Source organism: Podarcis filfolensis (genome assembly GCF_964270895.1).
Source record: "Podarcis filfolensis genome assembly, chromosome: 5".
NCBI classification, from domain to species: domain Eukaryota; kingdom Metazoa; phylum Chordata; class Lepidosauria; order Squamata; family Lacertidae; genus Podarcis; species Podarcis filfolensis.
The window spans coordinates 31312725-31384813 of NC_139608.1; the positions used below are offsets into that span (position 1 = coordinate 31312725).

At 42.4% G+C, this 72089-nt stretch overlaps 2 long non-coding RNA genes across 5 annotated transcripts; one reads left to right on the forward strand and one right to left on the reverse strand.

The window, feature by feature from the left end:
• Nucleotides 1-20614: 20614 nt before the first annotated feature.
• LOC310762645 lies at nucleotides 20615-30175 on the reverse strand. 4 transcript variants are annotated; one of them, XR_014548096.1, is made up of 6 exons: nucleotides 28826-30175; nucleotides 28593-28741; nucleotides 28297-28387; nucleotides 27896-27981; nucleotides 21653-21821; nucleotides 20623-21020 (listed from the first exon to the last, which is right to left on the reverse strand). It is a non-coding gene; the product is annotated as an uncharacterized lncRNA (long non-coding RNA). The 4 variants fall into 4 exon arrangements; XR_014548097.1 differs by having other exon boundaries at nucleotides 20625-20920; nucleotides 28826-30173; XR_014548095.1 differs by having other exon boundaries at nucleotides 20617-21821; nucleotides 28826-30173.
• A 6-nt stretch (nucleotides 30176-30181) lies between these two features.
• LOC310762644 lies at nucleotides 30182-47842 on the forward strand. Its single transcript, XR_014548093.1, has 3 exons — nucleotides 30182-30321; nucleotides 31150-31191; nucleotides 47634-47842. It is a non-coding gene; the product is annotated as an uncharacterized lncRNA (long non-coding RNA).
• The last annotated feature ends 24247 nt before the right edge of the window (nucleotides 47843-72089 follow it).

Below are 72089 nucleotides of genomic sequence, written 5' to 3' on the forward strand. Positions count from 1 at the left end.
AGGGGCAAGTTTTGTGCTATAGTGATCAGATGGTCCATGTGTGATGGGTTTCAGTATCATCATCATCAACAACATCATCATCACCATTCAGCCCTCTCTGATATTTTGACTGAGGGAAACCAGTTGTGTATTTCCTCCAATATACCCTATCCACTTATTGTAGGGTCAGCAGCACAAGGCTGAAGGTGCTGTTACAAGCATGATGATCTTGATGACTGCTACCATTTTCCCCATGGCTTTCCAATCACCTTGCCTCATACAGAATTGTATATTGGAATGCTGAGTGCATTCAGGACTCATTCACATAGAGCCTTAGCAGCCCATTGATGGCAAATTCATGGTCTTAACATTTTAACAGGTTCAGCTAAAACCTGCTGTATTATTTAAGAATGGACTTAGTGTACTAGTGTCCTGTTCCGAAAAGTTATTGGGTACAGTGTGAACACAAAATTGCATGCAATATTCATAAACCGGTGACAAAGTCCATGAAAATTCTGCATATCTTATGAAGTGTTGGAAAACTAAGCAGAAGTTTGCACAGAAGCTAACAAAGGAAACTGGAACTATGATTTTAACCTTTTATGTGAAGCTTTAATGGTAAATACAGAGAAACACTAGTGGCCCCACCATATTTTCAAAAGCTATCTCGAAGTGCATATTCAAGAGAAACAGAGAGCCAGCGCTTTGGCTTCAATGAAGACCAAAGGTTAGGCACTGGGAATTATAGGGAAGTCTACACATTTTGTAAATATAATGTGGAAGACACTGGAAATACCATCCATGTGAAATCTGTTACATATGATAGCCAAAGCATGTTTACCACCTCATCGCATGATCTGCTGCTTTCACATTATCTGGTGTTTAGGGGCACGGTTGCATGTGACTATATCTGATATACTAACTTTTTGACAACACATTGGAAAAGACTTGCACATGCTGGAGGGGTTATTTCGAGATCATGACTCATTTTGTCATTTCCATTTTCAAAGATATTCCCAACCCAATATATGAGTCACTAATAGGATACATAGCAATACTTTTCAGAGAACATAGGAAAAGCCCTGCTGGATCAGACCAAAGGCCTATCTAGTCCAGCATCCTATCTTCACAGTGGCCAGCCAGATGCATATGCTGATCCCACCCTTGAGTGGGGGGGGGGATAGTTTGCTCACCCCACCTCCCCTAGAAAGAAGACTCAAAATGGTTTTGCCCTGGGGGGGAGATGGGGAGTGGAGTGGTTGGGTGAACAATCTGGCCAATCAGTATGGAGGGAAAGCCAAGCTTTATAAGCTGGCTCATCCTTAAAGCACTGCACTCCTTTCTTTGCAGCAACCTCCTCCTTTCCCAAGCAGTATGGACTTTGCTAGTTGCCTGTTTGGGGGGCTGAGTGAGAATTTTAAGGTGGAGCCCCCAAATTAGCCTTGGGATTCCTCTGTTTTTGTCTGCTCCACACTGTTGGGAGGCCTGTTTTGTATTGCTGTTATTGGCTTTCAGTCCAGACAGGAAAGAAGAATTACGATCTGAGGGGGGTGTGAAATACCTGAGGTATTAAGAGCACTCTCCATCACCCTATGGTGTCTTGGCATTGGGCCCTTTGTGATGCCCTTTCGACAAGTGGACCAGGGTGAACACCAATGCAGCAGTGCCATAGTGCACTTATCGGGTTCACATACCCAAGTTTTTTGTAGCAGGGAGAAATAATTTGTTCCATTCCTTTGATGCAGGGCCACAGGTGTAACTATGGTGTAAATATGTACAGGAGCCGGGAAGGACCCGATCCTTCCCACCTTACAGAATCCCCTTGTCTGGACTATGTTTTGATTTGGCTAATTGTGTTTATTTGGTTGTTTGCAGATGCTCTGCGTTGTTTATTTTATTTGCCACAGTTGTGGTTTCTTGAGTCTTTGAGAATGTGCTGGCAAAACCTGCGTTTGTCTCCATATTCCAAGAAAACATCCACGGTTTCCTTCATGCACAAGATGTTAGTCATCATGATGCAAAGGGTGAGATTAGAGCTTTTATGCAAAACACACATGAGTTTCCTTCAAACTAAGGACAGATTTCTGTACCAGCAATAGTGCTGCATCATGGCTGCTCTCGGTGTGAACCAGTAACATTTTCAGGAAGCATCTAATGTGCAGGAGCACTGCTTTGTGGTTACTTCGCATGAGACCACCATCTTGCCAAAGGGCTGGCAAAGAAGCAACCTTTTCATTTCTGCTGACATGACTGATCTGCTTTTGTCAAATGTTGCTGAAGCAGCACGGGAACATTCACTCTTTGGGATCTCCCACACTACTGCTAATAATGAATATTCCTAAACTGGGCTGTCGAGTACCAATTATGCTGTTTGGAGGTAAGCACATAAAGATGAAGGAAACTTCAATAATATCCTGTATCTGGCTTATTTCAACCCCATGATGAGTTTCAAGATTATGTAAACACTTTCCATAGTCTTGAAAATCTTTTATCAGGCAGTGAGATGTGTTTTTTCTGGTCACAAGGTCCGCCCAGCCAATTTTAATTCAAACAGGAGCCATAGATTGTTAAAAGCCATTAGTGTCTCTCTGATTTGTAACACCTTGTTCCTTCCCTGCATCCTGGTTTCTTTAAAGCATCTCTGTATTCTTTCTAAGCATCTCTGCATGCCATCAAATGTACTCCTGGTTCTACCTCCAAGCTGCAGATTTTGAAGATTTTAACCTTAGTGCAGGGGTAACCAACCCTCCAGATGTAGCGAGACCACAACTCCCATCAGTCCCAGTTAACATGGCCAAATAGCAGGGCTGATGGGAACTGGAGTACAGTGATCATTGAAGGAAGGGTGGTATAGAAATTTAATAAGTAAATAAAAATAAATAAATAGAGTTATTTAGCCCGTTCCACAATTCTTTGCAGTCTGAGAGTTCTGATACTCATGATGAGTTCCTTGCTTACAAAAGCTTTTGTATTTGCTTCAGAAAGGATGCAATTCATAGAAGGGCCCTTGGCCTATCTGACTGTTTAAGGACTACCATGGACTGAATATGGCGCAGTGTGTCAACAGCTAGGTATTCAGCCTTATCCAAATGCAAGTGTAGCTATTTAGCCTTCAGTAATAACTCTTTCACATTATGTTATTTACCTGCTATACGTAATATATATATCTTCCTACAATTGTTGGGTTTTGTTTTGTTTTTTTATAAAAAAAATGGCAACAGTTATCAAGCTTGGGATAATATCAGTGTCATCAATTGTATCTTGCTTGTTTAAATTGTCATAAACTAATGGGGCAATTTCCCCTTATGGGATTCTGCTATACACAGGCTGAATCAAATAATTCACAAGAAATGATGATCAGACCTATAACAGCCCTTAAGAGCTAGATATTTCCCTGTCTGATGATGTGCTATTTTCCTCAGCTGCACTTTGTAAGGTGACATTGATACTGGCAGAAATGAAGTTTCCTGTAATAAACTAGCACAATACTTGCCGCTTCCTGTGGAATTAGACATTCTGCTTAGGGGTTGTGATCCTTAGGAGTCATTTATGATAGACAAAAAATGAATCTGTATCAGTAGAAATGCCTTGCAGAATTAATGCATTTTTAAACAAAGCAGATCCAGGAGGGATTAGATTCCTAATTATAGAACAAATAATGAAGGTGTTATGGGCACATGGTAGATTGCAGACTGCAAAGGGATGCCCCATTCAATTAATATGCCTGCTGTGCTCGTTCTCAGGAGTGAAGAGGTACCTAACCAGTAAAAATTGCTCATCTTCCCCATCCTGAAACAGGATCGAAATATCTCCCTTTTATTAAATATATAGATCGAAGGGGCATATAAACCATACATTTAAAGCACACAAATTCCCTTAGAGAATCTTGGGAACTGTAGTTTATTAAGGTAGCTGGGAATTGTAGTTCTGTTGGTGGCAAACTACAGTTCCCATGATTCTTGGGGGAAGCCATGTGCTTTAAAAGTGCTCCTGTGTGCGGGATACAAGTATTCAGCATTAAGCCTCAGGCTCTTATTTCTTTTAAACTATGGGGTGATACTTAATTAATAGAAATGGTAAAAAGCTTAGCTGGGTAGCATTCTTTCCTGAAAAGAAAAAGGGATGCAGGAGGTCAGCTTCACAGCCTGATGGATTACGCAGTTCTCTTGTGGGAGAAGCTCTGTGTATGTAAAGAGGTCCATGTGAAACACTGCTGCGGCATTTCTGAAATGAGCAAACACTGAAGAACCAAAAGGCTTTGTTTTAGTTCTCTCTCACTTCTGTGCAAGTGAAGTAGCATTTTAGTCCTTTTTCTGAAGCATTGTAGTGTTATTTAATGATGTTCTCTAGCTTCTATAAAAGTTATTGCTGAGGAATGAAACAACTTGGAATTACATGTATCACATAGGCTCTAGTGAACTCATTTTTCAAAGTATGGATCCTTATGTAGCCTTATTGGTAGACTTCAGGGAGTTGTGTTTTGGAGGAACGAGCCATAAACAGCTCAATGAACATGTTGTTTGGTGGGGAAGTGGAAGGAAAACTGGAAAGTGGGGTAGAGAGGAAATGGAATGGAAAGGAAAATAGCATGGGAGGAGGGATAGAATCCTGACTAGGACCATGCTACACTACAACATTTTGTTGCAGGCCCAACATGTTAGAAATACAGTGGTACCTCAGGTTACAGATGCTTCAGGTTACAGACGCTTCAGGTTACAGACGCTGCTAACCCAGAAATAGTACCTTGGGTTTAGAACTTTGCTTCAGGATGAGAACAGAAATCATGCTGTGGCGGCGCGGCAGCAGGGGGAGGCCCCATTAGCTAAAGTGGTACCTCAGGTTAAGAACAGTTTCAGGTTAAGAACAGACCTCCATAATGAATTAAGTTCTGAACCTGAGGTACCACTATAACAGACAACCCAGGGCATTGGTACAAATAGCAGCTTTCTTCCAACCAGCAGCTTCAGCAGAGGCAACTTTCACCAGGACTGAAGAAGACAGAGAAAGTGCTAACCTTTCACCTCCTTCAATAGCTACATCATTTTTATATAGACTAAACAGCAACAGAGTTTTAGCAAGATTTATTGTCTTATGGACTTATGCTGTATATGTGTGTTGTTGTTGTTGTCATCCCCCCCCCCAGGTCAATATTCAATTGGGACAGTCCACTAATACAACAACTATTTTGCTAGCAGGAGCCCTGTCTTTCTGTAGTGCAACACTCAACTCCAATGGATGTCTTGCACTTGCAAAATATGTTGTGCGACACTTAGCACGAACACTATAATTATTATACTCAATTATAGTGGTTCCCTTTGATTGTGTTTCCTATTATACTCAGTGATGCTGCTTCCTGTGTGACTTGTTGCACTACTGCTAGTGCTAGTGCTTTCATAACGATATCAACATTTAAACTGCTTGCACTAGTAAGCATGTTACCTTTGGATTGGGCAAGTGGGATACATAGGGGGTGATAGATATTTGTATAAGAAGATGCATTATAAACTGGGAGCTAAATGGGAAGCTTCTTGAAGTCAGATGGAAGGAACCTTCAGAGTCCTCATATAGAATGTATTCCCTTTGTCTTGGGGAATATTAATGTGTTATATTTTTTCCCTACATGGGAAAGGAGTATATTCATACATGTTGTTTTTCTTGCAAAATAAGCACACAAGAAGTATGTGAACCATCTTGATTAATGATTACATACTTAAGTATTTCAGTTCACACATGTGTGTGGTTGCCACACAGATATAATTCCTGTGTAGGAAAAACACAATTTAAGAAGTATCCCTGATTTCATGCAGTTTGAGTCCCGTTTTCAGAATAAAGCTTATGATCCCGGTCCATCTACCTCAGCCGTTCACTGCTCTCACCCGTAGAGCTCGTGAGTATTTGTATAAATCAGACCTTCCAGGGAGGAAAGGAATTATAATTTGGAAGATAATCTCTTCTCCTCTAGCATCTTTACCGATTGACAAAGCCCGGGTGGAATAAAAAAAGAAAGAAAGCTGTGCAGCTATAAAACTGACATTATTTTTATGGCAGCCTTTCTGTGGAAAACTGTGCCTCATATATGGTGTTAACATAGTTCAGTTTCAAAGAGCACTTGGGCTGCACCCTTATTTGTTCCGCAGTCTCTTCGCAACAGCAACACATAACCCGTGGCCTCGAGGCAGTGGTATGGTAATTGTGTTAGGAACAAAATGAAACTGCAGTAGTGCAGCTGTGATCCTGTCAATGTAGCTGCCCTATATACATTTTACATTGCTTGGCTATAAAATACCAGACTGATTCCAAAGCTGGCTGTGTGGGTTTTTATAATGCACACATGGTGAAGGCAACAGATCTGGCCATATATGTGATGTCACCTGTAAATCTCATCTGGGACAGACACCCAGCCCTAGCTATCTTCCAATAGTTCCTTTGGCCATCGTATTAGAGGCTAGCAAGGATGCATCCAGGGTGAAATTCTCTCCTGATTTGCCACTGGTGTTAACACTGGAGGGAATGCAGTTTGCTCTGCACACCACAATTTGTTCATTCCTTCCTTCATTATATCCACACAAACCTTTTCATAAAAATTCATTTTGCTTTTGTGAAAGTGTTCTAGAAAGATTGTGAAGGAATCAGGCTTTATTGTCCTGAACCGCCTGTTCATGATATGGGAATGCATTCTTTGGTTTGTGTATATGCTTTGTGTATACTATGGGAATGTATGTCTCACTTATATGTCTTGTTGCAACCTGCATGGGAAGTGTGGGGATAACTTGGAGTCCTAGTGAGTGCCCCAAGGCTCTAAACATCAACACAAGGCATCCACAATTGCTGATGTACAGAACTGTACATCCCTCATCTGAAGGCGTGAGATTTTAAAACACCTGAATTCCTCAACACTGAAACCCAATGGAGGTGTCTGTGGTTGACAGCAGCCATCTATATCAGCAGTTTCTGATGTAAATTATTTGGCTCAAGGAGATCTCAGTGTGATAAAGAAAAGAACTGAGAGATCCCCCTCGGATGTATGGAAGATTGTGGAATGACCTGTTAAGACAAAAGAAGACGTGAAGACATGAAGACATGTATTCACACACGTGATAACTGAGGAAGTATTAGGAGTAGGGAGGGTAATTGCTATAGTTGTTATGCCATGTGTGTCAGGTATGCTGGTCTGAAATTGCTTGAAAATAGCTGTTTTGCAATATTTTAAAACCCTACCACCACCTTTGTACTTTGAGAAGTATTTGCGTAAGAATCACAGCAAGTCAAACTATAGCAGCACAGTACAGTCATACCTTGGGTTAAATACGCTTCAGGTTGAGCGTTTTCAGGTTGCGTTCTGCGGTGACCCGGAAGTAACGGAACAGGTTACTTCCGGGTTTCGCTGCTCACGCATGCGCAGACGCTCAAAATGATGTCGTGCACATGCACAGAAGCGGCGAATCGCAACCAACGCACAGCACAGACACGCAGACGTGGGTTGCATTCTGCTCAGGATGCAAATGGGGCTCCAGAACGGATCCCGTTCACATCCAGAGGTACCACTGTAACTCTCCATATCAAGGAGCTCTTTTTCCTCTCCTCCTGCCACCCTTATCTATCAATTGTGGAAGGATGCTATTGGTGCTGAAAAGTCATTTAGGAAAGTATTCTGACTGGTCAAAATGCATTCGTGTCATGTTTCTAGTAATTACAGTGTTACTTTGAGTGACTGTTTTATGATTTGCCTTGACCTCTAAAAAAGGTTTCCGTGAAATTTATTTTGGATTTCTACCCTGAAATAAAAAGTCTGCTTCTTAATTTTAAGAATCATCTCGGAAGTATATCTTCAGTGCTGTTTCAGGAGTTGTATAGAGTTGTGTCTCTTGCAATGATGTGGCCTCGAATCAGTGGAATGGGGAGGGAGGCTATTTTTTGTCAATCTGTGCACCGCCCCTGCATTTCATGTCACATGCTATTCCAAAGGGTTCCACAGACATCAGGATCAGGCTTCGAGGGCACATTGGAGGAGGCCATAGAGGGGGAGGCAATTGTCAAACTCACTTCATTCTAGAGAAGAAAGGCTGCACTGGATTAAAGAGCCTTCCATTATGATGGACACCACCCTTGGTCTGTAGACAACACCCATTAAAAGTTTACAATCAAGCCCTATTAAAACCTCCTGTATCTCAATAACATAATAAGGCACCCCAAGGTTATTTCACTAGACCTTCAGGGTTGCAGAGGAGGAGATAGTCCCAGCTGCTTCACACTGATTTACACATTTGTTACAAACTTCCAACCTATGTTTAGTGACCATGGGTGCTAGAAAAATTAGCAATGCCCTGCTATCTAAAGGAGCTACATGGCAATTGTTGTTTTAAAAAGAAAGATTTCTCTTCCTGAGGCACTTGCAATAACGATGTTCCTAGAGTACAAATTACTGTTGTTTATTTGAAAGTCATTTAACTTTACTTTGGTTCCTAGATACACTGTTTATTTGATCAAATACGAGCAGCCCTTTTGGCAAAAGCTCTTTCCGATTCTTTTAAGAGCTTCTGTTTGTCGGCATCACTCATGTTTAGCATTGTATTCCTGGGGCCTTCCATTTGAACACAACACTTGAAGAAAACACACAAAATGTTTGCCTGGCTCTCTTTGACTTGGAATCAGAATGCACCTTTGCTCCCTTTGTTTATTTCGGACTAGATTTTTGTGTGTATAAGAAGGATAATTACAAATCTCTCTGGCAGGAAGGAAAAGAGTGGATAAAATTATTAATCACTGTGCATCGAATTAAAAATCTGTTTTGAGTTCAGTACCTCTGAATAAACTGAGAACAACCAACCTTCCTTCAATGGGGACTCGGATGACTCCAAAGAACGAAAAAGACAATAGAGCCTCTCTGGTCCTTCCATCACAGTTTTATCAAGTCATGGAAGGCAACTATTAGAAGAGGAGAGTCTTCTGCATCTATGGAGGTTTCCCACATATTTTTAACCCCTGATTTTCAGGTTTAAATAATGCAGGAAGCCTAAGCATATAGAACAGACTCTCTAGTTCAGACTTCCCCCCTCTAAAATGTGAAGAGTGGTGGAGCCAAATGTTGAGGACATGATGGAGGAGTGGGTTCAACAGGCATGTTCTCATTCTCTCCTTCATATGACTCCAATTGCACGGAGCTACAGACAACTGAGTTTGGACCATGTTAGCTAACAGCATGCTGGGATGCTGAGTGTTACTTCTTCAGAATCTATTGTAGATACAGTGCCTGTTGGCTCTCTGTTGGACTGCTTAAGCTGTGCCTCCATTTGTGTCCAACCTCTATATTTATGAATAAACATGAATATTGCCACATTTATGTTTTTTACTTCTTTTTACAATCAAGAGGTATATTAATTGTAAACAATAATAAATAATTACATGGCACCATTCTGCTTTAATTGGCTTCTAAAGGCAACCAAGCCTGGGTAAATAATTTACCTCTTTGGATTGGTATAGCAATATGTTATAATTCTAAAATACTATAGTATTTTAAAGTAGCAATTAAAAGCAGTTCAAAAAGTGAACAACCTAAAAAAGGAAGTTTCTGATCATCCTAGAGAAAAACTCCTTTGAGAAAAAGTTCCAGAGCTTGGGTTCAGCCACTGAATCTCCCCTCTCCCTGATCTCACTTAGGCATATTTCTGGAGATATTTGGTAGAGATGAATGAATCTGTCAGTTTTGGTTTCTCTCCGTTTCTCATTCCCTCTTCTTCAATTTTAAATTCAGATCTGCACATGGCTGCAGCACTTTGAATAATTTTGGGGGTGTGAGGGCATTGTCATGAGAACGAGTAAGCATTTTAAGTGAAAATTTGACTTTTTGTGAGTATTTTTTCCTAAGATAATGCATTTTTGTATATTGCATATTATTTTTGTATATTACTTTCATCGGCATATGCATTGTGCACACTTTCAATCAACATACACGTTGATTGGTTGGTTGCACAGCAACATTCCAAAAAGTGCAAATTTCAAAATACAGTTTCTGTTAACTTACCGTTTGGAGAAGTATGAAATAAGTGGGTGAATCAAAGAAAATGTCTTCCCCATCCCCAATGTTGGAACACATTTATCCCCTGCACCCACCCCCCGGTGGTTGATACTGCAAAATGACCACAGGAATAGATCTGAAAATATACAATTAACAAAGCTCAGCCTGAAGAAAGGAGACTTTAAAAGCTTTCCCAGCCTCGTTATGTGTTTCTTTTCTCAGAGGAGCAAAATAATGGAGACAAGTTTAGAAGTCATTTTGCTTGCCAAATATCTGGATATAGTTTTGGATTCCGGTATGTGTTGTAGTCACTGGGTACCTATTTTATTTGATGCCTTCTCTGTCCTCAAAACTTAGCAATGAGAGCTGTCATTTGGGGATGAATAGCATTAACGCTCTTCAGTTTCTCTCTGCTTTCATGTATAAACGGCTGCTGGGCATAATGTAAGAATTGTTATGGATGTGGCTCATTACATTTTCCTTTCAATGCATCTTGTTTTCTTTCTAACAGGTTTTTATGTCTCTTTTACACCAGAATGTGTGTGTGTGTTCTATTAATGCATTAAAGCAATGTGCTAATATTTCCCACATGGAGCTTAGTCTTTTTCATAACCTTTACAAAAGGGAAAAATATCAGTTGGCATTGTAACTTTTCAAAACCTTTCAAGAAAGGAATTCCTTTTCAGCAAGGAATTTCCATCAGGTCAGATTGACTGAGAACCCTTGAAATACAGTGGTACCTCGCAAGACGAAATTAATTCGTTCTGCGAGTTTTTTCGTCTTGTGAATTTTTCGTCTTGCGAAGCATGGATTCCCTGGGTATTAACGGTTTTAAGAAAAAGGAAACAAACTCGCAAGACGTTTTCGTCTTGTGAAGCAAGCCCATAGGGAAATTCGTCTTGCGAAGCAACTCAAAAAATGAAAAACTCTTTCGTCTTGCGAGTTTTTCATCTTGCGAAGCATTCGTCTTGCGAGGTACCACTGTATGCTGGTGTGGTGACTGCCTCTTCTGGAAGCATGTGGTTTTCCTTGCTTATGTGTGAGGACCCCATCACACACCATAGCTTTTTTTTCATGGAAATACCCATTTTTGGCTCAGCCTCAAGTTTTAAAATCATTGCAATATAAAATTGACTAAATGTGTTATTTTAATTGGGAGCTTTACTTTGATAATGGTTCTTTAGTTGACAGCCAATTTTTTATTGCATTTCTTTGCATGCTTGTTGATTAGTTGGGTCCTCCATCATGGAGGGCACGTGTTGTGGTGAGATCACCAGAAACTGCCTCCCTGTTGTGGGGCACAGCTGTTTGGATGGCCACAACACCCCATTGGTTGCCCCTCTGTTGCTGGGGCAGAAATTTGGTCAGTTGGGTAGTCTATTGGCTGCTGAGGGGCTACTTAAGCTGCTGCATGTCGCTGGAGAGTTTCACTTTCTTGCGATGTTCAGCGGATCACCCATCCTCCTCTCCCTATATTTAGGGTTGTTCTTATGGCCTTGCTATGCTGGTCTAGGGTCGTCTGTTTTGGAGCAGGGGCCCAGGAAGAATTTTGCCATTTGTCTGATTGGCTGGTGCCACTTGGTTTTTGCCTACCGTGTAGGAAATCGTCACAGCTTTGTAAGGTTGATGGTTAGGCATTTGGTTCAGTGTTTTGGGGAGAGGACATGGTTGGCTGTGCCTGCCCCTCCATTGCTGCCGCTAGGGAATTCCGTTAAAGGAATCCAGGGGCTCACCTTGCTTTTGTCCGAACCCTGTCAAGGGGCTAGGGCCACGCCACAGCCCCTGGGAGCATCTGGGGTGAGCTGTGAGATCGAAGGAGTTCTCGCTCCCCCGGGATGCTTTCCCTTACTGAAATATGGTGGTGCCCAGTGTCAGTTCTGTTCCTGCCACCGTGCAGGTTCAGGTAGTCTGGAACCAATGCCTATGCAACCACTCACATGCTGTAATCAATAAAGTTGTGGCCAAAATTTAATGCCAAAAACCTTAAACTAAAATCTGTGTCTATTGTGTCTTCATTTGGGGGTGGTTTTGGGGGTCTTCACATGCAACTCCCTTTAAGACTGAGCACTGAAAAGTCTCTAATGTAAACCTGCAATGTAAATTGTTATGCAATCCTAAATGCTCCCTTCTCTCTCCCCCTCCCTCTTTTCTTTCTCCTTCCATAATTCCATCTCCTTCTACATAATTCCATCTGGCGCTCCCAAGACAACAGAGCTGAAATTAAGTCTCCATTCATTACAAAAATTGCCCACAAGTAATTCAGAGCTATGGACCGTCTGCTATTTGTCAGTGGTACTGAATGATTTCTATCTACTGTAACAAATCACTCAACAGTAAAATAAAAAAATGGAAGTTGATCACATGCCAACCATGTGTTTAACAATGCCCTATTGTATTGCATGCTGCGGATGTGTACGAGGTCTTGAAGAAGAAAAGGGGGATACCCACACACTTGATGCACTCTTTTGGTTTCAAATAATAAAATATGGATACAGTGGCCTAGGGACACAACAAGCCTACAAGGAAGATTGGTTTTAACAGAGTCTTAGAAAACTTTGGGATGCCTGGGAAAAAGGATCTCATTCATTTCAAGGCATTTTAATTAAGTGTACTAGTGGTACCACAAGCATCCGTAGAGTGGTTTCTCTCCCTCCCCCCCATCAGTTAACGAAACCTAGAAGCATCTTATAGATCTGCAGGAAAGAAAGGAATAGTAAGATACTTCCTAATGAGCACTCAGAGGCAAGGAGGAGCAATCACAGCTCTAAAGCTATAATCATTCCTTCTGGGCAGTCTTTTTTCACAGGCTGATTGGCAAGACCAGACAATGCTTGATGTTTTTCATTTACTGCAAGCTCTCTCTCATTGATGGAAGATCCCTCTTCTTGCTCACTCTCCCCCCCCCCACTTTGCTTTCCTGTTGTTTTCTGCTCTGTATATCAGCCTCATTTTGCCCTAACTACACCTTAATGCAAACATTTGCCTTTCTTACGTCTTCTCCCTGGTAATCCCTCACTGAGCCTGACTTCATTTATTTTTTCATTGTTAAAAATGCCAGTTGGTAATAATTCCAGTGTCCCAACTGGTTTCAGTCACCACTGGCATGCAATACCCATACTTTCTCCATTAACATTTCAGCAGCTGGCTTTGTTGAAGGAAAAACAAAGTCTTCGAAACCCAATCTGAGTGTAATTTTGATGCCCACTCCAGAATCCCTGAATTAAAGGAGTGGAAAAAAGTGAATTATTTTTACTCCTTTCCATCTAGAGACTTGTTCCAAAACCTGTCCTCCAGAAGCCTGAAATTATGTTCACAAAACAACAGAAGCAAAATCCTATTTCTGTACATAAACACTAAATCTCCTTAGGGGCTTTCTGTTCAAGTTTCTTTGAGCAAACAGGCAAACAGTAGGCATTTTAGGTTTTATAACTCCTTCTGGATCTATGAAGTTCAAGGTGCGGGTGGTATCTATGCATCAGTATGAGTGGCTAATGGAGCAAACAGAAATCAGTCTGCTAAACAGCCGATTCTAATGCAAAGATGTGGACAATTATATTTCCCCTGCTGGTAGTGGGGAACTATTATTATGCTGACATAAGTAAAATAAAGATGACGGGGGCAAGACAAATAAGGGGAAGTGAAAATTCAGCATTTTGAAATCATATACTCTTATCACTGATCTTAAGCATTTGTTTTGTTTGAATTTGTTTTCTCCCTGTCCATACTATTTGTAGATTTCTAATGGGGCCATGTGAATTCCAGATGTCCTATTTTAGAACTCATTGTGCAAGAAGGTGATGAGTGGGGGATTTATTTATTTTGAAGCAGAACCAGTCACGCCCTATTGCTATCATCATTTGTCTCTTATCACCATTTATCTCTTGTTGACTGATTTTACATCTCAAGGAGATCTGGATTTGGTTCATTTTACTGATTTTAATATTGATTGCCTTATTTACTTTCTTTTTCTTTACTCATCCTGAGACCTACTATGGACAAAGGTTGGAATATAAATTATATTAATATATACCTTACTATGCATAAAACTCGACCCTCATTTGTTCCGACCTCTTTCCTGAAGTATTTTCCCCCACACCTGTGTGCACCTTCTCATTTCCCTCAAAGATGCTGCAACGCACCAATGTTTTGATATCAGTGTCAGTCTTCCACAGATGTATACATACTCCATATGGCTCTGTATTCACATGAGTCCCACAGCTGAAAAAAGTCTGAGCATGTGCAAACTTATGCTTAATTGTAATCTTATTGTACTGTGCTTTGAAATGTTGGGGCTAAACAGTATATAAATTGATGAAACAAATAAGCAAACTGCTTCTCATGAAAGGCTATAACCATGGCAGCACCTACTTACCGTATTTTTCGCTCTGTAAGATGCACCAGACCACAAGACGCACCTAGTTTTTGGAGGAGGAAAACAAGAAAAAAAATATTCTGACTCTCAGAAGCCAGAACAGCAAGAGGGATCGCTGCACAGTGAAAGCAGCAATCCCTCTTGCTGTTCTGGCTTCTGGGATAGGTGCACAACCTGCATTCGCTCCATAAGACGCACACACATTTCCCCTTACCTTTTAGGAGGGAAAAAGTAAGTCTTATAGAGCAAAAAATACGGTATTTCCTTATTTCCTCTGCTTAACTCTGGCTTCTCTGCATGAAGCAAAGTGAGATGTCCACTTTAGGTGTAAGATCTACCATATCAGAATGATTCCACCAATGTTGCACTCAGAAATACCCAATGATACCGTGTGTGTGTGTGTGTGTGTGTGTGTATACAATTTTTAAAATGTTCATAAATGGAGTAGTGGTTTATTATTTCCATATGTAGAACAGGATCATGTTACTGCTGCTGCCAATGACATCATCACACCCCAGTGGCTTTATCTCCAGACCTGAGTGTGTGGAGAGCTGTAGGTCTGGAAAAGGGTAACTATCAACATACAACCAATTAGATGTCTCTAAGTACATCAAATATTTGCAGAGTTCTGAGAGTGAGGCCAGTGGGACGTCAGTAGTGGCAGTACTGGTGTGATCCCACCGCTACCTCCATGTGCATGGAGGGATTTAGTTAAGGTCTCTCTATCTCCAAACATGTCCCAATAGTTCCCAACAACTTTACTTGGTATTAAAGCAAATAATTTTATGTGGAGGTGAAGGTTTGAAAAACTCAGTATGTTTAAGATTTATAAATTTGCTTCTTTGTGCCCAAGACACTTGCTCAATAAAAGACAATAGACTTTAAGTGACTTTTAGCTACTCTAATATGCAGGATGTTTAGCTGCACTACAAATGTATTTGAAAATATTTTGAAAGAAGAAATACTAATAGTTAAACCTGTATACTGGGAACCACAAGCTGCTGTCATGGCCACTTTCCATGCCATCATTGGCCCTCGCTGGGGTTGGCATGGGAAACAAGGTGTCAGGAACTGGACTGAAGGGGAAGAGATGGAGAAGGAATGGAGCCCCCCTTTCTCCTGATGCTTCCAGAGGAGAAGAAAACAGTATTGATTTACAGCAGGGGTTTAAGGGAGGTCACAGCACAAAGACAGGCAAGCAGAAGAGTTGGGAGGTGTTGGGAGATGAGAAGGGGGAGACAGAGACAGAGCAGCCAGCTGACACATTATCACTGCAGAGCATTTCTGACCTCCCTTCTCCCAGAACTCTGTGTTCACTAAGAGTGCAAGAGCAAAGGACCCAAAGCCAGTTGGCTATGGGCGGACACTCTAAAGAGAAATGCTGTTGCTAGGGAGGGAGGGAGGAGGAGCTCAGTTGGAACAATGCCATTATCGGTAGGAAGACTGCATTCTTTTGTCTCTCGCTATTATGAATGAATAAACTCATTAGAAAAGACTCACACAATTTCCTATAGATAGATCTTACTGGAAATGGAGCCACAGGGTGGTGCAACTATTCCACTATGGCAAAGTCTAGGATCTTGGAGAAAACAGTATAGCCTGCCATACTATAAACTGCAATGAGTTGCATTGGCTCCATCCCCTTACCAGGATTTGAGTTATTCCTACTACTCTCACAATCCTTCTTGACATGAATCATGTATTTGTCGACAAGTGTAATTAGAATAGAAATAACAGAACAACTCATGTATTCTTTGACTGTATATCAGTAGCCTCTGTTTTCATAACCTGGCAGCTCCTGCAAGTTTCTATGAAAATTTAGTGTGCTGCGGAAGGTAGGCCCAGTGTTTTGCAGATGAGCGATGCATTCACAAAGAAATGCTTAAGTTTATAAACTTCAGGCTGGAGAATCAATTTAGCTGCATGGAGAATACTTAATTACACTAACATTCGTGCCAAGGAAATGACATTCTGAGAACCCCATGAAAAACTGACACTGACATCCTGCTGCTAGGGCTTTCTTCTTTCCATAAATAGACTGTGGGGTGAGTTATTTAGTGCCTGTGATACTATGAAGAAGGGAGTGGAACTCTCTGGATATGCTGTAGTCTGCATTCACTGTGAAGGTAGAGAATGTATGAACAGCACTTTCAAGATTGCAAAAAATCAGCAAGTAGGCTTTGGAGAATTACAAGCATAAATATTCTTCTACAGGAATTTGCCCATCAGCTGGCAGAAAGATGAAAGGGAGGAATGAAGAAAAGATGAAATGTGGCTCTGAAAGGCACAATATATTCTCAACCACCCTTCCTCTCAGTAGCAAGAATATTTGCTTCTTCTTTTCTTATTTTTACAAGGAGGAAGTGTATAATACCATTCAGTAATTGCAGCAGAAGGCTGAGATTTTTCCTTTTTTTCTGAAATGAGGAAACATTACTATGGAGGGGCAGGAGGCATATAAAATATAGCCTAAAGGTATGATGTGGTTGCTAAATAAATCAGTGAGGTTTTCAAAGTTTGCTAATAATAATAAAAACAACAACAAAGCCTATGCTCTAGCTAATGCTAAAAGATGGTGAGGCTGCAGTCCTATTCACACTTACTTGGTAGTAAGGCCTTTCAAACCAAATGGAGCTTACTTTCAAGTACACATGCACACGATTGCAGCATAAGCTCCTCATATTTCTTTCTTAGCATATTCTTGGCTGTGTTCTATTTAACTTAGTGTATCTTTGAAATGGGTAGCTTTGATTTGGCATTTATGGTCAGCTTTTTTTTATAACAGTTTGAAGCCAAAGCTCTAAGGCAGGCCAGTGTTCATATTGCAGACAGAGGCTGAGTGTCACACACTAAATTGATCTCAGCTGAAATCTAAGGCAAGAACTTCTTGAATCACAGTGCCAGCCAGCACACCAGTTTGTCTGAACTCTTTGCAATGGCAGGAGCATTGTAGGAATGAGTGAGATTCTGAAAATATAGGCATGACTAGAAGCTGCTGAGGGTCATCCAGCATTTTTCTCCTGACTTCTGAATCTTTAGAATTGTTGCCTTGGATTCTTTGCACACCTTAGCTAACAATTTGTCCGGTGACAAATGTTGGGAGTCCTCATCTCCCTTCATCTGTTGGAATCCCCTTACCATAAATGTTGTTTAATTCACATCCTTCAAATCAAACATTGGGCTTCCCTGCTGTTAATGTAAATGACAGGGAGGGACAGGGCTGGCCCAAACCTGAGGCAAGGTGAGGCAACCACCTCAGGCGGCAGGATCCACAGGGGCAGCACATCCCACTGTATATCTTTCTTCCCCTCTTGTTCCTGATACAGATCTTCACTCACCCCTTCTTCTCTGGCAACAAAAAGGGTGTCATTTTTGGTTTGCCTCAGGTGCCAAAATGTCTTGGGATGGCCCCTGGGAGGGGAGATTCTTCCCATTGTCTCACAGGAGCAGCAATAGGCATATTTCATGGCAGTGTAGCTGTAATGTCTCTGGCCAATAGTAGAGGGGTGTGTGTGAATTTATCCTGCTCATGATTACCCTAATCATATTATGTCAAACATCAGACCCATACAGCTTCAGCATATGTTGAGAGCTTATTATAAACAGCAACAGCAGATCACTTCAAATCAAAATAAAAAGCTGAAGAACTGGTACAAGGTTTTTAATTCCCTCCTTTCACCTGTTTTATTTATTCATTTGTGTTTATCCCCATCTCTAATAAGGGCTCAGGGCAAGAATGACCTTTTCCAAACTATGATATTGCAGTCACGGTCTGATTTGCACATCACATATAAAATGAATATCAAAGATGTAAGAAGCTTTCCTCGGTGCCTATGAAGCCAAAGATCATTCTTTCAGATTCAAAGATTGTAGATAGCCTCCTTATTATAAGGGTTTAATGTTTAAGTCCTGCCAGTTTTAGTGCAACTAAGGCAACTGACTACACACCCATAAAGAAGACTCAAGAGGCAAAAAGCTTGTAGAAATGGTCATATAACATATAGAAAAACTGTAACCTAATTAGACAAATTCAGAAAATACAGGGGGGTGGGAATGTTGTGGCTAAATCTAGTAGGAACACATCCCTCCAATTTTCTGGACATGTTTACAGCTTCAGTCTGTGATTTCCCAGTCAAGTTACAGATAGGTAGCCGTGTTGGTCTGCCATAGTCAAAACAAAAAAATTCTTCAGATATCTGAAGAAGTGTGCATGCACACGAAAGCTCATACCAAGAACTAACTTAGTTGGTCTTTAAGGTGCTACTGGAAGGAAAAAAAATTTTCCCAGTCAAGGTTTGGGAGCAAATCACTCCATTTTTGCTAAGTGAGCCTTGAGTATGTGAACCTAACACGTGTACCCTGATCATGTCCACTGTTCATCAAAATGTGCTCTTCAGGCCTAAAGTGCACCAAACAAGCCAAAGGCAAAAGAAAGAAACTAAGTCAAGTCCTTAGCCCAATGACCATTCATCATGTTTATAGAATTTCTCCTCTTACCCACACTGAATGCCAAATATGTAACCAAATTAGTGAAGCACCACTCCCAATTATAACCCCCAGAAGTATGAAACAGGCAAGATGAAGAGTCTTAAGGGCCTACTGAAGATTCCCTCCAAAAATTCCTACTCAGTCCCTTAAAAAGGTGATGAGCACAGTCCACACTGTTTTAAGGGAGGAGGGCATGGCAAGAGTGAAGTCCAAGATGGGAGCAGAGTTGTCTTAAAATAGCTAGCTTCCAGTCCTCCTCCCAGCCATCCATGTAATTCCTCCACTCCATGCCTCCATTTGGGGAATCAGATTCCCAAGTCATCTTTACAGAAAAAGTGGGTGGAGGCAAACATGTCCTCACCTAAATTGGAAATTGCTTTGTAATTGTAACAACTATGAGTTACTTCTGTCTCCCCCAGCCAAACAACAATTCTATCCCATATGCCATTAAACTTACCTGTTTTCGCTTAAAGGAAAATGTGTTTCCAGCATCAGTCGACTGTTGATACAAATATCACATATCTTACTAGCAATGATATTGTCAGCCTCAAGATGACAAAGATCTTATCATTAATTTACAGGAACTAACCTGATTCTCATCTGAAGACGGTTCAGCTTCTGACTGATAAAATGCTAATAATACTGTTGCAAGGCTGAACAGGAAGCATAAAGGACCGTAAAGTCTGGAAACTATTCAAGATACTATTCTTTGAGGTCAAGCAAAGTCTCTATTAAACATTTCTTTCATTAGAATATGTTAAGTTTTCAACCCTCCCCCATCCAAAAATAAATTTCATTGTTGTTGTTGTTGTTTCTATATCTCCCTTCAGCTGAAGTTCACATATTAGGCTACAGCCTATAGCACTTACATGGGACTATGCCGAATTGAAGCATATATCCATGTAAAATCCGCATGAAGCATTTCTGAATTTGCAGGGATCTGTCAGTCAAACTCAGGGCACTGGAAATATGGACACTATAAGTCTAATCCTATATACATCACAAATAAGAAAAATAAAATGGCACTCATTCTGATCTCTCCTCCACACAGCACACACACAAAATTTTGTTTTACCCCCTCCCTCAAATTACAGATAAAACTGCCCATTTCAAGGTAGGCAAAACAGTTGCAAAATTTATTTGTTTTTCTTTCTAAAATGACCCCAAAGCAAATGATTTTGTTGAACTTAACAATTTTAATGAAAAGCTCTTTCCAAAATTGCTTTTTGCCCTTGTTCGAAATAGATACACACAAAAATGTTTATTTTACTTGGAGGGGGAAAGAAAGGAAGAGGATGGTGAGGCTCGTTGTTGAGAGATGTTCAGCAAACCAACTCAAAATGGGGTGTCAGGTTGGTGAGGTTTGTTGCTGCTTGCACTGCTTTTAAACAATATATTATTTCTAGCTGGATACAAATCAAAACCCATTCCCTGTGCACTTTACAGAACAGCAGGCTCTCGTGGCTTCTCTGTATTTGGACATCTTGATTCAGAGACATATTTCTGTATTCAATTTTTAATGAGTTCAAAATCAACTATATATGAGGGCAGCAAACTTCTCCTTGGTGCATTTATCAGTGGTCATTCTGAAGTTAAGGCAAAAACTGGGGTGAGAGGCTATTTTGTCTAACAGTCAAAACATCATCACCATCACCATCACCATTTTTTATTTGTATGCCGGCTTTCCATAGTTAAAACAAGGCTCAAGGCGGCTTACAGCGTGACAAGATTTACATAATTACCAACATAACAAAAGTCATAAACAATAAATAAATAAAGCACATCAAAAGGTACACAACCAAATGGAAAACAATTTCCACATAAATCATAAAATCTAAAACTAAAAAACACAACATTAATATCAATAACAATTTAAAATGATATAGATAAAAAATAAAAATATTTGAAAGCATCCATCTCTGTTGAGCAGCAGCAGCAGCAGCAGCAGTCCTTTATGGAGCCCTCCAGCCCCCGCCCCAAGCCAGGTGGAGAGAGGCAGGGCAGGGCCCTTCAGGCTCCCAGCAGGTCAGTCCTGGGCAGCAGCAGCAGTCCTTTATGGGGAAGAGCTATAGTGCAGTGGTAGAAAAGGTTCCAGGTTTAATCTCTGGCATCTCCAAGCAGGGCTGAGAAAGTCTCTTCTCCAAAACTCTGGAGAAGAATTGTCATCTAGTATAGAGTGGACAACACTCAGATAGATAGACTAATGGTTCAACTCGGTGCAAGGCCGCTTTCAATAAAATTGAGAATGTACGGCACTACATTTTGTTTTTACACTGTTTTTATATTTACTTAGAAACCTACCCCACCCTAACCTTCCACGGAATCACACTCCAAGTATGAGCTATAGCAGGAGGGTATGTGGGAAGCCTGGCATAGCTGGGACTATGTCTGCTCCATCAACCAATGGGATGTGAATGTGGTAGAAGCTGGGTGTGGCAGCAATTGGCCATCTGAATTTTCCCCAGCCTCTCTATGATCATATAAGAACGTAGGCAGACAAAGAGGGAGCAAGGATGCAGGAATGCTGCAAGAGAACACTGGCAGTCTAGATGCTACATGGAGCCAGAACAGGAAGCACCCTTTCCTGCGGCCGAAACTAGCAAAACTGGAGGCAATTCTGGGCAAATGTCACCTGGTAGTATTCCAGGAACTGAGAGGAGACAGGAGATTTGCTGTGGGATAGAAGAAATATCAGCAGGAGTCCTTTAAGAACCAAGTTGCACTACTTAAAGCCAGCTAAAACTGTTAGGTAATGAAAAGATGGGGTAGATGCAGGGGTTTTTTCAGCCAGAACTCACCAGAACTCAGTTCCGGCACCTCTCAGGTGGGCGCCATTGCCATTATAAGAGGACAAGAGTGAATTCCCGCACCTCTTTTTCTAGAAAAATAGCACTGGGTAGATGTCTGTGATGGGCTGGGCTTCCTGAGTCTGCACAAATATCAGGAAGAAGTCATGTCTTCTGTTCCCTGAAAGATATTGAAAGATATTGATAAAATAAGATATTGAAAGATAGTGAGGGAGAGACACAAATGTTCAAAAAGAATTTGAGTGGAGTATGTTTTAAGGTTCAGAACAGATTAGTCCCTAATGGGCATTCGCTAAAATTCTCAGTGCCTCACAGCAGCAACAAACAACAACCCACAACTTACATGATCCTATCCCCGATGAAAATGTTTTGATGGTGCCAGCTTTCACGTGGCTGCATACAGCATATTTGCTAATGTCTGTCACACACGTAGGTGACAGGAGGGAAGGTTTTATAATGAGAATCTTCACAATGACCAAGCACAATGGGTTACATCATTTACATACACGATCAATGACTGCATGACTGCTGGCTTTCTGTGTGAATTCCTATTGTTAGCAGTACTTAACTGAAATTAAGCTGTCATGCTCTTTAACATAAAATGTCATCCAGAATGAAAAGAAATGTAGCGACTCCCTCATACTATTGGGCTGTGCAGATAGAAACATAGGCCTGGACATACTGTACAGCATCTTCCTGATCACCTCACCTCCAGTTGTTTTGTTCAGAAAGCATGTATGTTGGAAGCAACAATTTCCCCAATGTATGCATGAATCTTCATTAGTACATTGCAGACGTAATAATGAACGCATTGGTGTCAAGGGGACGTAACTGATATAATGTTCTTTGTGGCATATTCCTTGCCATTACAGAACAAGGGAAACTCCTGCTTTCATGGAGCCCCTTGGTGCAACAATGTCAAGACTGCATCAGAAATTGAACTGTTGACTTGAGTGGACCACTCTATCCAAGGTATCCACATCAGCCACTAACCCAGAAAAGGTCAGGTGACAGCTCCTGATCCTTGTACACCAGAAGCAGGTGGTGTGGTGGGACAGAGGCTCTTACCTGATCTCCTATCATGTGAGTTGCTGCTGCATATCCAAAGGGAAGGGGGAGATAGACAGTGGTACAATCAGTATGGTGCAAACACACTGGCTGAGTCAATCCAGCACTCCTGCTGGTATATTTGCACTGCACCAACTTCCCACTGTCTTGCAGCAGTGACTCCACTGCTGGGAGGTCAGGTAAGTACTTCTGCCCAACAACAACAACCATGTCTGTTGTGCATGTTTCCATATCATGCTTGGTTCCTTGGCTATAAAACTAGGAGGGAGCAATTCTTGAAGGCAGACCACTTTCATGTTGCCCTGATCTGCCATCAAGTGCATATAGAAGTGAAGTGTGTCAGATTGACATTCAAAGGCCCTAGCTATGATTCACAGCAGTTCCTGATGGGATGGCATACAAAAGGAAACTGTAAGTTCAGCTCCTGTGGGGGAAGTGTTTTTAAGTAGCAGCAGTGTGATAAACTTGACTTTAAGCTTTGGTGGAAAACTTATCATACTGCTATGTATTTTATTTTCTATGCAGACTTAACTTCCTGATTCTATTTATTGTTTCTCTCCCAACTGTTTCTTTCAAGTCTATTTCTTTTAGGCATATTTCTTTGTTGTGCTTGTGCCTTTTGTTCTCCATACTGTTCTTTTATTCTGTGATCTGCCAAGCTCTGCACAATTAGAACAGCTAAGTCAACATTGCCAGCCTACTTGAATTCACTTGGCACTGTAACTAGCATTTAAGATTTGCATGGCCTATACACTCTTCATCTCTTTTATTGGAGAAGGTCATTGTAAAGTCATTTATGTATTCCTGAATAGTTTATTGATCTCCTAATTATTCTGTGTTTGTGGTTCCCTCTGATGTGTCTCTCTCTCTGTTATTTTGTTATATTATTCTAAACATTCAATAAACAAATTTCGATTTATAAAAGGCAGCTTAGACAAGAGGGTAGAAATTCCCTGAAAGTTCAAAGGAGGAACCGAATGTTTAACTTCTACTGAACTTAGAGGGTGGGAATGAAAACACAAGGCAAAGGGGAAGCTAAAGCATATCATGCCTATCCCAAAGAAATAAATAGTGATATTATGGCCTTTTCCTCCAGCATTGTGGTCACGTTAGCCTTGGTTATTTCATAGCAGTTCCAGAAATGGACGTTAATAATTCTCAGAGTAGTCTGCCCAGAAAAATATGAAATCAGCAAAATGATTTGCACATTTTTGGAACAATAAATATTGACCTCAATTATACAAAAGAAATTTCATAATATTTCTCCTCCCCAAACAATTACAAAGCATAGCCCATCCCTGCATCTGGGAAAGGGTTCAATGACCAGAGCTAATGCCAAAAGGAGGAGTGGGCTTTACTTAAACCCATATTTTACATTCTGCTATTAACACAGCATGCCTGCTATCCATGTCTCAGAAGAAAGGCACATATTTTTGCATGCGTAAAATCCCAAAGGCATCCCCAGCAGTTAAAGGGTTTCGGATAATGGAGAAATGTTTGGCTGAAAGGGCCTACAGACACCATCGTCCCAAGAAACCCATCAAACGTATGCTTACTTCTAGGTTCACATCATGATAGCCAAAGGGAGAGGGGAGGGCACAAGGGAAATTGCTCATATACACGAAGCAACAGCATTCTCAGCATCACCTTCGAAAATTGTGATCACGAACTGCCAGCCAGGCCCAGGAGCAATTCTGCATTTGGCTGGCTGCATGGAATTATAACATCAAAACTCTAGTAATCTGCTTCTGGGTGGGCTAAGCCAGATGGACAATTGGTCTGACTCAGAATAAGAGTGTAACTACATGCTAGGCGAAGCATGGCTGATGCCAAGAGCAGCAGCCTGATGTCTGACTCTTCCCTTTTGTCTCTGAAATGTAAGGATGGGGGAGAAATTCAATTCAGCTCATATTTATAAGTGGACCTACCTAATTTGCAGTTTACAAAACACTATGCAAACCAAAGCACAGCCATTCTTCTGAATTTGCACTTTTCTGAATTTTGCAATGCAGATTTCCCACCAACTAATGTGTATAAAACATGCATTTTGGTGAAAATAACATACAAAAATGCATTCTATTAGGCAGAAATGCTTTGCCAAATGTGTATATAAGGAGAAATTCCATACAAAAATTTGGGTATTTGGTGAAATTAGTACTAAAATTTTCACAAGGAGTTTGTTTGTTTTGTTTTGTTTTACTTATGAGCAATGCAAAAGTCACAAGGGCAGAGACAGACCAATTCATCCAACCTGACTCTTCATTGCCCAGAGATAACTTGGGTTTGTATTCATCTTTTATATTACATTTATACCAGCATTGCTGCTGCCACTACCGCTGAAACTGAAACTGCTGCTTCTAATCACTGCATATTTGACACTGAACTTGTTGGTCAGTACAGTAAAGGTAGTTGTTGAATGCTGAGAAGAGAAAAGAAACTATAACCATAGTCCTCCCTGTTGCATTTCATTTTAGGGTGCTGAAAGAGACGTCAAACTTTTCAGCATGTGTTCGGAAATATATTTTTAAAAAGCAGTAGTTCAGCTGAACATAAATATTATTGTTTCAATCCTAATTAAAAACACAGGTCATTACTACATAAATAATAAAGCCATCAAAATATGTTTTCCTTTTTTGAGGAGAAATCACATTAGGAATGACATTTCTAACACTCACTCTCCAAAAAGCAATTTTTGACAAGTATTGCCTGTGTGTGCATATGCTTACACACACACAAACCAACACAATACAATTCTATTATATAGGAAAGCGAGAGCTCCCAGCCCTGACACTTTTATAACACCATACTGAAAAATACAGCTTTCCCAAGCAAAGAAATCAGAGAAGGCCTGTATTTTTTGTTATCTTGTATTTACATTAACTAGAATCGCCATTTTTACTAGCTGTGAGATCACTGACTAGAAACCCAGAGGGTGTTAGCTCCATATTTGTTGTATTGTATAGTGCTACGTGATGTTCTTTTTCCATGGGAAGCACATAGATTTCATGGGCTGTGCCGGAGGTTACAAGACCCTTGCCGTGGTCCCTATGGAGTATCACATACACCATGGTGCATTATCAAACAAAGCTGTTTTGTTTTTCTAATGAGCTCATTGAGCAAGGATGACTAGCATGTGCAGATACAGAAATGGAAACAGCGTTTGCAGCTTCTTAATGATTTCTCTTTTCATTTGCTGTAGCTTTGCACTGTAACTATTCATATACCTATGTTTCTGGTGCGACGGTTAATTTCTGTCTGTTATCCTGACACAAGGAGTGTCAGGTTGCATTACCATATGTGGAAACTCTCAAGTGCAAAGCTGATATGTATTTATGTATTTATATTAGCAGATAATAGCAATTATTCTATTCATGAAGACCTGTGTATGATGGTGATTGTGACAGTTGCATTGGGATTTCTATATCTTCTTGCCGCTATACAAATTGTGAGCTTTATTTATTTTATTTTTTTTATTTACAGGCACAGTTTGACATGCAGGGGTGAGTGACACAAACACACTTGCACCATAAAGTTATATTATATGGGCTATCCCATTGGTATATCTGTTGTGGTGTTATGGTAGACCTGGCTGCTCATCTGACTGATTTTCAGTGTAGGATTGACCTCTTAATGTATCAAAAAAATCACAATTAGCCAGCTCAGAAAATAATACTAGGTAAGATCATGCCCCTTTACTTTAGATAGCAAATAAGAACGCCTAGAGAACACTGGCTGGCATTAGGATATACAGGATCAGTATGGGTCTCTATAGACACAATGTATCACCTATTAAATGCTTTCTGCTTTACCTGGCAGTAACCTTCTCTTCTCCCCTGCAATAGATATTCCTGACTGCCTCCATTTTAGTACCTTCTGCTGTGATTCTTATTGGTTGTTGGGAGCACCATCCTTTCTGTACCTGCTGGTGCTGCTTCATTTGCACCACCCAAAAGTGGTTTATGTACACCAGCCTACCTTTCCCAGATGTCCTAATATGGATGTGGGTGGCGCTGAGGTACAAACCACTGAGCCTCTTGGGCTTGTCGATCAGAAGGTCAGTGGTTCAAATCCCTGTGACGGGGGGAGCTCCCATTGCTCTGTCCCAGTTCCTGCCAACCTAGCAGTTCGAAAGCACACCAGTGCAAGTAGATAAATAGGTACCATTGTGGCGGGAAAGTAAACAGAGTTTCTGTGCGTTCTGGTTTCCATCATGGTGTTCTGTTGCACCAGAAGTGGTTTAGTCATGCTGGCCACATGACCCGGGAAGCTGTCTGTGGACAAACGCTGGCTCCCTTGGCCTGAAAACAAGATGAGCGCTGCAACCCGATAGCTGTCTTTGACTGGATTTAACCACCCAGGGGTCCTTTATTTTTACCTTTATCTAATATGCACCTCTTTATCCTGACCTCTTGAAATTTTCTGATTATACAAAAAAAAAATTGTATATTGGGTTGAAAATAATCCTAAATGAACTAACAGAATACTTTCATCTTCCCCAGATGAAGTATATAAAATATTTTCATTCTAAATCTATTTATTAAAAACCTAAAATATTGTTTAGGCTGTTGGTTGTGACAGTATCAGGGAGTTGCCTTTTGGACACCAGATTCCCTCCTTACGCCTTTCTAAGCTGCAATCAAAGCTATGTCAATTGATTCCCAAGATGCTTGCTAGTCAAAAGTACAGATGATCCAAGTCGGTTTTCTGCTGCCAAAATTTTAGCCACAGTTCCAGTCACCGTTTCTGCTCATTAGGCCGATGGGAATTGTTTAGATCATTTTCATTCTCTGCGAAGATGTGGTGCCAAGTGTTTACTATTACATATGCAAAATAATTTTCCAGAATCACATTACAAATGGGAAACGCTCAGATGACTCACAAAGACTGAAACAAATGAATAAGAAATAAATAAACACTCCCAACTGCATGGGTTATCAGTTTTATGCACAGGATGAATAAGCCATGCACATTTCCACTAATCTGGAATTACAATAACCACTTTTCTCTTGGGGGAGGGGTGGCAGCTGAAATACTGCATTAAGATGTGCTTTGTTCGCTTTTCAGAATAGCAGGGAATGGTCTTGACTGAACTGAGTTTTACTGAGTATGCAAACAATTCTAGAAATCTTAATAGTGCTGTTGGGCTACACTCCCATACCTACTTACCAGGGCTGGATTTAGGTTTAATGAGTGTCAGGGAAGAACCAGAATGCACTGCTTCGTCAGTAGCAGGGGAGGGTTCGGAGCAGGAACTGTCAGAAGAGGAAGACAGGGAAATGACGCATGAAGCAGAACAGGGGGAGGAGAGTAGTCAGGCGGAGCAGGGGGTCACAGATGGTGAAGAGTCTTATAACCCACCATAGCCAGGAGAAGGAAGTTCAGACTCAGAAGGGGGGGGGGGGCATTCACATCAGGACAGGCAAGGAGGGAAATGAAATGTAAAGATCAAAGATGTCTCGCGAGATTTCCATGCCTACTTTGTTGGTTCTGGAAACGAAAGAAGCCACTCCCCAAATCTGACTCGACAGGTTATTTAGCTTATACGTAAATCCGGCACTGCTACTTACTTGCGAGTATGGCTATAAGAAGGCAATGTTTTTCTTTCTGCCCTGTAGTTGTCACATGCAGTATTGTTTCCATTTCAGTGCAGCTCATCTTCTGCAATTTTTTTTTTTTTAAATGGCATTATTCATCTTGTCTGCTGTGGCAAAGTTACAATGTGCATAATTAATTACATTATCATGTTGCCATTACATTCTTCCACTCCATTCCTTTCAGTGCAAAGGAAATGCAATGCAAATGAGGAAGAAGCATTATCAATTACATATTATTTATTGACTGAAACATCAACAATCATGAATACCAATTATATTTGCTGGATTGATTTCTGGGTATGAGATGAATAAGTGAACACTGGCATTTTTTGCTCCCATTTCCATTGGAATTATCTGGCATTTCTTCTTAGGAAGAGATGTTGTTCTTAGGAACAGCTATTGTGAGCCGCCATGAGATCTATGGATGAAGGGCAGTATACAAATTTAATAAATAAAAGAAGAAGAAGAGGAAGAAGAAGTAGTAGTTAGTAATGACACTTACTTCTGGGTAAACAGGTACAGGATTGAACTATTTCTTGTCTTTTCCAAACTTTCTTTTCCAAGCAGAATAAATGAATTTGGGGGAAAGTAAACAGCATCCATCTCAGGAAATGAACTGAACTGCAAGAGATAAGAGCTCAGATCCAGACTAAGCTAGTCACACTTTAAATCACAGGGACAAGTTCACCACGACTAAGTCTGGATATCAGTCAAAAAGGAAAAGGCAACCAAAACTTCAGAGTAAGTATCAGTATTAATATTACTGAACATATGTAGAAAACAATTGCTGGTAATTTAACTCTGCATTCTGAATGTGCTGAAGATGTCACTATTAAAGCTATAGAAGGCGAATTCTGTTGAAAAACCCAAATCAGCCTTTGTTGTAAAAAGCAGCAGAAAATTGCTGACAAAACCTAATGGAGGCATCAGAATAATCTCATTAAAGTGGAACGCACTTATTCAAAACATACAAAGAAGGTTCACAGCAGCTCTCAATCTGTTTGGGGAATGGCAGGGGAAAGAATGCATTTGACCTCATCTCCTTTTTGAGTCGAATTTTCTCCATTAACTCTATATTAAGCTCGGACATTCTAATATCCTTCACAAATACACCTGTGTGTACACACACACACACACACACACACACACACACCCCACTTTAATACATCACCCACACAAAACATCAAGTAAAGAGACTTCAAATCTTAAATGTAGATAACTAAAGATAACTGGATCCTCTCCCTCTTTCCTTATGTTCCTGACAGGAATGTATTTTTTATGTTGGCTGTGAGGGAATATACAGTGGTACCTCGGGTTACATACGCTTCAGGTTACATACGCTTCAGGTTACACACTCCACTAAGCCAGAAATAGTGCTTCAGGTTAAGAACTTTGCTTCAAGATAAGAACAGAAATCGGGCTCCGGCGGCGCGGCAGCGGCAGGAGGTCCCATTAGCTAAAGCGGTGCTTCAGGTTAAGAACAGTTTCAGGTTAAGAACGGACCTCCGGAACGAATTAAGTACTTAACCCGAGGTACCACTGTAAATTCTATAATTCAATGAAGATAAATATTTGTATTCCTATCTGCCAGAAGCCAGGCAGTGGCTGGTGGAGAGGGAGGCCTGAAATTGGAGTAGGGGGTTCTCTTCACAAGCCTCCCCATTGCAGGAGTGGAAACCTCCACTGCTTTGCTGCTGCTAAGGTTGGCGTGCTTGTTTTCCTTCCTGTTGAGACCTGGGACTCATGACAATATCTGGAATCAGAGCTGGGAATAGGATTTCTCTAGTCTAGAGTCTCAGCATTAATCTGAAGTGAGGTGGTGTTTGAGTGACTTCCATGTGGCAGTTGGAAGCTTGAGCGTAACTGGCAGGAAACACTGTTAACCATATAAGAACAGAATGCCAGGCTGCCCAATAATCCCAGAGGCTGACGTTAGAAATGTCTGATTCCTTCTGGACCTGAAAAGAGGGCTCAAGGAACTGAAAACTACAAATACAGGTAGCATGGACCTAGACGGACCTGGTTCAAGCCTCAGATTCCCTGTCACAACTAACATACTCCCTTATTCTCCACCCCAGCTTGCAGGGTTGACTGGGGCAGAAGTTGCACGTAAACTGTGCCTGTTTCACATACATGGAAGCACGTTTCCAAGTGCTGCTCAGGGACTCTCGCTGAGTGAAAAATGTATGCATGTCCATGGCAAATCCTTATTTTGTGAGAACAGAGTCATAAAGGTTAAGTGAATCTCTGGCCTAGCTCAGTACAGTTAGTAGCAAAGTAAGGAAAGGTGGGTATAAACGAGAATCAGGTGAAGATGTGTCTAACTTCATGGGTTGGGTTAACATGGAAGCAAAAAGTTCAAAGGCCAGAAGGTCATCTGTTATATACTTTCTGTTATATACTTTCCCATTACTTAAGTGAAATAATCATTTAAAAAAATTACCAAGACTGAGAATTTGCTTATACTGTATTTATTGACTGTGCAAAATCACACAATTTAATAGGCTTCACCAATGCCAAAGCAATTTGTTAGTTGTTTTTAAAATAAATAAAAAATATGTTTTGTAATTAGGAAGAAAAGGTTGCCACCAGGATAGTTTTCATGAAACCTGGCTGAGAGGTGTTGTGACTTAGCCAGAATTGATTCTTCAATCTAAGTATTAAGTAATAAGCAATTTTCTGTTGGCATATAATTCAGTATGCTAGCATATGAAAATGACAATACAATTCCTGGGGTTGAGGGTTCCTCGTTGTTAAAAGCGACAGATATGGCTATGTTGTACGATGCATTTTCAAATCATTTGTGATCTTTTTCATCCTTTGAAGGATCCCTGTCATTCTGTTTAATAGCAAAGACATTGAAAAAAGGTAAGGGCAATTGCTGATAGTTAGCTGTGAGCATGCTTCAAATCTTCTGAAACTTTTAGATATGTAGTGTGGTAATATTTATAATTTTCACTATATTGTAACTCTTGCATTGCATTAATAACATACTATGATGCCTGTGGTCTGTGCCCAAACATGTGATGAAGGCTATCTCTCCCCACAACCCAACACACACACAAATCTATCCACAGGAGAGTCATCTGACTCAGAGAATAAAGTGTGTGTCAATTTTGATGGGCACCATTACAGCTCAGAAGTTGCAAGCTTCCCGAGAGGTCACCAGCAGAGGAACTGAAGGCATCACTCAAGAGAAATACTATCTTTCTGAAAGATTTCAAAGCACAGAACCTTTACAGCTGTCACATTGTTTTGGTGTTCCCTTCCAGTAAGCATATCTTTACCAACAATGTGTGCCCATCAATCTGGGTACAATGAACTTGTTTTCATCAGTCTGTAACTTTCAAGTTCCAAGATGGATCCTTTGTTATGTTCAGGTTGTTTTACCCAAACTAAAATATTTGTATCTAAAAGAGGCTCCTCTGCTAGGGAATGTGGGATAATGTGTTTTTGATCACAGAAGAAGTGGTCTTATTTTGCAATGCAATTATCTACATGAAAATACTAGTGATGATGAAAACAAGTGATTAAAGTGATTTAAATATTCAGTTCTTATGAATTCACAGGTGTGAATTTGACTGCAAAATGTAAATAATATTTTCCAAATTTGGAACAAGTTCTACAAGGAGATTTATTATGATCCGTGTTCATCAGTTCCCTCATGAGTTTTCAGATCTGTAACAATCCTATTTTACTTTGCAGTGGTAAAACAAAAGTTATGGACATGCAACATATTTGAAAATGGAATTGGGGGTTTTTCTGAATCCTTTGTACAGTGTTATTGCTGATTGGCTCTCAATGAGCAAAACACATCAGTGCTGGTTTACTGATCACCTATACCGATGTATAACTGATGTACAGTGGTACTAACCCAGAAATAGTACCTCGGGTTAAGAACTTTGCTTCAGGATGAGAACAGAAATCGTGCTCTGGTGGTGCGGCAGCAGGGGGAGGCCCCATTAGCTAAAGTGGTACCTCAGGTTAAGAACAGTTTCAGGTTAAGAACACACCTCCAGAACAAATTAAGTTCTTAACCTGAGGTACCACTGTATTTAGAAAACTGAAATAATCTCTGCCTTTGTAAGTACTCATTGAGTTGCCTCTACAGCAAAGACACTGATGCATTTATGTGAACTTCTGTTGGTAAAAGTCTTGAAGTGTTTCACCCTTAAGCAGGTCTTAATTAAGAAGAATTCTTCACTGACACTGAAAAACTCTCATTTGTAATTTGGCAAATAGCTTGTGTTTTTCCAGGTTGGCCACTTTGAGAACAGATTCTGGACTAGATGTGTCATTAGCCTGATCCAGCAGGATCTTCTTATGTTCTTGGTACATTGTCTACACGATGGTTCCCAAGTGTTACTGTCAAATTGTATTTTGTTTGCCAGAAAGAAAAAAAAGTTGACTAAACCCAATAGCTCTGAGGTCTCCACCCCATTTTCTAAGATAAGATTGCAGTTGCAAAATCTGACTTTGGTTTTGGATCCAGGTTAACTTAGTCACATGTTGGCCCCACTGGAATCAGTGAGATAAGTTAGTCATGATTCCCTTTACTGAACCAGATCATTGGGTCCATCTAGCCTGCTAGCTCTTTGACTTCTCAGGTAACCGTCTTTCATGTTGATGGTATTCCTGGAGAGGCTAGAGACTGAACAAGGCTTATTTTATTGTTTGATAAAAGTTACCATTTTATTATTTGATACTAAGTATTAAGTAATAAACATTTTTCTCTACAGTATCTTTACAGCATCTTTACAGTAATGTAAAGATATGATGGATTTATATGAAAACAATTTTTTTGTTATGTGTATTTAATTTTAAAACAAATACAGTCATACCTTGGAAGTCGAACAGAATCCATTCCGGAAGTCCGTTCGACTTTCAAAACATTTGAAAACCAAAGCATGGCTTCTGATTGGCTTCTGAATCGGAAGCCACGCAAGCCCTGTCAGACGTTCGGCTTCCAAAAGAACATTCAAAAACCAGAACAGTTACTTCCGGGGTTTGATCATTTGGGAGCCAAAACGTTTGAGAAGTAGGCTGTTCAACTTACGAAGTTGAAGGAATCAAAGTATGACTGTACTTTTCTCTCTTTTTAAAGGAATTATTAAAACCTATCTGCATAGGCTTTTATTAGAGTCATTTGCAAATATGGCTATCCTGCTTTTCACTCCTCCTGTATATCATTTACGAAAAAGTTAAGTATCACTGGACCTAATATAAATCCTTGGGGGACCCCACTTATTACTTCCCTCCATTGCAACAATTTCCACTTGTTTCTATTTTCCATTTCCTGATCTGTCGATAGTTGCTAATGCATAAGAGGAGCAGTGATATTATCTCATGACTGAACTTCTCTCTGAGCAACAGCCAAACCTCATAGTTGATTAAAAAGAAAATTAGTCCAGTAATTCATTGCATTGTTTTGATAACTTCTCAAGCATCTTTTCCAGTGCTATATAAGAGGAAAGAGGGATTGACTTCCATGCAGAGGTGTTAACTGACATATTGTTAATATTTACAATGCTTCTATTGATATGATGTAGGTCTATGAGACGAGAAAAATATTTCCCACTAGCCATCCCTAGCCTAGGAAAACTTCCTGTATCCCTAAGTTTGGAAAAAATGTTACTGTGATAAAATGCAAACTAGTCAAAATGGAAAATAGGAACTTTGCAAAATGAAGTTGGTTTGGAAGATTCACGCTGAGTTAAAGTAGATTTGCATTTCCAATTTATTATTTCTACTGCAGTTTTGGAAAGGCGCATGTTTATTTTGAGCTTGACATATTTGCTCTGCAGGCCCTTCAATTTCCAGAATACTGCATATTTTCTGCAGAACGGTAGTGAGTCTTTCTATAGATTGCTCTAAATTAATTTGACTTTGTTCAGCATTATCTTACAATTGCAGTGACCCTAAGGTGAACTTCCCAGTGTTAATTCACATGCCCATAGTGAGACTCAATGTTTCTAAGACCAGAAAAGATTATGCTAAACTCATGCTAATTATAATTTTCTAATATATTCTGAAAATCACACAGTTACCAAGTAACAAAAGGTCATTTCCAATAAACGATACCTTTCGAAGTAACTGATATATTAAATTGTTTGGGGGTTTTTATATATACTCTAGCTGGATCTTGAAAAGTAGAAATGGGATCTTTGCTAAGGAAATGATCTTTGACACTCATAAGCAGCATATTGAATACAAAATTGTTATTGGCATCCGTCTGTCTTGGGAAAAAATGGAGGAGTGTGCCTTTGGGGGTGAAGTCAAACTGTTGGAAGGTTACAAAAGCACCTGCTATGGCTGCAGAGACCAAATAGAGAAGAGACATGTTTTGTTGCAGCTGAGACAGATAAAGATGTCCACTTTGTACACCACGATGTACACCATGGTGCTCCTTCTCTCAGTGTTCCTCCCAGCAGTCATTCTTCCTCTTAGGCACCAGAAAGGAATCAGGAACAAACAGTTGTAGTTAAAAACATTAGTCTATGGTCAATGTAAAGTTTTTAAAGAAGAATTTGGTGACCTCTCTCATAACCTTAAAAGTCACATGGAGGTACTATTGTCTACTTCATGGGTAGGCAACCTAAGGCCCGGGGGCCAGATCCCGCCCAATCACCTTCTTAATCCGGCCCATGGATGATCTGGGAATCAGCGTGTTTTTACATGAGTAGAATGTGTTCTTTTATTAAAATGCATCTCTGGGTTATTTGTGGAGCCTGCCTGGTGTTTTTACATGAGCAGAATGTGTGTTTTTATTTAAAATGCATCTCTGAGTTATTTGTGGGGCATAGGAATTTGTTCATTTTTTCCCTTCAAAATATAGTCCAGCCCACCACACGGTCTGAGGGACAGTGGTCCAGCCCACGGCTGAGAAAGGTTGCTGACCCCTGGTCTATGGGGTTTTTTAAGGCCCCAAATAGGTGAGCATGCAGGATATGGGAGGAATGAGGTCAACAGGAAGAATTATTGGCTGCAAAATAAAAGCTACTGGTTGCTTGCAGTGGTAACAGAGCACGCCTTTCTTTGGTGCTCCCCACCTCACCCTAGTTTCTGCAGAAGTTAAATATTGGAGAGTGGAAGAGCAGGTGCTTCATTTCTAATCTCAACATACTGTATGTCTATGAACACTAAAATACCATGCAGTGCAGAGCCTGCTACTTCATATTTCGGGTGCTTCAGATATATATTTGTGGGAAATTGGGTTGGACTAGCCTATCTTTATCTGAAAGAAGAACAGAAAATCTTGGCTTTTAGACTGACGGAAGGCACTATATTACACTCTGAGTAAGATCTAATTTATATATTTTAATTGCTGCTATATCTGTACTGTCCCTGTTATACTGAACTGCAAATTTAAATGTGTCCCTATTGTGTTTCATGACTTCCCTGATTTTGTACGTGAGCGGGAACTGGTCTGTGACCGAAATAATAAATTCATTCATATATTACAGTCTATATTACAGAGTAAATAGCATACAGAAGGAAGGTGTGGACTTCTCAATCAAGTTCAGTGGGAAAAAGTGGGGTCAGCAGTCATCCTTGGTATGAGAATTAGGGCATCACAGGTCTATTCCTCTTTTTTATCTATCAAGTGCTTGAAGGCATGGACTCCTTAGTGGTTTATGCAGATTCATAGAGACTACAGAATACCATACCCTTCCACAGTGGACACAGATGCTGAGTGCCAACAAAATTGTAGCCAAAATGGGACAAGCGAGAAAAAAATAGCAAGGCATCAGCATGTTCATGCAAATCCTGAGGTCCACAGATGCAGATTCCCCCCCCCCCCCAAAAATACTAAGGGGGCATCCCTACCCCAATAAAAAAACCCAATAAGGCCAAAACATGGAAAGTAGCCATGGTATGTGGTCAGTTGGAAAAGGTCTATGGGGAAAATAGGATGGAGAGAAAGAAGAGCAAGGTACAATACCCTGCTTACAGGGAATGGCTAACTGAACCATTTCAGCAGGAAAGATACACAGCAACATTAGGTTGCAGGACTGAACCATTTCAGTAGGAAAGATACACAGCAACATTAGGTTGCAGGACACACACACACACACATGTGTGTGTGTGTGTGTTATTTTCTACTTCTGTTTCTCATATTTTTCATCTTGTGCTGTTCTCATCAAGTTCAAAGTTAATACAAAATCGCATGGAAGAAAGAGTAGCTGTTATCTAAGAATGTGTAATGCAGCATACCTTTCACATTAGCATCTCAAATCCCCAGATTGCGCATGTAACGTAAGAACATTTTAAATAGTCTCAGTGGATCTCTCTCCTGTTTGGAATTTGAGCCACAACCCCTCAGCATGGTGCCAATAATCCTTGTTCAGGTGCTAGCCCCTAGTGTACAAAGTGATGTATTAACTAATAATCTCTGTCACCCAGAAAACAAAATCCATTCATCATATACAACCTTTTTCACCCACCTACCCATCCTTGCCAATAAACACACAAAGAATAATAACAAAAAGGAACAAGAGCTATCTTGTGCTGCCTCCATCACATAGCAAAACATATTATAAATCAAAATATGGCCACACAGGACTCTCAGAGCAAAATGAATATGGGGCAGAATAGTTTCTTCATTTAACATGAAATGTATGCCTTGTACAGTCAGGTCTGTATGTGAACAAAGGTTGACTCTGTACATTGCATTCAGGCTTCAGTCCTACACACACGTGGCCTGGAAGTAAGCCCCATTTAACTCAGTGATTCTCACTTCAAAGTAGACTTGGACAGAATACACTGCTAGCTTCCAAGATGATAGAACAACCAATCATTTTTTTGCTGCAAAACATAGGCCTGGTTCATTCAGCCTCAAATCTTGTCATGGAAAACAGGTTCTAGCTTAGACTTCTCTCATGTATTAGTGTTCTATAAAAAAGGTAAAGGGTCCCCTGACCATTAGGTCCAGTCGTGACCGACTCGGGGGTTGCGGCGCTCATCTCGCTTTATTGGCTGAGGGAGCCGGCGTACAGCTTCTGGGTCATGTGGCCAGCATGACTAAGCCGCTTCTGGAGAACCAGAGCAGTGCACGGAAACGCCGTTTACCTTCCTGCCAGAGCGGTACCTATTTATCTACTTGCACTTTGACATGCTTTCGAACTGCTAGGTTGGCAGGAGCAGGGACCGAGCAACGGGAGCTCACCCCATTGCAGGGATTCTATAAGCAAGGGTAATTTCCCCCCCTAATCAAGAGCAATCACTTCTTGGAGCTATTGGCTAGAAAGTTGCCAGAGTTTACATGTAGAGGTGCCAGTGAAGTTCTCCTGAGTCAGGTTCAGGGAATAACTTTGAGGGGCTTGTAAAAGCTTGTCTCAGTTGTGAGGTGAGCTTTTCACAATAGCTCAGAAACACATGGTTCACATAAAGAAGGTTCCAGATGGATTCCCAGGCATCTCTGGTTTTGGGGAGGGCCAGAGTTCAGTCGTAGAGTGCATGCTTGGTATGCAAAACACCTAAGTTTGGTTTCTGTAATCTCCAGGTAGGGCTGGGGAAAGCTCCTCTCAGAAACCTTGGAGAGCTGTTTCAAGTTAGTAAAGACCAGGGGTGGTCAACCTGTAGTCCTCCAGATGTTATTGGGCTGCAAGCCCCATCGGCCCCAGCCTTCATGGCCAATGGTGTGTGGGGGGGTGATAGGATTTGTAGTCCAAGAACATCTGGAGGGCCACACGTTAGGCACCTCTGGGATAGACAATACCGAACTACGGTAGATGGCTCAGTTGTCTGATTAGCTTCCTAGTACCCAAATCCTTCTCCGACAAATCAATACTAAGAAAAGAGTTGATAGGGACTGAAGGGTTCCAAGCATCAAACTGGGTCAGTAAATAATACAAGTTATTGCCTATTTTTTCTTAGGTTTTTGTTTGTTTTGTTTTTTCTTCGAGAAATGCAGCCATGGCATATCGTGCATGTCATTTGTTTTGATTTTTTTTTAGCATGAATAAACCACAGCGGCATAATATATTGAGCATATTACAGGTTGTTCCCAGATATTCCAGAGTGTTTGGCTATAAACAAGGGAACTGATTATGACGAAAATACAATAAGCCAGTGCGCAAGGATAGGAGCCAATGTGGACTCATTGTGGCAGCAGCCCACATGTTATTTCTAAACTGTGGTATTAATTGTTACTTGTAGGGTAGAAGCTGTATTTGTATGTCAATGCTGGATTTAATGATGAGGGGATGAAAAAGTGATCAAGGGTTCAAAAGGATCTGAAAGGTTCAGAAAATGTGTGCCTCAACGCATCCAAACATCTGGAATGCATACAGGAGAGAATGGCAATGAGACTTTACCAGTAAAATGTAACCAAACCGTTTAGCTGCCCTGCTCCATATTTCAGACACTTTCATTTTACAATACACAAGAAACCTAGCACTCCCTGTTAGATGATTTACTATTCTAGACAGCTTATATAGAAGAAAAGCAATTGAACATATCTGGCCACACCAACCTCCCATGCCAATAGCAAGGTTTTAAAGTAAAACTCAGCACAGCTGTGCATATACCTGCCTTGTCTTCTTCATGTGTTGTTTTCAGAAAGAACAGCTTTGACCACGTTGACTTACAAAATGATAAATACATCGTTCACCATAGACAATTTAATGTGATTCAAAAAGATACCCATTAAACAGCATCATTAACTTTTTCACCTAATATTTAGAGTCATCCGGGTTGAAAAGCTGGGTGAGTTACCAGTAATTATATTTGGAGGACAGGTTCAAAAATAAATGTGTCAGGCTAGCATAGACAAAACAGACACCACGTAGCAGTCATTTTGTGAACAATGGCTTTCAGGAGAGTGTTGTTGTTGTTGTTGTTGTTGTTGTTGTTGTTAAAGGATTAGCATGTTCAGCATAGCACTCTGTATGACAAAAATGCTTGGAAAGAGCCATATGACAATATTCACAATTATGTAGATCACATTAAACTTTTGACAATGCTTCCTGGCACTGCTTGTTTATTTTGTTTAATTTTTTAGGTTTATTTCAATTTTTGTTCAGATTTTTATTTTTATTTGTAAGCCACCTTCAGTTTGCTTTTATCCTGGGATATAGCTGTCTAAGGGAGATAAATTAAATTCCACAAAGGCAGTGACATAACAACTCATTCAAATATGACAAAGAAACCCACGTTCTTACTACATATTATCATGACTTCCCAGCATACATGAAGGAGCGTCTCCACCCCCATCGTTCAGCCTGGACACTGAGGTCCAGCTCCGAGGGCCTTCTGGCGATTTCCTCACTGCAAGAAGTGAGGTTACAGGGAACCAGGCAGAGGGCCTTCTTGGTAGTGGCACCCGCCCTGTGGAATGCCCTCCCATCAGATGTCAAAGAAATAAACACCTATCTGACTTTTAGAAGACATCTGAAGGCAGTCCTGTTTAGGGAAGTTTTTAATGTTTAATCGTGCTTTTAATATTCTGTTGGGAGCCGCCTACAGTGGCAGTATTAATATCATTAGAATTAGTATTAGCACATTGGTATAAATATTCTGAGGTTGCCTCCTAGCAATAAAAGAAATGAAAAGAGGGGCCAGGTGATGAAGATGTGATGTGGAGGGGCAGACCAGCTAGTGCATCCTCATTCTGCCTTCATCAGGTGAGGCTTTGAACACTTGAAGAACACTATACAAAAAGAGAGGACAAAGAGGCAGTTTCTGAACCTCTGCCATATTTCCAGGCTCCAATCATATGCCCACCTACGTATATGGGATTAAGCCCCTCTGACTGGGTCTTACTTCCCAGAAGATGTGTCTAGAATTGCACTGTCAATCTCCAAACTATGTTTTGTTGCATGTGAACTGAACAGTATAGGGCTTTTAGAAAATGCTGCTAAACGTTGCCCCCTTACCAAAAAAGAAGAAGAAGAGTGGTGTGCTTTTAAAACTAGAAAAGACAATGCGAATTCACAGTATTGTTTAAGTAGCCCCCCTCGCCCCACTGTCCTTATGATTGAATATGGTTAGGCTTGCATAGTCTGCAGGGGCTGGCATCTATGGGAAGAATGAAAATATCGTAACCACAAGGTTCATTAAGTCTTTGATGATTTACTAGCAGAGACGTATGGCAAAAGTGATGCACAAATTCAATGCAAGTACAGTGCTCTTTTGATAAAATAAAAATTACTGAAATAAACTGGCGGGCATCTGACAAAGAACTGAATATATTCTGCAGAAATCAAATATAGACTTTGCCTGATTTATGCATGAACATTATGAACTAATAAATGAAATGCATTATGTTTTACTTTTTGTGCAAGTCAAAATTTTAGATCATAGTATTTTAACTTTTTTTAAGGAATATATATGTGCTCATGAGTCATAATTATAATCTTTTGGATAACCTGCCTCTACCAGAACAATGGTAGGGTGTTTCTATATCAGTTGCAGATCGACAATTGTGCACTTATCCCCCATCTCACACCACACATGTACTTAGCCCTGCTAGTGAAATGCTTACATCCTGCAATTATATAGTGAATGCAAATAAATTTTAACAATTACACTCCTTTTGACTGAATGGTCCCCAATGAGACAATAGTATTGTGTTTCCGCATATATGCAGTTTCAAATCTGCTTTATTTCATACTCCATCTTCTATTCCAATCACATATTTATGTATCCTGCAGTTTAAATAATTGTTAAAGTTATCCTTTTTTGCATACTTCTATTTCAGCTTTTCTTTAAAATAGTTTTTTTTTAAAAAAAGCAGAAGTCATAGAAACAGAAGTTACATCAGTTGTATGGGAAACTGAACCCCACCCTCCTCCAAATCGCCTTGATGCTTGTAGTTATTGCATAGTAGGGCTAAAGCTTAAAATGGGATTAGACAAATTAACAGGCAGGTCTTTCAAAGGCTATTAAATGTGATAAGTAAATGCAGCCTCCATCCATGCTCAAGGTAATGTGCCATTTGAGTCTAGATAGTGGAACAAATAATTGAGAAGGACAGTTGCCTTCTCTTACTTTGAGTCTCCTTAATCAACCACTGCCTACCTGGTGAAAGGCCCCATGTTTGATGACCACAGAGTGTGATCTCTCGCCACCAGACCACCAAGCTCTCATTTTCTTTTTCAATTCTTTATAAATATGTTTAGATATATGCAGAATCCCTGACACATGTCCACTTTCTGTGGTTACCTAAGACTCAAAAGGGAAGCAGGACCAAGGAGAGAGCATACAGAACCTTGGACAGCTCTTTGAAGCTAAGGCAAGAGAAGCTGGTTCACAGAGAGCTGGACCCGAATTAAACCTTATGTAGGCTGACTGGGACGTGGGTGGCGCTGTGGGTTAAACCACAGAGCCTAGGACTTGCCGATCAGAAGGTCGCGGTTCGAATCCCCGCAACGGGGTGAGCTCCCATTTCTTGGTCCCTGCTCCTGCCAACCTAACAGTTCGAAAGCACGTCAAGGTGCAAGTAGATTAATAGGTACCGTTCCAGCGGGAAGGTAAACGGCATTTCCGTGTGCTGCTCTGGTTCGCCAGAAGCGGCTTAGTCATGCTGGCCACATGACCCGGAAGCTGTACGCTGGCTCCCTCAGCCAATAAAGCGAGATGAGCGCAGCAACCCCAGAGTCGGTCACGACTGGACCTAATAGTCAGGGGTCCCTTTACCTTTGGCTGACTAGATCTGAAGTGGAGGAGTCTCCACTTTCTGAAGGAGATGTTTGTTTAAAGGGCCTTCACATTATTTTGTAAAGATTGTCTTCTGTGAGGCTGAGGGACAGATGTACTGTAGGAGACCCATCCTCTGGGTCAGAGGCTGTGCCCTCTGGCTGAGAAGGCCCTAAATAAGGGATTGTTAGTTATCTCCCCTTAACTTCATCTGATACTCATTTCTGATGGAGCCAGTGTGGTGTAGTGGTTAAGAGCGGTAGTCTCGTAATCTGGGGAACCGGGTTCGCGTCTCCGCTCCTCCACATGCGGCTGCTGGGTGACCTTGGGCCAGTCGCACTTCTTTGAAGTCTCTCAGCCCCACTCACCTCACAGAGTGTTTGTTGTGGGGGAGGAAGGGAAAGGAGAATGTTAGCCGCTTTGAGACTCCTTAGGGTAGTGATAAAGCAGGATATCAAATTCAAACTCTTCTTCTTCTTCTTCTGATCTTCTTTAGTCCTGGTTTGTTCTGTGTTTGTTTCTTCTGGTTTACCCTCTGATAACCTTTGTTGCTCCTTGGACTGGACTCCCAGTTCCCATCTGCAGGCACACTCCAAACTGCTATCCTGATAAAATGGCAGCTGTCATATATTATCATCTACTATGCCCTTTCCAATTACCTTTTTACACTTTACATGCTAGTGGCAGAATGTAGTGCACATCAGGTGATTGTACCATCTTTTGACACATCAAGGTTGAATCTGTTGTGGTTCCGATTTCTGAAGACCCTACAAAACCCATTCCAGCAGTGCATTGCTAGCTGAAATGATAGTACTTCACTCGTTCACAGCTATCAGCCTCCCATTTGGCATGAGCTTCTCCTGCTCATTTTCTTTCTTGTTTCTTCTTTGGCCGACAAAGCTCAGCTTGTAATCCTGTCAGCAATCACTGAATGATTGGCAAAACATTCTTCACCAAAGCCAATTCCCTGGTTCACCCTTCAGTTATTTCATATTTTAGCTCATCAGTGGTTAGGAAAGCATTTTTACACTGCCGGGATCTGGACTCTATTCATGCACTTTGCTTCCAGCATCAAGCTGGATAGGCCGATAATTCCAAAGCTAAGGCCCTGCTCGCCAGTGCTATAAATTTTATCACGCTGCAGCAAAATGCTATGATGTATGTCAAGCTCTTTTAACTTTACTCTGCAAAACTAACAGTCGAAATCCTGGCAAAGCTTCCACTGTTTGGCATTTGGTTTAAGTTCATCCTGGGTACCAAGATCTACTTAACAAACAGAGACCACTGCTGGGTCTAGAGCACAGAGACATCCTTCTTCAGGGAATTAAGCTAAATAGCTGTGAGACTGAAACCCAGACAACCATTTGTTCAGGTGGTGGCTGTTTCTCTCGAGCCAATGGGCAGAACCTTCTCTTCACCATGGCTTGTAAGAGCACATTACAGACAGATACAGATGAAAGGAAAGTGTGACATCTGCTCAGTCCTAGGGAAAAAACAGCTGTGGCAGGAGAATGTAGAGCGGGGAAGCAATTGGAAAGCCTTGCTTAATCCTGTTTCTGTCCCAGACTACCATATTCTTAATTCTCTCTGTGTGTGTGTCTCTCTCTCTCTCTCCACACACCCCCACACACCCCCACACACAACAGCCCCCTTTCCCACATGAGATTACATATTTATATTTTCAAGAAAGTATGCTTTTGAAAACATGCAGGTGGGAAAAAGTGGCAGGGGGTTCACACAGATTATTTGAAAAGAGGTTTGCACCCTATCATCTGTGGTTGATTCTTCTCTCAAAATCCCCTCCTAACATCCCCCACCTAGAAAAACAGATATTGCTCTTAGAGAAAGCACAATTTTCATTGCAGACCTGTTTATGTGTTCGTTGGGTCTGCCCCCCTTTTTGCTCCAGTAGGCATATTCAGAGTTTTGAGAAAATTCCAGTGACAACTGTCATAAAATGGCTGCCACGGGAGCATGTAGCGGAAGCTGAGCAGGAAGAGCAAACAGTCTCATATGCATTGTGGCTTTTGCAGGGAATAGTTACTAAGATACTTTTTGGGTGCCATAGGAACTATGTTGGTGCCCATGCTCACCACACCAGTGACTCCATGTCTAAGCTATAGGTAGGCCCTAATACAGGGTGTGGGAGGACCATCAAGCAATAGTAAGGACCCCTAACCATTAGGTCCAGTCGTGACCGACTCTGGGGTTGCAGCGCTCATCTCGCTTTATTGGCTGAGGGAGCCGGTGTACAGCTTCCGGGTCATGTGCCCAGCATGACTAAGCCGCTTCTGGCAAACCAGAGCAGCGCACGGAAATGCAGTTTACCTTCCCGCTGGAGTAGTGCCTATTTATCTACTTGCACTTTGACGTGCTTTCAAACTGCTTAGGTTGGCAGGAGCAGGGACCGAGCAACAGGAGCTCACCCCATCACGGGGATTCAAACCACCGACCCTCTGATTGGCAAGTCCTAGGCTCTGTGGTTTAATCCACAGTGCCACCCGCATCCCTATCAAGCAATAGTAGCTGATTGTAAAACAAATAGAAAGTGGTGTGGCCAATGCAGGATGAGTGAACAGAAGCAGAGCCAACCAGCCTATGAGGTGGGCTGAAGCAGCTGCCTCAGGAAGTCGAATCCTGGGGGGGGGCTGCCCCACCTGCCCCTGTCACCACTGGGCTCTAGCAAGATCTCAGAGAACTCTAGGAAGCATTCCATGAGATCTCACTGGAATCCACCATGTGACCCTAGTAGGCAAGGCTTCGGTGGGGCAAGGGGTCTGAGCAGAAGTATCAGTCAGTATCAGGGAAATTATCTATGGCAGAAATATCATGCAAGGCAGATAGTCAGGAAGTGTGCTAAAGAGTGTCAAGGAAGGAAGACTGTGAGAGGTAATAGGGTAGGGAGAGAGTTCATTATAGATATCCCCTGTTTAAGAGTGTAAACAATCCAAAAAACCCCTCACCTTGAATCTAGTTGGATTAAAATTTATCTGTGCAAGTGAGGCATAATAGCGGCAGCTGTTGCCATTTATAATATCATGAGGCTAGTCTTTCCTCCCCCCACCCCCAGCGCTGACTACCTGCAAACAGCAGAAAGACAATAGCCATTCATCATTTCAAAACGAGACATTTTGGAGTGGTCTAGTAAGTAGTACACCGAGTTTTCGACTGCTGGGTTCTGCTTCTATACAGAGGGGAATTCCTCACTATGTTTTTCACCAGATCATATTGATTGCCGAGTGTAGCAGATATTCAACTGTACAATAAATATTTTTCTTTCTTTTCCTTTCTTTTGTTTTTTACACAGGTAACTTAATGTAATGAACAACTTCTTCTTCTTCTTCTTCTTCTTCTTCTTCTTCTTCTTCTTCTTCTTCTTCTTCTTCTTCTTCTTCTTCTTCTAGCATATTGGACTGGTTTTGTAAGCCTCGAAAGACAGCTTCCTAAAATACCTTGGTTAACTCACAAGTAATGTCGAACCAAATTCCCCCCTAGGAGACCTTCTGCTCAAATTTGGAAGGGGGAGAGGAAAGGAGGAGAGGTAGCAATTTGAGGGAATGGGAGTGGGACAACAAAATATGCCAAAAGATTCTCTGCCACTTATGGTGGTGACCAAGACCAGGCTGCAGAATCAGATCCTTATGAAGAGTGAGGATTCATCAAGTGGCAGTCTATAGGAAACACTATTTTACACTATTGTATTCCTGGATAATATTTTTAAAGTGTAAAAGTGTTATTGTAAAAGCTACTCAGTCTCTGGAGTATCCAGGTTGGTACTATATGTCTAGCTATGCTTATCTGGGCTAAGCAAAATGTATAGGGCAAGGGAGTGCTGCCATTGATTGTCACTTATGCTTGATTAACCTTTAACCATTATCTATCTCACATGAATGGAATCCTTTTTATGTCACTCGCTAATACCAGTGGAACTATTTTGCTCAAAATTTGACTGATGTAGCTGCCAGCTTCCTTAAATGAAAGGATTATACTGCTTAATCTTCCTTTTAAGATAATTTGTGGCAGATAGTTATGAAAGTAATGGGTCTTAAAAGTATTTCTGAAGAGGCCTAGGCTACTGTTTTAGGCATCCTTTCCCTACCTTGAACAAAGTATTTACATGAGCGGAACTGAAAACACCACAGAATATGAAAGGAAGTTCTGATTTGTGTGTACACAGAAGAGCTAAATACTAGAATTTAATTATGCAGGTGGTGTTTCATTGTTTAAGCTCTTTTATATTTTGCTCTTAATGCTGTCTGATAGATCAAAGCTTTCTTTTTTTAAAAAAAAAGAGTTGCAGGGCTGTCTACAATTTATCTTTCAGCAAACGTCTGACCTTGTATTTCATTAGCAAAAAGCACCAAGAAGTCTCTTGCTGTCTTGTCCAGATACATTAGTGAATCTTATGCTTATCCACAGGCCAGCAAACATTCATTCATTTGTAAATGAGCAAATAACTAGTGTGTATCATGCTCTTCAGTAGAAATATAATATAATATATATATATATATACTAAAAACAGTTAAAAGAATAAAACACAATCAAAATGAAGTTGCAAAAGCAGAAGTTATAGTTCTCAGCAAACTAAAACTAAAGTGGTGGAGAGAATATCTCAACTTTCATGGGACCATTTCTCTTATGCCCCGAAAGGGAGATATATTAATTGGATTTCAGCAGGTGCATTCTAAGAATTATTGGGGGGGGGGCTCACCTTATTCTGGCATGTCAGTGAGGTGATAATGAGACTTTCAAGTGTGTGAGTGTCAAATTATCATAAAGAATTAGCAAAGTACTGAAAAAGAGGCTGGATACCTCTTTTATTTTCTTCAGAGGAGTTCCTGCTTCAACATTAGTAGTTCACTACTTTTCAAGATCTGATGGCTGGTTGTTGTTTTTTGTTGTTGTTCAATGCATTAAGGTTGGGTTTGTTTGTTTTTAGCAGACTTGCTCTATTGATACAGGGTAGACCAGAATCCCTTAGCTGTCATCCACAATCAATTGTCAATTTAATGGGACAAGCACTCTTTCTCTGATAGACTTTTTTCAGCTTCCAGGGAACCCTTCCTTCTGGTCAAGACTTGAGGATACCCCCCAGAAACATGATGCATATGTCTCCTCTAACGTCTTCCTGGGGCCAACTTCTTGCTGCTGTAACTCTGGTCACTGGAGTTTTCCTCTTTTTGTGATCTCTTGGAGCTTTTGCATTCAGTGACTCCCTCTCTTCCATCTCTCTGTGTACTGTTCTTTACTGTGCTGGCTGATCATCAGACCACACATTGACCACATTGTGGACAACTGCCCTTTATATAATACATTTTTGTACAAGACCCTCTGACCAATGACTTTTAATTACTTATCTCTCTGTACATCCATTTCTATGGAGAAAACTGGCCTACCAAATCCTGAGCTTTTGAAGCCTCCTGCCAAGTATAAAAGCTGGCAAGCTTTTAAGTGTTAACCACTGGGGCCTGTAGCAGCTTTCTTTGTAACTGTAGGAGCCGACAGCAGGATGTATAAGAAATAACAGTCGGACTTCAGCTAGCGCTGACCTTTTCATCACTTATTCTTACCCAGGTGTAAACACAACAGTATTATTATACTCATAAGCATTCTTATTTTTTTCTATTTATAGAACATCTTAAAAATATCAGACTTTTTCTGATTCTCCACAGAATGCATGGAGGACAACTTCTAAAAGAATCTCATGGGCTGCAAGGCATAATGATTGGTCTCATCACTTATCACAGCTGGCTACTCCCAGAAAGAATCACCAATCTCAGGAATGGAAAAAGGAAAAGGAAAAAAAAAACTTGACAAAAAGCAGTGGTCAATCAGGTCACAAACAGGCAGAAACAGCATGAATAAAAGGTGATCTGTGGAAATAGTTTATCTGCCCTGACAGAACTATTTGTGCACTCATAATTAAAACTGGCAGCTTAATGAGAGAAACAAATTATTATTTAGTTCACAGAGAAGGTTATTTTGTTGTATCGTTTTTTTTAAAAAAGTGAATTGTCCTTTGATAGTTGCACATCACAAACCTTCCCTGGTCCCTCACTTAAAACGGCTCCTTTAAATTCTTTTCAACCCGTATTCTTTAAAGTATAAAATCTCCTACTTTTGCAGTAAAAACAAAATGAGAAAGCAGAGCAAGACAGAGAAACAAGAATGCAGAATACTTAAAAGGGCAGCTTCCCAAAGGCTTTGAAAAGTTGAAAAAGTCTGCCTAAGCCATAGCCAGGTTTGTTTGCATTTGCTAATATTATATGCACTTTCATGAAGTTTAACAGCGGGAAATGCTTCTTGTTTTTAATAGATGACACACCTGTATTCCAGACTGCCAAGAAAAAAGGACATTCCAGTCTGAAAGTTATTTTTCATGTGAATCACATATTTGCTTTGAAAGTGCAGACACCTGCTGATCAAGATTCGAGAACACCTGTTCACCCCCACATATAGGGGCATATATCCTTCTCACATGAGCACCATGATCTTTTCTGCTGCTGTTGTTGTCAGTTGTTTTATCATGCAATCCAACTTCATCTAAGCACATGGCGGTTCGGTAAACATTACTTTGAAGTTTCGATACAGATGTTTTAGAGCTTAGTCAGATCCTGATCAACAAATGGAACCTTTCTTGTCAATGATGTTTAGGGCACCCCACTTTGTCAACTCTATCCAGGGTAGGTCAGGAAAGGTATGTTCCAGTTCTGGATTGTTCCAGACTGCATTCACACATGGGGTTTATTGTGCAAATTTTACTGATGTAATTTTACTGATGTAGGTGCTTCTGTCCTGATGTCTAACATTCCTTTTACATGGCAGTACCTGTTGCCCTGGGACGCGGGTGGCTCTGTGGGTAAAACCTCAGTGCTTAGGACTTGCTGATCACAAGGTCGGCGGTTCGAATCCCCACGGCGGGGTGAGCTCCCGTCGTTTGGTCCCAGCTCCTGCCCACCTAGCAGTTCGAAAGCACCCCTAAGTGCAAGTAGATAAATAGGTACCGCTTTATAGCGGGAAGGTAAACGGCATTTCCGTGTGCGGCGCTGGTGCTGGCTCGCCAGCTGCAGCTTCATCATGCTGGCCACGTGACCCGGAAGTGTCTCTGGACAGCGCTGGCTCCCAGCCTCTTGAGCGAGATGAGCGCGCAACGCTAGAGTCGGACATGACTGGCCCGTACGGGCAGGGGTACCTTTACCTTACCTGTTGCCTTATGGAGCTGTGGCTTTTTGATGGCCATACCACAATGTCTTGCCTTCCTGTTCAGGGTGCAGGGCTGGCAGGGTGGCGTGAGTGTGCCCTTTGGGCGCATGCCTGTTCCACCCACCAAGGGCACCAACCCAGGGTGCGCCCACAACAGCCATGCATGCTACGTCACAGGCTGGGGGTCATGAATTAGAAAGTGCTATTGTCATCAAATGCCTTTAAATACGGATAGGGGACCTTTGTCCCTTAAGATGTTGTTTCCATCTCCCATCAGTTTGAGACATTATAGCCAATGTTAAGGGATGGTGTGGCAACATCTGGCCCATCAACATCTGGAAGGCCAGAATCATACCTGTCAACGTTTCCCCTTTTTAAATGGAAATTCCCTTATTCTGAATAGGATTCCTCGCAAAAAAAAGGGGGAAAGTTGACAGCTATGGCCAGAATGTCCATATTTCTGCTTTAAAGCAAAGGAACAAAATCTGTCATTTTCTTAGCCTGAGGAAGCTTGATCCATAATAAGGAATGTAGATATCTGAGGTAATCAAGTACTGGGATGGGGTGGGGGTTGTGGACTGGACTTAGCCAGATAGGTTATGCAGGCCTGACCTGAATGTAACTTCAAATAGGGTTGTGCATCTTTTCAACTGCTCTAAGTGGTGAAATGTCTTTTTTTGGATTTGGTCCCCCCGTAATAGTAGTTTCTGCATATGACAAAAGCAAATGACCAAGTGCACTTTGGGGGTTAACTGAAGTCCTTCAGTCGGGGGGTGGGAGTTAAAATGGTGCTGAAAGATGAATGAATATGTTTCCATCATTTTTGTTATTTTATCTTCTGGTAGTAAAGAAATTTAGTCTGTAAAATTTTGTTAGTGTCATAATATATATTGAGAGACTGCATAAAGTGGCATGCTCCTTGTATAAATGAATGGGATACATTTTGAATCAATATTTGAATATCACATAAATCTTGCACCAGATTTTCCTCCCTCTGCATTTTTCTATCAGATGACCCATTTAGACATTAAGACACTTCTATGTGCATACAATGAGCAAATGGCTTAAAGACAACAGCAATTTCTGTACTCCCTGTCCACACACTGAAGTTTGCAACAGGGGGTCATGCATAAGGATGTATGCAGTGCCACAAGTCCACAGGAACAGAAAAATCATGTTTTCCACTTGTGCAAAGTCCTGCCACTGCACACACAACACACACTGTGTGAACGAACCTGCCAATTTCAGTTTCTCTCATTTTCTCCACTCTTACGTTCAGTTCTCCAGAGTTCTCCATCCGTTTCTGCATTGTTCTTTTCAAATAAAGTCCTTACAAAAAAATTATCAGCATTTTAATGTGCATTTCTTTTAACACAGAAAATTTTGCAAGCCGTTTCGCTTAATATAATGCATTTTTCTCTGTCATACTAATATGTGAATTTTCATGCATATTTCCCTAATATGTTTTTGGGTGGGGTGCCGTGCAAATTTTGAAGGATCACTGCATTTCAGTCTCTGTATTGTTTTAGCAAACTCCAATTTGGTAGATTCACATTAAATTTACAGTAACTGCAATTATTTTCCTTCCCTAGACATGGATAACAGAAAGTGAAGCACATTCTTTGCAGATCTGAAGAGAAGCCCCGATACTTCATCGGGACTGGAGTTTGCTCTTTTTTTAGGTGGGTGGGTGTGGCATTTGCCCATTCCTTGTGATTTTGTTTGTAGAGGGGGATGGAAATGGTTAATGTAGATTGACCAATGAGAAAGCTCAGAGGTGGAGCCTACCTGGTTTTGAGGCTCAGCCCAGGGGTTTTACCATTGGGAGATAGAGGAGTCAGAGTCAGACAGAGTCAGTAAGATGAACATAGCGGTTGTGACAGCTAGAGTGAGAGACAGGGATAGAATTGAGAGAGAAGAGTGTGACAGTGTGAGATAGTGCTACATCTAGTTAAGGGCACACATTGAGAAACTTTTCTGAATATATTTAAAACTTGTTTGTTCTTCAATAAACTTTAATCTTCATTGTTGACTTTACAACCTGACTGAGACTCAGTATTTCACCAGAAGAAACCTGGTTGGTGGCAGTGGAAGAATAAAGCAGTGGTGTACAGGTCAATAGCCTGTGAAACAACCGGGAGCTCTGTACGAATGCCACAATGGGAATCAATGTCTATTTTGTCAAAATCATTTTCTATCAACAAAATACTTGAGAGCTGATTATTTTCCTTTAACTCAACATTAACAAGGTCAAAATAGCTATGATCATATCAGGGCTGTTCTATGAGGGTTCCATAGCTGGACTCAGAGCTGCCAGTACAGACAGTATCTGTGCAGCGATGTATGTACTGCTGTCCAAATCCAACAAGGGGTAACATTCATGCAACATTGTTTTGCCTGCAGAGATGGATACGAAAGGGATATCTGCAATAAAGCCTAGTTCTGAGCATGGAGCATCCTTGTTGGTCAGGGCACAAGTAACTCTCCTGCACTCCAAATATAGGCATAACCAGTCAGCTTCCTCATCTCAAAGGTTTCAAGGTGGAATCCCTGAAGGCCACATACCAGTGCTTCAATATAAACATATTGACATGTGTTTGTTTTATGCATTTTCTACTTCAGCAAGCCTGGTATCCTTACACTCCCTGGAAATGTGCAGCAGAAGACAAAGTCTAGATGTAATTGGTCTATTAGGCAGGGAAATATATGCAGTGACATATTCATGGAATTGGATTGATTCAATTTGCATGTTTGTTGAAAAGGACTTATCCTAGTTCGGGTAAACAGAATAAGATTAAGTTTGATCTCTAGCCTCTTATTCAAACCAATTTACACAGTTCAGTGACAACACACAAAGAAAAAAGAATGTGTGTGCTAAGAAACTGTCATTTTGTAGGATATTGCGCTTGCTGTAAACACAAGTTTATAGTACACCAAGCTGCACACCTATTGGCCACATCTTCAACCTCATCTCTTCATCTGATTTGCAACTATGATGTGGCCTTCTGACTAAGAGGATTTCCATTTTAATAAGGTCATGCTGTACTTGTTAACAGAATAACTAAAGGAAGAATTAATGTAACTAACTAAGAAATTGGGAAAGGCGACATTTAATATTATAATGCAATGTTTAACCTCAAACAAATATTACAAGAAATTATTATCCATACATACCAGAACCAAATTCTTAGGAAGATAAGACTCTATCTATCTGTGTATCTATATATAATCTATCAATCTATCTATCATCTATCTATCTATATCTATCATCTATCTATCTGTCCAAACTCTGTAATAATCTGTTACTCTCCCTGTCAAAGTGATTATGCCACTTTGAAAGAGAGGCATTTTTTTTTTTACTGCATCTCAGTGTCACGTGTTTTCTATTTTAATCAGCTGAAGTCATACAAACCCTAGTTCAATATACATATGCACACATATTTAAAAGATAGTGAATATTACCAGCACCATCCATGTTTGTTTAGCTGTGTATAGGCTATTTTCCATTTTCAACCAGAGGAATCCAGGAAACAAGGGACCATTTAAATGACGCTAAATTACATTTTCAAACTTAAAGTGTAATCTGCGCACAGCTAAACAAACAACATACAAGCAAATCCAGGGTGTACAACTGAAGTGGGTTGACCATAATTCTGGAGATTCAGCAGTCCCAACTCAGAGAAGGCTTCTCTCTTTGGATCTGATTCTTGAGAAAAGTTGTCCACAGCTCTGACCTGCTTTTGGGTGCAAGCATCATAACCCACCAGATACATTTTAGAAGAGAGGGTGAGGAGCAAGAGCACGTTAAAGAAATGTCCCTCAGAAACCAAAGGAATCTTGTTGTTACAAATTTGGAGAAACCGATGTATGTCCTTGAAAGTGAAAGCCATGGTAAGTAGATGTATCCACAAGCACCAGAACAAGATTGACATTTGATATGCCTATACCTTATTGTTTGTTATTTTAAAATCCTTTTTCATTCCCACAAACCTGGATTATATATGCTAAAAACACCAAACAGATTAATATTTCTGCCTTCTCATGATTACTGGATGAGCAGCTTCTGCCTAAGGGAAGCTTTATGAAAGGCATTTGTGAAAACAAAATTATTGCTTAATTATGTATCAAAGCCCATTATTTACAGTGATATAAAGACAGGGAGTCAGACAGTAATGAGGGTATCAGAGGAAGACATGAGCCCAATTAATGTAGCCAGCATTACACACTGTTAAGGCTACTACTGATGAGAGGAATTCCTTTTCAGCTACTGGGCTTCAAAGCTCAAGCAGCAGAGGGCTTTTGTGGCCAAACCAGGAATGGGATTCTGGCATGACTTCAGTCATGCAGCATGCTCATGCATGCTATGATTGAGTGGGGCTTGAAGACCACTCTGCTCCACCACCTGCCTCTTTCATTCTCCACCCACTCACTCACTCTCCCTGAGCGCAGTACAGATTTCACTGGCTGCCTTTTGGAGTTGAGCAGGATATTTTTGCCAGTTGGTTCACTTGTTGACTGATCATTATGGGGGGTTGTTTTTTTTGCCTACTCTGTACTGCTTCTCTTATTGTGCTAATTTGGCTTGTTTAAATAGGTTAATGTGCTGCTTTGTAAATTGGATTGCTTGGCATTTTCCTAGTTTCCTAGTTTAGTTGGTCACATTTGACAGGTATCTGTGGAAATTCCTCTTCCTGGGGAGGTTCGACTGTCACCTTCACTATATATCTTTAGACACCAGTCAGATTGACATCTAATATCCTTTAAAAATGTGTTGGGGAGGGGGGGATTATTGGCTTGTTCTTGTTCTTATTATGTATTTTGTGTTTTTATATTGTGATTTTATGTTGTGAACCACCCTGAGTCCTGTGGGTATAGGGTGGTATACTTCTTCTTCTTCTTCTTCTTCTTCTTCTTCTTATTATTATTATTATTATTATTATTATTATTCCACAGGGTAGGGAGTGGTGAGCACCCTTAGGCACCTTTAAGATGAAAGGTGAGACACAAAATGTGCCTGCCTGGTCTGTGGGGCTTGTTGTCTAAGTAAGGCTTATCTTTGGTGTTATCTTGTAACACCCACCTGGATTTGTGGGGCACCAAGATGGGGTGGGTAAGGCAAGGGTGGAGGAAGTGGGTGCGGTGGGTGCGGACTGCCCAGGTGTCACCACTGAGGGGGGTGACAAAATGCCAGGCAGCACTCATCACAGGGCCTGCAGCCTCCTGGAAGGGACGCGGTGGCTTGGGCATGTGCAAGCTCCGCACTGCCCCTAACAGTCTGCCCGCTGCCTCCCCCCCAGCTGTAGGGTGGCTGAGGGAGAGGAGGCAGGCCCTGTGGTGTGCCCCACCCCATGGGCACACCACCCCAGGCGCCCAAGCGGCTTCCTCTGCTGCTGGGGTGAGGAAGGCCTCCCTACCCACCCTTGAATAACTACTTGTTTCCCACAAGGCCACACTGCTGATAGTAAATAAACAGCAGCTATGTTTTCCAAAATTGCTTTTGTGCCACCTCTCTCTTCATTTCATGCTTGCAGTCACAATTATTCTGCTTTCCATGTGCTTTTTGTCATTTAAACTGATACAGCTTTATATATGAACTCTGTACTTTAACAGAGGATTCTCTCCTCCCCTATTCCCCCCAGTGATTTTTTTAAAAATAAAGTTTCTTCTAATTGCAGTGTGACAGAAAGGCTGGTATCTTAGACAAACTGCCATGAGGCATGATCTGCAAATGGATGGTTAAGTGACATGCTTACTGTGCTCACAGACAGGAAACATAGTGAATTCACAAATGCATTAAAAGTACAGTAGAAAGAAACCCAGCAGGATCTTACAGAATCCCATAAACATCCCCACAGGGCTCTCACAATATTTTGCAAAGGGCACTGAGCCAAAAAGACAAAAAGGCCCTTCAGAACATAACAATGAGGAAATGATGAGATCTTAAATTGATGGTTTCAGCGTATCTTTGTGCCTTCTAAACTTAGCCTGGAACAGTTTGAAATTGTGCAAAAATGTCAAAATCTGCTATTTTCACACGACCCTCCATTACAGCTATTGTGAGTGAATGACAATAGGTTTACCAGTATTGGGGTGGGTTTTTAAAAAACAAATATTTTAACATTTAATTTAAGAACATCTAAATGTAGAGTTCAGTGTTCGGGCACATTACCATGCTGGAACTTTAATGAAAATATTATCTAGTCTTTTTTCCACTGAAGTGCTCATTGGCAATTCTTTCAGTATTTCACTACAGTCTTCTTCTACACAGCCTAAGAACTCTGACAGGCCCACTCTTTCCCTTCAAAGGCTTGTTAACTATGTGATGAATAAATCTGTCACTTTCAATTCTGAAGCTGCTCTCTGTTTTGATTGCTGCAGGATCCCATATCTGTGGCAACTTTTCACCACTCCAAATCGATTAAAAAAGTGATTGGCTTAGCTTATCGGAGGAGTGGTGCTGATGGAAAATGATTGATTCATTGAAACTGAAAGACAGTTTGTGTGTTGTCAGGGAATCAGGAGCAGGAGCACTGGGGAGAGAGGATTGGGAGAGCGAAGGGGAAGAATCCGAGGGCAGCGTAGGGGAGTATGACAGTGGCCCGAGAGATTCCATGAGCTTCTCCAGCGAATCAGAAGATTCCCAGAAGGGGGCGCCGATGGTCAGGGCAAGGGGGGTCCCAGGGGGGACGCACCAGAAACAAGGAGCCAGAGGGGAACCCCAAAGCAGCAGTGGAGGATCAGGACCAGTTTCCCCACCAGAGCGTAGTGGGGGGGAGGAGTCACATGTGTCAGGAGCAGTGTCTCCTCCAGAGAGGGAGTCAGGGCTGACCACGCCTCCAACGGAGGGGAGGTCAGTTGCAGCTAGCCCCCCCGATGGGGGAAGCAGTGACAGCAGCAGTGGAACGGTCAGGAGGAAAGTTGCTGGCTGGGCGCGCGCGCCAAGTTCAAATGTGCAGGCGCGCGGAACAGCAGGAGACCCGGATGGGGAACCAGCTCCTAAAGCCCGCCGGAGGGAGGGAGAAGGCTCAGGGGAATCAGCGGGAGAAGAGGCTAGAAAGGGCGGAACCCCGGCGGGCAGGCGGACCCAGAGGAGGAAGGAGCAGCGGAGAAGGTGGAGCAAGGCTAGACTCTTAAATTGGTGTCAAGGGGGAGGAGACTCAGACGGAGCATCAGTGGTCTGACACTTTAGACGTGGGGCTGCGCGCTGCGGCTCTGGAAGTGAAACTGAACTTCAATAAAGGCTTTTATACTTAACAACGAAGCAGCGTTGGTCCTTTGTGAGCTGGGACCTAGGGTAGCCCTGACAGTATGCTCCGTCTCTCATAAAAACCTCGCAGCGTGAGTTGGTGCAGCGAGGGGCAAGACTTGGTGTTTTGCGAGCTCACGAAGATAGGCAAAGATGACTACAGAGAGCCAGGTGAAAGAACTGCAAGAAGCAGTCACGACGCTTTACGCGGAAGTAGCAGCATCCAGGAAAAGAGAAGAAGAAGCAGTAGCGCTCTGCCGGGATCTGCAAGCCAGGTGGGACCGTTGGGGGAAAGAGGGGCTGCCAGGACCCAAACCGGAGGGAGTTGGCCTCGGGAAGAGGGGGGGCAGCCTGGTGGCGCACTTTGATGGGAACCTGCAGCAATACCCTAACTTCAGAGCTGACGTGGTTTACGCGCTCAATTTGCTTCGGAAAGACTTTAGAGATGAGGAAGAGAAGGTGGGCTTCATAATCACTCATTTGCATGGGGAAGCAAAAGCGTGGCTGCGGAATTTGTGGCGCGAAAAAGACCCTGCCCTCAAAGATTCCGATGCATTTATCAAAGCTATGGACGCTTGCTTTAAATCTACGGTAGATGTAGATATTGCTCGGAGGGAAATGCATGGACTACAGCAAGGGAAAGCGACGGTGAGGCAGTATCACTCGCGCTTTTTTGCCTTACTGAACGTGCTGGGCTGGGAGAAGGACTCCATTGCTGTCAGAGACCTGTTCTGGGAGGGGCTAAGTGGAGAGGTGAAAGATGAACTGGCAAGAGGAGAAAGACCCCAAAATACCCAAGAAGTTGCCCAAAGAGCGTTGGCAATTGGTGTGCGCCTGGAAGGACGTAAGGGAAGCACCCCAGCCAGGACAACCCCTTTCTTTCCCAGAGAGGCGGGGCGGGCGCTGTCCATGCCTCCTTTGGGAAGGGGAGAAGAGCCGATGGAGATTGGTGGTGCAAGGGCTCAGACTGCCAGCAGAGCCCAAACACCGGGAGCAGTCAAGGGGAAGGCTCCTAGAGGGACCAGGAAGTGTTACATCTGCGACAGTGCACAGCACATGGCCAAAGAGTGTCCCCAGAGGCTCCAGAAGCACACTGCAGCCTCAGCAACAGTAAAGGGAACAGGTGAGCAGCTGAAACAGCTGCAGGGGGAAGAAGAAGCCTGGTTGGAAACAGAGCCACTGGGGCCCAACCAGGCAAGTCAGTGAAGCAGTCCCCAGAGATTTTACAGCCCACAGACCCCCTCCCACCCAAACCAGTGGTGCAACTCACCGCATCGCTCCAGTTGCCCAATGGGCACACCATGCAAGTACCAATAACCATTGACTCTGGGAGCAACGCAGACTTTATTGGAGTGGACTTTATCAAGCAACATCGCATAGCACTCATGCCAGCCACGATGCCCCTAAACGTCGTCACGGTCGATGGCAGGAAGCTACTGGGAGGAGAGGTGGTACAGCAAACACCACCGATGGTGATGCAAATTGGAAACCACCGCGAAGTCATCAGCTTCAACGTCACCCACCTGTCGGACACGCCCATAGTGTTGGGTATGAGTTGGCTGGATAGGCACAGCCCGGCATTGGCATGGTACCAGCGGCAGTTGACCTTCTGTTCCTCCTACTGCGCAGAACACTGCATCCAGACCCGCCAGGAGGAGGAGGGGCAAGAGGATGAACCGCAGCTACACCTAGGCATGGTGCAAGCGGTACCCAACAAGTACAAGGAGTTTTTGGAGGTCTTCTGCGAGAGGGAAGCGGATAAGCTGCCTCCCCACAGGCCTTACGACTGCAAGATTGACCTCCTGCCGGGAGCGACGCTGCCGACTGGGAAACTGTATTCCATGTCTGAAGATGAACTGCAAGAACTCAGGGAGTTCATAGATCACAACTTGAAGCGGGGGTTCATCCAAGAATCTAAAGCAGTGGGGGGCAGTCCCGTGTTTTTCGTGAAGAAGAAGGACACGCCCCAACGGAGACTCATAGTTGATTTTAGGACCATAAATTCCAAAACAAAGCCCGCAGCATTCCCCATGCCCAAGATCGACGACCTGCTCGCGACGGTGAGGAAGGGACGGATCTTCACCAAGTTGGATCTACGAGGGGCGTACAACCTTATACGCATGCGGGAGGGCGATGAGTGGAAGACAGCCATGTTTACACCTTTAGGCACCTATGAATATCGCGTAATGCCTTTTGGTCTGCAAAATGGCTCCCATACCTTCCAAGCTTTCATGCATCACGTGTTAGCGGGACTCCTCTACAAGAAGTGCGTCTGCTTCCTGGACGATATCCTGATCTTCTCGGAATCGCAGGAGGCTCACGAGAGGGACGTCAAGGAGGTCCTGCAGAGGCTACGGGAGCACAGACTTTACGCCAAATTAGAGAAGTGCCAGTTCGACATGACGGAGGTGGATTTTCTGGGCTACAAGCTGTCCGACAAGGGACTCGCCATGGACAGCGCCAAGGTCCGCGCGGTGTTGGACTGGAAGAGCCCGCGCAATCGGAAGGAGGTCCAGAGGTTCGTCGGCTTCGCCAACTTTTATCGCAAGTTCATCAAAGGGTTCGCGAAGGAGACGGCGGCCATCACGGACACCCTCAGCTCCAAGAAGAAGAAGTTCACCTGGACGGACCAGGCGGAGCAGTCCTTTCGGAGACTCAAGCGTCTCTTCGCGTCCGAAGAACAGCTGCTACATGTAAACCCCAGCAGACCAATGAGGGTTGAGACGGACGCCTCAGACAGAGCAGTGGGGGCCGTCCTGTTGCAGCAAGATCCGCAAGGGGAATGGAGGCCGTGCGCATTCTACTCCAGGAAACTCAGCAAGGCGGAACAGAACTACACCATCTGGGACAGGGAGTTGCTGGCCATTCATGCAGCTTTCAGGGCGTGGCGGCACTTCCTCGTTGGAGCCAGACACACAGTGCAAGTCCGCACGGACCATAAGAACCTGGAGTACTGGCGCACGGCGCGGTTCCTGAACCAGAGACACATCCGCTGGGCGGAGTTCTTTGCGGATTTCGATTTCCGGATAGAATACATCCCGGGAGACAACAACGTCATGGCGGATGCACTATCCAGGAAGCCGCAGTATCTCGAGGAAGCGGCGCCGGTGGCGGCCAAGCACATTTTCGCACCGAAAGCGTGGGCGTGCGCTTCAGCTGCCGTGGACCTGGACGCGGTGCGTCGAGCGCTGCAGACGGATTCGTTCGCACAATCCAAGATGGAGGAGGTGCGAAGAGGCACAGCGAAGGACGACGAGTTCCAGATACGAGACGGACTGCTCATCCGCAAAGGGGCTCTCTACGTGCCCGGAGACGACCTCCGCGCGAAAGTCTTGCAGCAGCTACACGACGCGCCCAGCGCTGGGCACTTCGGCAAGGACAAAACGGCGGAATTAGTAACCAGAGACTTTTGGTGGCCCAAGGTGAGGGGAGAAGTCGCGGATTACGTCTCCAGGTGTGACACCTGCCAAAGGGCCAAGCCAGTACACAGGAAGCCAGCGGGTCTACTAGAACCCCTACAGACGCCGCTCGAACCGTGGGAGAGAGTGGCCCTGGACTTTGTCACAGATCTGCCCAGCTCGCGAGGCAAAACAGCGGTGCTCGTGGTCGTAGACATGTTCACCAAGATGGCACACTTTATTCCGTGCGCGAAGGTGGCCACAGCGGAACAGACCGCCAAGCTGTTCATAGACCACGTGTTCAAAGCTCACGGCTTGCCGCGGTCCATCCTGTCCGACCGGGGTCGCCAATTCGTCTCGAGCTTCTGGCAGAAGCTGCTGGGCATCCTGAACGTCAAGATCAACTTAGCGTCGGCACGACACCCGCAGACCAACGGACAAGCGGAGAGGGTCAACGCCATCATGCAGCAGTACCTGCGATGCTACGCCAATCAACAACCCTCGACCTGGGTGGACTACCTACCGCTGGCCGAGTTTGCCTACAACAACACGAAGCACGGGTCTACGGGAGTGACACCGTTCTTCGCCAATAATGGGCGGCATCCCAGAACTTTCCCAGGGTTAGAGACGAAGGGGGAGGGGGAGCCAAGGGGAGCAGAGCACTTAGCAGCAGAGTTACAGGAGGTCCACGAGCAACTCCGCAGGCAATTGGAACTGGCGAAACACGCCTACAAAATGCAGGCAGACAAGCACAGGAGGGTCGGGGAGGACATCCAGGTGGGGGACTGGGTCTGGTTAGCAGCCCAGGCAGTGCCGGCCAGGACGCTAGCTAAGAGGAAGCTCAAGCACAAGCAGCTGGGACCTTACCAGGTCGCGGCGCAAATCAATCCAGTGGCCTTCCGGTTGACACTCCCGGAGGGCTCCAGAATGCACCCAGTCTTTCATAGGTCAGTGCTCACACCCTACAGGGAACCCCACAGGTTTCAGGCGACAGGGAACGCGCCAGACACACTTAGTGAATCTCCGAAGAGGGAGGGGTCACGGAGGGCGACGCCACTCAACGAGGTCACGGAGATTTTGGACTCGAGGTGGGGGGAAGAGGGGGTGGAATACCTCCTCGCCAGGGAAGGTACCCCAGCCAGTGCCAACAGGTGGGTACCGTGCTATGCCGTGGAGGAGCACTATCTTAAAGACGAGTTCCATGCACTCTTCCCACACAGACCTATGCCGGCAGAGTATTTCGACGACTGGCTCTTCACGCCCACACTGTCAGCCAGTACGTTCCAGGGTTTTTCATCAGCTGAAGAGACGACGCCAGACACTAGCTCCTCGGAGGGGTCTCTCTCGGGGTTTGCCACAGACCGCTCCTATTGGTGGGACACTCAACCGGAGGTGGGGTGGCGCAGGGAGCTGCTGCGGGGACCTTTGCAAGCTGTCTCACCAGAGGTACCCGGGGGAGGGGAGGACATGGACGTGTTGGGGGAGGATCCTGGATTCGAGCACATCAGCAGAGAGATGGAAGCAGAGGAAATCGACGTCGACGAGCCCGTTGCGGTTGGGCCGGATCCAGTGGACCGGCTACACACCAGGGGGGAAGAATGGTATCCCGCACTCACACCCACTGGACTGGAGCACCCGGAACCCACACCCGAAGAGGGGGAGGGGGGAAGGGGGGGCTTCGAGGGGGGGATGGATGTCAGGGAATCAGGAGCAGGAGCACTGGGGAGAGAGGATTGGGAGAGCGAAGGGGAAGAATCCGAGGGCAGCGTAGGGGAGTATGACAGTGGCCCGAGAGATTCCATGAGCTTCTCCAGCGAATCAGAAGATTCCCAGAAGGGGGCGCCGATGGTCAGGGCAAGGGGGGTCCCAGGGGGGACGCACCAGAAACAAGGAGCCAGAGGGGAACCCCAAAGCAGCAGTGGAGGATCAGGACCAGTTTCCCCACCAGAGCGTAGTGGGGGGGAGGAGTCACATGTGTCAGGAGCAGTGTCTCCTCCAGAGAGGGAGTCAGGGCTGACCACGCCTCCAACGGAGGGGAGGTCAGTTGCAGCTAGCCCCCCCGATGGGGGAAGCAGTGACAGCAGCAGTGGAACGGTCAGGAGGAAAGTTGCTGGCTGGGCGCGCGCGCCAAGTTCAAATGTGCAGGCGCGCGGAACAGCAGGAGACCCGGATGGGGAACCAGCTCCTAAAGCCCGCCGGAGGGAGGGAGAAGGCTCAGGGGAATCAGCGGGAGAAGAGGCTAGAAAGGGCGGAACCCCGGCGGGCAGGCGGACCCAGAGGAGGAAGGAGCAGCGGAGAAGGTGGAGCAAGGCTAGACTCTTAAATTGGTGTCAAGGGGGAGGAGACTCAGACGGAGCATCAGTGGTCTGACACTTTAGACGTGGGGCTGCGCGCTGCGGCTCTGGAAGTGAAACTGAACTTCAATAAAGGCTTTTATACTTAACAACGAAGCAGCGTTGGTCCTTTGTGAGCTGGGACCTAGGGTAGCCCTGACATGTGTGTTTCTGTGCACCTTTTTTTTTTTAAGTGAAAAACAGATAATGAATTCTCAAAGAATCTATCATGGCCGAACTAGATGCACTTTCCCCCCTTTCTACAACTGGAGACTAATTAAATGCCCCTGAAATCAATAGTGGAACTTCTGATTAATATGTACGGGCTTCATTTAAGGAAATTACTTCATTTCACAAGCCTTGTAAAAGACTCGACAGAGCTTTGTCTTCGGCAGTGGAAGCGTTTTGTTTATTAATTTGCTTCCTAAGTGTCTTCAGCGTAATGGCAAAGTGAGTCGAAGGGCTTCAGTTTCACTTCCAGAATAAATTTGTTGCTGCGTACAGCTATCAAACCACTTACTCTTGGGTAGGTCCACTTTGGAGTCAATATAGCTACCCTGGAAAATGTAATCTTAACTCTGATTGTAAGATATATCGTACTCTGCCAAAAGCTAAGTGTTTTATCAGAAGAATATATCTGTTACAGATAAATAACCCTAGTGCATGTCAGTGAGTCAACCAGCGGTGCGCTTTTTTTTTTTACCTAAACCTATTAGGAGAAGATTCAGCTTTCTCTCACCATTCACTTCTGACTAAAGTATAGTTCTATTGACGGGACACTTCCACTAGCAGAACGGAGGAGATTTCCTCTCCCCCTTCTTCTCCTAGGGGCCTCCTGCCACACTTTCTAGCTGAGCCTCAGCCTATGGAATCAACTACCTCCCATGAATAGAAAGAACCTTTCTGCGCACAAAATGTGAAGTCCAGACGCAACCCCTTGATCTTGCTAAAGCTATTTACTCAGCCCTGCTTCAGCTAAAGCAACCCTCATCCCAATGAATCTGCAGCCAGCTTTTCATTATTATACCCAACTATGAACCAGCATGTCTTGGGTTCTTTAAAACCCTTCTGTGAATATTTCCACTCAAGTTGAGCAAGTGGTGATATTAGTAACAGGGCTAGGGATTCTTATGCTCTGCGAAGTGTGTCAGGACCTCTGCAACAGCTCATGGACTATAAGGGAAGAAGATTCTAGTAAACCACAATCCCCCTGAAGAATCATTTCAAGTTTTGTCATATTATAACAAGCTCTTGACTCATGTTATGTGTTATTCTTGGAGCAATTTTCTTGCATCTGAAAATAGAGATCGGATATACATGCTGTAAGTGCTAGAGATTTATTCGTTTATTTCATAAGATCCAGAGAAGCTGGAGGTTCAATCACATGAGGCCTTCATGGATGGAAAAAGCTGTTCTATAGAGAAACAAATGGACACATCATTTTTGTAATTTAGAAGCAACGGTAGCAATGGAGAGAACAAATGCAACTTTAGAGGAGAAGGAAATGATTAATTGTATGGTACAGTTCCTTGGCTGTAATTGAATTATTTTCTCTTTGAAGAAAAGCTTAAGTGTACAATAAATGTTAATTATATTAAGATCAGCACAGTAGAACCAGGATTCAGATTATTTTGCGGAAACAAGAGGGATTTACTGGAGATTTCCTGAAGAAAACCTCCACCTAAAGATTGCCAGAACTTCAAAAACCATCCAGACCACAATTTTTGTGAAGTATTGTGTATTGATGTGACACTAAGGTGATCGTATTTAAATCAAGTTAGCCCGGCTGACATAATAATGGTTATAGGTTTGTCAACACCAATGTCTCACCACATATTCATTGAGATTTCAAGGGAATTTAATGTGCAGCTCCTTTGATCTACACGTGGACAGGAAACTTATGCTAGCTTGGGATCTAGTCATCAAATCTATGGGGATGGGTGAGTAGGGCTTGTCTTGGTACAAAAAAAATGTTTTGCACACATTAGTATACTTCTTAATCATAAAAGAGAATATCAAAGTGGCGAACAAAACTATGGGCTATGCAAAGGCCTGCACCACCAACTTGATAGACTGTTCTTTCTTGCCCAACAATGGTAGCAGGTGGGAATTGGAGAGACAGCAACATCTGTGGGCGGCATCATTTCCAGCCCTGTTTTGAAAGTATGTGGTGTCTAGCCCCTTGGAGTAGATTGTACCTTTAATAAATGTTCAAAAAAGAAGGCAAATGGTGGGAAGCCTTTGGCTCCCTTGTAATTATAATCCTCCCACCACAAAAAGCTCTACTTTTTCCACAAAAAGCTCTACTTTATGAAACATGCACCTCCAGCTCAAAATCTTTAGGAAGGATGTCACTGTAAGAAGAGCCGGGGGGCACTGCACACAGCCCCAGATCAAGACAAACCTCTACAGGCGTCTTCCTCTGGCGTGCAGCACGGGACGGTCATAACTCTTCAGTCCTGTTGTGCAGCAGCGACACATATACGAAGATATGTGCATACTCCAGTATATCTGAAGGAGCGTCTCCACCCCTATCGTTCTACCTAGACACTGAGGTCCAGCACCAAGGGCCTTCTGGTGGTTCCCTCATTGTGAGAAGCAAAGCTACAGGGAACCAGGCAGAGGGCCTTCTCGGTAGTGGCGCCCTCCCTGTGGAACGCTCTCCCACCAGATGTGAAAGAGAACAACAACTACCAGACTTTTAGAAGACATCTGAAGGCAGCCCTGTTTAGGGAAGCTTTTAATGTTTAATGTATTACAGTATTTTAATATTCTTTTGGAAACTACCCAGAGTGGCTGGGGAAGCCCAGCCAGATGGGTGGGGTATAAATAAATTATTATTATTATTATTATTATTATTATTATTATTATTATTATTACTACTACTACTACTACTACTACTACTACTACTATTATACTCAAACAGCAGAGTAAAGCTGGAAGCTGAGGCTATGAAGTGTGGAATCTAAGTTATTTTATTAAGCAATATATACAGGACAAAGCAATCATGGCGTCCTCTCACATCTTCTCCGAGAGAGAGAGAGAGAGAAAGTACAAAAGTACAATACAACGGAAAAGATAGGACTGGCTTCTGTTTCCCACACTTTCCAAGCATGGAATGTAAACACAGACATGTGATGTAACAATCACACATACAGCTCTGGGAGAGAAAGAAAATGCTGCCAGCCACCCCCACCCGAAAGTCCCAGGAACTTCCAGAATTTTCCTGAGCTAAAATATTCAGTCAGGCCCGGTGTAAGCAGTCAGCCAAATCAGGCACTGGCCAAAGGCTCCTGGGTCTCACCAGCCTGACCCAGCTGTCCAGCCATTCATTTCCCTTTGCACCAGGTACTGAGATGGCTGCTTTAGTGGTGTGTAAGGGGCTGTGACGCTTTTGATTGGATCGACACTCAGCTCCTACCTGCGTCGACCACTGGCAGGAGCCAGAGTCAGGTGTAGATCAGCAATAAATAACATGGTGTCAATGAAGTTAGCTCCTTATTCAAAGAAACAATGCAGGCCTAGTGATCCCAGCAACTCTTTGCAGTAGATCTTGTTCCAATGAGGCAGTTGCAAGGACCAAAGGTCCTCGCCTTCCCACCACTCTTTAAGGCTCCTCCTCTCCAGGGTCTTTCCCAAGCAGTTGCAAACTGTGTCTGCACACAAACAATATATGCTCTTCTGTTTTCATTTTTCTTTGTGTTTTAGGAGACCACTGAGGAGGGGAAAACTCCCTGGCTTCTTCAAAGGCCTGTCTCTCTGTCTCCTGGCCTTGCTCTTCTCCACCTTCCACTTCAGCCTCAGAGTCTGAACTGCTTTCTGCCACAGCTTCTTCCTGCTCACTAAACCCAGTTGCCTCTTCAGCTTCCAACACCTCATCCTCCCAGCCTGCTTTCTCTTCACCCTCTGTCCAATCATTGTCATCCCACCACCAATCCCCTGGGTCTGAGCCTTCTTTCCCTGGCATTCCCCAGCCAGTGCTTCCCACCACTTCTCTGCATCCAACCAGTCCATGACAACCACCTGCCATCTTGATTTATCCAAAATGCTATGCTGCAGGCTACAGATCTATGGAATCTGTAGTTCTGGCTCCCATTCTAAAGCACCACCAACACTCAACAACAAAAAATATGCTGTCTAGGGGTCCAGCAGGGAGACAATAAGCAGTGTCACTGCTGCCTCCATGGCAGCAGTACAATAAAAAACAACAATACTGTGTGCCCACATTGAGGTTGTGTCTATTTATACTGAGGTGAGAGACCATTGTTGGCACTGTGCTAAGGGCCCCCTGAATTCTGGCACTGGGCATGCATTCCACCCAGTCCTACTTTCATACAGGGTCTTCTAAATCCTGATTTCCTCCAGTTTCCCTAGCTTAACACATAGAGTAATATTCTTCCTAAGGAATAAAAAGCCCATTTTAATTTCTTTTTTACTTCTTTTTTAAAAAAATGATTTTCCCACCTTGCAAACTGGCACTGAAGCAACTCTTTAATGGATTCAGCACATACAGCATGCCATTATGTTTTGGCACCTATTCCACTGGTTTCATTAAGTGAAAGATTAAGACTTCACCGATGGAAGTGGTTCCCCACCCACCCAGACACTGGAAATTCTTGATAGCTTTGAGAGAAATGGAGCTCATCGGTTTCTGAGGAGACGTAAGTGCTTTAATGCTTGCAAAACAAATCTGCATGATGTTTTAAAACTAGGGTACATAATCAGTAATAACATTTTGAAAAAGAGTAATATTTTAAAAGGGTTGTTGACTGAACGGGGAGTGGGAAACTCAGGCCATTTTATGAGCTACCCGGTGCAATGCTAATCCAGCAGGCTGGAGCGGCATTTGATATGACATATTCTGCAAATGTTCAGCTTTACTGAAGGTAATTTAAAAAGACACTTCACACAATTATTTGGATAAGTTTTTGTGGGATTTTTATGAACTCAAAAAACAATTTTATTAAAACAAATATTTTCCAGGTATTTATAAAGCCATTTTAGGAAAAGCATAGGTGTTGATTTACATAAAACACATTTTGCTGAGGTAACAAAGGTAACCTTTTGAACCAAGGGTGACACCTTTATCAGAAGAAAAACCCCTTTGACTAACATTAATCCAGTGAAAGTAGCAACTTTAAAGTTCAGGGTGAGAGATTTCTTGTAAAAGGTAGACAGCCATTCACAGTCTTAGAGAATGGAGAAAGGGAGGAAATCAATAGGAAAGATTTTATACTTAGTGACAGGACTATGAAGAATTATCATAATTCTACCTCATGACAGAAAGTTTTATGATTGGGTATATGATTAGGTTATATTATTAGTATATCATCATTACATTCATATTCCACCTTTCCTCCAAGGAGCTCAAGTTAGTGTACATGGTTGTATTCCTCCTCATTTTATCCTTACAAGAGTCCTGTTAAATCAGTTAGGTTGAGAGATAGTGACTGGCTCAAGTACACAGAGTGAGTATCAATGTGTGGGTATTTGAATCCTAATCTCCTATGTCCTAGCCAAACACTTTAACTACTGTGGCACATTGGTTTTCATATATGTGGAACAGTGACTTGCTGTCTTGATTTCAGGATAGATTCCAGAAAGTTCACCTGGGATGGTTCTGTTAGACACCTTGGCTGGTTCCCTACAGCATTAGCATGCAGTTGAATTGCTGGGGGAGGTATTCTAGAGAGTTGGAGATTTGGTGGCATCAGTATTCAAATGTCACTCATGTCTATCTTGTCTTCCCATTCACATCAGGGAAGCTGGAGGAATTCAGCAGCAGTGTCTAGACTGCATGTGGGCCAACAAATTGAAACTGAATCCAGGCAAGTCAGAAGATGGCCAGGAGGACTGCTGAGTCTGCATCTGTCTGAAAAACTGTTCATTTGCAAATAATACAAAAGTGGGCGCTCAGCTTGCACCATATTCCATAATACTTCCGGAAGTGGCTTTTATGTTGCGTGAAAGCTCAAAAAATAATGTGGCAAGTAACGGTTATGGGAACATTGAGGAAATGGCATGTGAATGCAGAATCAGTGGGGGAGCAGGAGACTGGCCAAGTGTTTTTATTTTGGGAGCAAAAGCCAAAAAGTTATTTGGAAGCTTAGGGGACCCCTGATCTTGTTACGATATTAAAGCAATGCTGCTGCAAAGTCCTAGCATGAAAAGTAAACATGATGGGAATGTTGGGACTGTCCGTGGGAAACAGAGGGACAGTCAATTCACAGTGCGTAGCACCGGAATTAGCTCAGAGTGTAATATGAGCTCTTCCGTTTATTCCTGTCCGGCAAGTACAGGAAGTGTTTGTCACTACACTGCTGGAGTTTGAAGAGAGCAGTCATGTTTTTTGTAACGCTTCAAAGACAGAAATAAAGGCATGTAAATACGTTTCTGTCTATCTCTTTCCCCTGCCTGGGGGGGCAGGAAAGAGGGGTGTGTTCTTCCCACGTTTGAGAAGAATCGCCGATCGAGACCTTGCCTGCGCTTGCTGGGGAATGCAGCCAGGGAGGTCAACAGGGAATCAAGCCGGGTGCCTGGGATTGTTGCCAGTTTCTGCTGATATGGGCTTGAATTTCCCGACAGATCTTACCTCAAATGCCTCATTAATGAAATGGGAAAACCTTCTTCATATCTCCCCAATCTGCCCCATAATCTGGGCTACATACAAAGCAGATACACACCCCTACCATTCACCATCTTCATTTCAGATTATCAGAGAAAATTTGGTTATTTCTAGCAAACATCTTAGCAATAAAGTTGGTCCTATCATTTATCAAGATGATGCAGTAGATGAGGATTCCAGCAAGATACAAGGTCCTCTAAGACATTATTAAGACAATAGAAACAATACTATTCCCTGTGATATATGCCCCATTGTTACATGTTTGCAATATGGTACTGTTTTAAACATTTGCTGTGCATATGAAAGGAAAGGCAATGAAAAAAAAAATTGACATACAGTCTGATCCAATGCATGTCTACATGAAAATAAGTCCCACTTGGCTCAGCCAAACTTACTCCTAAGTAAGTATGAATGCCTAAGGCATATGATAAACTTTAGTCATTTTTCAAAGAGTTTTGTGAGAGTGAAAACAACAGTTGAGCTGGTAAGTTTTAAAAGAGAGTTTAATTCATTTAAAATTCATTTTGGCACGTCTGGGGTTTTTTTTAAGACTAATATAACAAATTCTTGATATACTTACCATGCTTCAGTATTTCACTGTGGAACTTCAAAGTTCCACAGTGTTTATAAGATTAATCAAGCAGTGATCAATAAATTCCTTATTGTTTTACTAGCCCATGAAAGACCTGAATCATATGACAAGCTGTACATAGTTTAAAGTTACTTACTGAAAATTAGCCATTCTCCAGGTCTAATATATCTGTCTTTCAGATTAGCCATACAAATTATTTTTAAAATAATATGTTGCTGATAAAGAAAACTCACAAATAAATGTCAAAGTCTTAATATAGAATATATTAGAATGAAGAAAGATGTCAGTAAAGCAATCCAAGGGCTTAAGCACCATTATGCCAGCACAGTATGCCTATTGCTAGTCCAAAATTCTGTTTTATTATTGTGGTGTCTCATATTAAAAGAATCTGGAACAAAATAGACTCATTTAAATTATTTTTTTACAGCAGGTTGGATGCTTATTAAGATCATACTAAAGTAATGCAAAATGTTGGAACAGGCATTTATTATACTATTAACCCTTAGAGAGAAAATCGAGAATAAATCAAAATGCTTAATCAAATTGCTTATGAGACAAACAATATATTGGCTGTAATAATCAAGGTAGCCAAGGGCTATACAGCAGTATTTGAACCTAGACCTCGAAGTGTGTTCTCTAACTCATGGGCTCAGTTCAGGTGATATGCTAAGCCAAAACCTCTGCTCCCAGCCAACGGTTAGGATTGCTTTCCCTAGCACAAGATTAGAATCAGCAATTGCATTAAATAAGCCAATAAACAGAGCATTTTCTCATCTCAAATTGAGCCATTAGCAAGCCCCTTGAAGTTTTCACAAACCCAAAATGTTTTAGTAGAGGGGATGCTGAAAATGCTTTACACAGCTAGATCCACATTGCAGGATCACCTTGGAAAGGGTTCTACCTTTGGTAGTCATCCTCTGTCCCTCTGACAGAGGGCTTGGGTAGAGAGATGACCAAACCCAACAGGTGCTCACCATTTCTTCCTTGTCAGCCTGGGGGGAAAAAAACTCTGCCTGCTGCAGAGTTCTGTCCTAGGCTCATTGTTGCTCAACATCTTTATAAACAACTGGGATGAAGGAAGTAAGGAGATCAAATTTGCAAATGACATCAAACCAGGAGGAGTTGTTGGTACCTCAGAAGATGGAATCAGGATTCAAGACTAACCTAACAGATTGGACAACTGGGCCAAAACTAACAAAATGAATTTCAAAAGGGGCAAATGTCAGATTCTACACTTAGACAGGAATAACCACCTGCACAAATATAAGATGGGAGAAAACTGTATTGCCAGCAGTACATGTGAACAGGATCTAGGGCAGACCATAGGCTTCACACGTGTCTACAGTGTGATGCAGCAGCAGCAAAAAAAAAAAGTTAATGTTGTTCCAGGCTGCATCGACAGAAGTGTAGTGGGAAGTAATAATACGTACTGCTCTATTCTGCCCTGGTGAGAGCACCACATTTTAAGAAGAATATTGGCAAGCCTAGAAGGTGTGCAGAGAAGGACAATCAAGATGATTGAGGAAGTGGAAAGCAAGCCTTGTGAGTAATGGTTGAGGGAGTTGGGTATGTTTAGTTAAGATGAAATTTAGAGATGTGCTTGCCATCTTCAAATATCTTAAGGGCTGCCACATGGAAGCTGGAGCAAACTTGTTTTCTCCTACTCCAGAGGGCAGGACCCAAACTGATGGCTTCAAGTTACAAGATAGGAGATTCTGACTAAACATCAGGAAGAACTTTTGATGGCAAGAGCTATTTGAGAGCGGAACTGACTTCATCAGAAGGTGCTGGACTCACCTTCCTTGGAGCTTTTTAAGCAGACATTTGTGGAAATTTTAGTGGAATGGACAGTGCTGATATTGACAAATACATATTGGAATGAAAAATGGTGTCTTCTCACTTCCCTGTGTAGGTTCCTAACTCATCCTTCCACAACTGGTACCCTCAATAATCTGAGCTAGAATTCCCTGTTTATGCAAGCTGTGAGTGATGGGAGCTTTAGTCAAAAACAACTGCGGGCAGCAGCTTGGGGAAGCCTGCCCTAGTTTCACTCACAATTGTTTGTAGACTATTTTCTGCTCTTAAGCTCACTCTGGATTTTTTTTTAAGCACTTCAGCTTGGCATGACTACAGTTCTGCTATTTAAACGTGTAATAATAAGTTTTACTTTATTACTAAGAATTTTAATTAGCTTAGTTTATAAATGTTTTCTCAAGTAAGAGCAGAATACCGACTCATAATTACAGTTATTTGATTCCAGAAGAGATCCTTGTCACAAAATCTTAGCTGTTTAAATGTAGTTTTATTCTTAAAATTCATTAAATGATCTGCACTATTTAACTGTAAATTATAGATACATTATGTAATAGAATAATCCCTTCAAGTTAATTATAAGCATGGCAGAAATTAACAACTGGCAGAAGTTTTGTTATCTCTGTTTTAAAAAATCTGCATTTTACTAGTCTGTTGGCAAAAGAGCATGATTCTATCATAATTACTATTCATCAGCTGTTCCCTCTTTAAGGGGAGCCACAAACCTGAAAAAGAGGACTTATTAAATTGATATTTCTATTGAATGTTCAAAAATGATCTCATGTGTTGTAAATCTATAAATATTCAGTGTTTCAGCATTCCTTCTTCCTACTTCTGAACGTTTTCCAAAATGGATGTCTTTCCATCTCCACAATACTTGTTCTGTAGCCATACAAATATAAATGTTCCATGCTACCTT